Raw genomic sequence first — 72,089 nt, 5'->3', positions numbered from 1 at the left:
AGAAAAAGGCTTTCAACATCTGAAATAAAATAATACCAGCTGTTAAGAAAATGTTCGCTTTCTATCTTAATTTTGAAAAATCTCTTCTCAAATTTCATATCAACTACAGATGCCAGTTATCATGGATTAAGTCTGTTTGTGAAAGGCAGATTCATTTTGCCCCCTTTAAAAGTCTAAAGTGTACCAAGATTAATTTCTTCAGCTTCTTTCATTACAAGAAACAAAACGCTCAAAATCCTTTTAAATGTGAGTAACCTGCCAACCACCCAGAACCCCACCCACCCCAGCTAAGGGCACTCACTTGCCAACAGTGACTCCATGGAGTTCCCATAAGTACTTGCTTGGGTACAACTGCATGGTGTTAACGCCACTCTTCCCAGAGCTCCCTGGGCATGCCCAAGTGCAAAGAACTGAGCTAAGCACTGGAGATAGCAGCGAGACAAGTTTCTCAGATGTTACAGGAAGGATATTCCAGAGGCAAACATTTCTTCCATGTGTTTGCACCTCACCAAGAGCACTGAAGGTGGGGGCAGGAAACCACCAAAAAACTAAACAAAACCTAGAACCAAAAAGCCTGTGCCCAACAAAGGGAAGAACTCTTCCTCGTCTGAAGACCAATTCCTTTTTGCAACACGTACAATCCTGTAAACCTCTCCTTCCAGGATAAGGTATTTTCTTCTGCTCAGAACCCAAGATAGTATTTCTTTCTGCTCCCTCTTTGTTTGCTCCCACTTCTCTCTTCCTCTTTCTCCCTCTCTGCTCCCTGTCAACTGATGACAACAGTTTTTCATAAAATAGTTGCAAAAAAATATGTTCACAAATTGAGGACCAGAAACCCCAGGATCCTGAGTTGGAAAAGGCTGTCCCTATACACTCACCCTAGAGGAAAGGTGAAAGCCAAACAGTATTAGTGACCTTTGTTCCTCTGTCCTCAGGTCTGGCTGTAGGAAGACATACTTTCCACTTAGGAGAAGTAATGGGAATTTTTTTTTTTGTTATGGAAACAAGAATTAGTTCCATGTGCATTTTAAAGGATTTTTATTTCAACTAACATTTGAACACTGAAAACTCTAATATAAAGATTCCGTTTCTGAGAGTGACTATTTGAAGATGTGTTATGTAGAGAAACAAGACTAATCAGTTGTGTGACTGTGGGCAAGTCACTTCCCTTCTCTAATTTTCCTCACCTAAGAAATTAAAGGAATTGGACTAGATGTTCACTAAGGTCTCCTTCAGTTTTAACCTTCTATCTTCTAAGATCTCTCTCCCAGCTCTAACCTGTGATTCTACATAGACTCACTGAGACCAAAGCTTACCTTACATGATGAGATATGGACTAAATTTGCCAAGCATTATCGATAATAACCACATACAGAACAGGAGGGGAGGGAGGCACTGTGGTGTGGCAGATTAAGTACTGAATTTGGACAGATGACCTAGGCTTCTGCTACCTCGTCTAAAGGGCCACTGACAAATCATTCAACCTCCCTGATTTCAGTTTCTTCGTCTCTAAAACAAAGGCTGGAGCAGCTGGGTGGCACAGTAGATAGAGAGCCAGACCTGGAGTCAGGAGGACCTGGGTTTAAATCTAGCCTGTGACACTTCCTGGAAGTATGACCCTGGGTAAGTCACTTAACTCCATTTGCTTCACCCTTGCTCTTTTGTCCTAGAGTTGTCACTAAGACAGAAAGCAAAGGTTTAAAAATAAAATACAATGAAGGCACTGGGATATTGGACTAGATGATTATCATCTAGAACTATGGCTCCAACATGGAGAGGTGTTATTGTCTACACAGGTCATGGTGTCATAGCATTTGGTATGGGCTTCACAAATGTTTGCTGATTAATTGATGACTGGAAAGAATGCCCACACCAATGGAACATCAGATCCATAAAGGTACAAAATTAAAACAATGCAAATTTAAAATCTGAATGGCATGTTTTTTTTTCAAACTGGCAATGCACCATCCCAATGAGCTTTCCTTCCCAGTTTGTTAGGTCATGGTTCCACGTACAGATTTCTGGCCAGAGAAACCCCAGTTTCCTTCCTTTGGGAATTGTTTTTTATGGACAAAAAGAATTCAATGTGGTTGGTACTTTATTAACTTCAGATCCAAGCTATGCAGATAAGGCAAACTTGAAGTCCTTTGAAACAATAAACATTCAAGCACCAAGCCTCATTTTGGGGGGATTCCTTTGGGAATTTTGCCGCCTTTTCACAGGCCACTAAGAAGGCTCCTGACAGCGATGGAACAGTGTTTAGAGAGCTCTTTCCAGCCAGGGGTTTGGAACTCTCACTCCCCGGCAGGGCAGCGGCATTAGCAATGCATCAGCCCTCAGTCCACAGGGCTCTGCGTTCTCCAGCAGCCACTGCTGGCCGATTCCTGCCTGAAAATGAGAGTAACACTGGCTCCGCTCAACTGTCCCAACTCAGAGCAAGGGAGCAGGAGAACACTGAATTTTTTCCTCCCACATTTTCATTAGTTGTTGGGGTTTTTTTTCCACCAGTGCTATTTCAAGTATCAAATTAGCCAAATAAACATTGTCTCCCCCTCTCGACAAGCCAAGCAGTTAAAAAGAGCCTTTCTTCCACTTTAACAATATATCACTCCCTCCCCTAAGAATTATTAGTGCTATTGTTGATAATAATTATTATTATTATTAAGAAAGGTAATATTGCTTAGTAGATAGAGGGCTGGCTTTAGGACCAGGAAGACCTGGGCTTTAACCCTGCATATAACATAGACTGGCTGGGTGACCTCCAGCAAGTCTCCCTTAGCCCTGCAGTGCTAGACAACTCTTAAGATTATTAGATACAGGGGAAAACACAATCTGCATTGGTAAAAGGATTCCTCACCCTGGAATTCCCTACATTAGAGCAATCACATCCTTCGGTAACAGCATTGCTCTTTTAATTGTTCTTAGAAACTTCATGCAGCATCACTGATTAGTCAGGTTTGTTAAAAGATGCCCCTTTGGCTTGGAGAGTTTTCTAGAACCACTGCATCCACATTACAATATCATCTCAGCTCTTTAAAGCTTCTCTTTACACGAAAATTCTAAATATCTGGGATCAGAAGGGTGAGCCATCAGAATGGAAAATATGTTGCTTTTTCAGCTTTTTCATCATCGGTGCTTCAAAGTTCTAAGTTGCTTCATTTACTATTTTGGGGCAAAACCTTCAAAGTTCTAAATATCCTCATTTTATGATAACTTTAGGATAAAATTGTGGATATTATTAGGATATTATATTAGGATAAAATTTATGATAATTTTAGAATAAAACATTTAATGTTTTAGGGGAAAGAAATCCATTTCCTCTAAGTATAAAGTGAAGGGACCTCTGAGTGTCTCAGGAAGATTCCACCCACAGGCTGGTTGCCTGTAAAATTCATCCCATAGAAATCAGGAGAAGGACAGATGTGTTCAGGACCCTGGCACAAAAGAAGTATTGGTTGCACAGAGGGCTCTTTCATTCCAGCCTCCAAGTCCACCCGGCACCCCCGGGCACCCCCACCTAGCCCAATCATAAGGAAACAAAAATCTACCTAACATTTTCCTTTGCTAACTTTAAGCTGCAGATAATTGGAAGCTTTCGCTTCTCCTGGATGTCTCTCTTTTTTCTTCCATACAGTTCCGGCTTCATTCTGTGTCACAGGGAGCTGCCTGGTCCTGTTCTTGCTCTTCTCACAAATGTTACTTTAACTTCACATCATAAAAAGAAATGGTTCCAGTGTTTATACTATGAGCTGCATTTATCTTTAAGAGCAAGATGTTGAGTTTAGTTCTAATGATGAAAAAAGCCTTTAAAAGGATAACTCATCACAACTCATTATGTACTATAAAGGCCACTATTTAAAGATTCTGTAATTCCAGTGATGATCTTTGCAAAGCAGATTTATAGTCGAAAATAGTGAGATCCTTTGACTTCGGTTATAATTTTCCATTTTGTAATTTAATACTCCTTTAGTTTATATTTGCACATTAAAAATATAGCATCTAAAAGTCCGTCATTAAAGACTTTTAATAAGTGCAATAAATAAGTTTTACAGTGCGCATAAATCTAAAAACAAAACCCAGCATAGATTGTTAATCTTACACTTTTTCTCATTAATTGCAATACATAAACATATGTTTTATACAAAGATATTTGCTACAAAATAAGTATAATAAATACAGTTTACCACATGTATTAATCTTAATAGTTACAAGCTGTTAATCTTATATATTAGGTAATAATTTGCAATAAATAATTGTTTATTATCTTGATGTTTGCTTGTCTTGGGTTTTAGCAATATGCAATAAAGAAATGCAATTTTGAATAATTTGATTGTAAGACTGCTGGGAAAAAACTGTATGTTATAATTAGCTGAGGGAGGATTCTGTTCACTAGAAGAACTATAGAGACGGAGCTCAATAACAAAAACATGCATTATTGCTTCCATAAATAATTTAAAAAGTTAAGTTCAGTTTCGAGTAATAAGGAATCTTTAAAACTTAAATGCAAATGCAATTAGTGAAATATTTTACGTTCTTTGGCGCTTTTTTATCATTATATATTCAGAGGAGACAAAGGCAGAAAGCCCAACAAAACTTGCCAGTATCAAATACAGAGCTAGGTCCATGTCCGTGTATATGTTGAATAGACCTCATTTATTGGATCTTTTCCTAAAGATTCCACAGTATTCATTCTGAAATCAGCCCTGCACACACAATTTGCAGAAATCTGGGGTTCTTTCTAGTCTCAGCTGTGGCAAATTTGTGTGACCTTTGCAGAAAATTGCATGCACGTTTTGGGCTTTTGTTTTGGTTTTGTTTTTGTTTTGTTTTGGGGGGGGAGGTTTTTGTCACCTTTACAAAAACTTCATAGCAATGGTTAATCTTATATGTAAAGGTAATAATTTGTCATAAATAATTGTTCATTATCTGAGTATTGGCTCATCTTGGAGTTTAGCAATATGTAACAGAGAAATGCAATTTTGAATAATTTGATTGTGAGACTGCTGGGGAAATATGGCAAATTGTAATTAGCTAAGGGAGGATCCTGAGGACCCGAGACACCACCACACAAGCAGACCGGAGCTTAATAGCAAATTTTGAAGTTTCGTTCCTTCTCATAATAAAATCAAGTCTTTAAAATGCTTCTAAATACAATGAATGAAACTGGTCTGCTTTTCTGTCCTTTCTGTCAGATAAAATTGGCATAGATAGAAACACAGGATTGACTAAATAGCAGCAGTTTCCCTTGGGGCTCCCCGAGGTAGACATTTGAGGGAGCCTTGGTGTCCTGGTGACCAAATGTCTTTTGAGGCAATTTGGCCACAAAAAAGGGATCCCAGCAAATTCACTGCAAAGATAAGGGACCTTCCAGCTGATATCAAAGCAGGGCAGAGTCTCTGGGGGCTACCCCTTCCAAAATGACTTCTAAAATCCCTCCCCGTATTTTAGCATCTAAAATATGTTATAATTTTATACTGTAACAAATATATGAAATGTAATTTTTAATAGGACAAAATCCCATTTTCCTATATGCAGTCAAGGAAAGCTGAATGGATATATGAGTATGTAAATATGGCTGTCTAGAGATATAAGGACCTAAATAAAAGAGATTTTTTTTTTGCCATTTCAAATAATCAGGTGACAAACATTTAATAAATATCTACCATATAAAAATCTGTGTTAAGTCCAAAGGAAATAAAGACAGAATTGAAATAGCCCCCTACCCACAAGAAACTTACATTCTATTGGAGACCACACACATATAAATATATATTAGTAAATAAATAGAATATATTCGAAACATAATTTTGTAAAAACAAATAAATATAAGGTAAATGCACCTGGAGAACAGCTAAAAACACAGGAGAGTGTGAAGGGGATGGGAAATGCCTCATGCAGAAGATGAGTTGAGTTTTGAAAGAAACTAGAAATTCTAGGGCATTCCATAGCCTCAGCCTCCATACATACACAGATCCAAGCAGAAAACTGTGCTATGGTCTTTATGGGTAATTTTTTTAATCCCCACAAACAAATGCAACAGAAATGTAAATGAACTTTAAGTAAATCTATAATTTTGCCAATATACAATAACTCATTTTAATAACACTTTAAGGTCTGTAAAGTGAGGTTCTCACAACAGCCCTATGAGATACAATGGATTATAACCATCTCTGTGTCCCTGCAGGTACCAGATGAGACAAAAGTCGCTGTGCTGTTGAAAAGCATGTTCAGTTTGTCCCTGAAGCTAAAAGAAATTACTTATTTTAGGCTTCAGTTTTTTTTTTAATTTTTAAAGTGTGCAACTGTATTGTGCCTTTTGCCTCAGCCTATATGTTTATCTTTAACTACAAATATAGACAGCTATACAAAGAAAGAGTATTCGTGGATAGACGGTGTTATATGGCTTTTAAAGGATATATGCAAGAATAGGGAAGAGCTGCTGCATAAAAGAGAAAGAAAAGTCTTCAGCAAATCATGCCCAAATTCAATTTCTTATCTAGAATGATTGAAGTCCCTGGCCTTTCCTGTCCTATTATTATTGTTCAGGAAAAGTTGGTCCCTGAATGAGCTATTTAGCTAGCAGAATGCCTAAGGAGTGAACAGTCATAGAAGGCAGAGGGATTCCATAAAAAAACACCTGGTAGGGCTTTCTGATCTATCCCGCAGCACGAGTCTGTCTTGACTTCCCAGGTTCCCCAGGGAGAGGATTTCTGACAGCATTTGGATAAGGACACAGGGTCTCTGGATTGATGGCAAAAAGAACATGGCTGCTTTTTTAAAGGGGATCCCCAAAGGACTGATCACAGACCAACTGTATAGCCAGGTTCTGCCCTTAACTTCCCCCCACATCACCAATGAGATAAAAAAAAAAGTAGCCTAGCCAAACTGAAATGAACAAGAAAGCCCAGCACATGGCTTCCTTCACCTGCTTGCCCATCCCTAGCTTGGATTCTGGATGATGTTTCTCTAGACATACCTTTCCTCATGTCAGAGACCCCTTCAGAAGCCTGGTGAAATTTAGGAATCCCTTGTCAGAAAAATGATTTTAAATACACTGAAAACAAAACATACGGGATTACAAAGAAAAACAATTATAGCAAAATACAACTATGGAAAACAAATTTTTTAAGACTCCCTGACCTAGACTGAGAGAAAGCAGAACTTAGAACTGCAAACATAAATGCACATTTTCTGAAACTTAGAGAGTGAAGGAAGAAGAACGACCTCTATCCCCCAAAGCTTCCTGGGCTGTATGGCCTCTAACCTACTACCACAGACCAGGGGAAGAAGCCATCAGAAGCCAGACTGACACCCTCAATGCAACCAATGAAAACTCGGGGACCTCACACAGGGAGGATGAAATGCATTCATAAGATCATCTATTTGGCTCTGAAAAGTACCTTAGAGTTTATCTGGTTCAATCCTATCTTGTTTCATAAGAGGGAACCTAGACCCTAAAAGATGAAACAACTTACCCAAGATCTCACAGGTAGCAAGTAGGAAGCAGAGATGGGATTCATTCAAGGTCTACCACTCCAAATCAAGGTCTCTTTCTACACCACAACACTGTCCTTGCCATGCAGAGGGTTCAAATCAGTTCAATCCCACTGTGATAGGCACTTTATTAGGCACAGGGCTTGCTCTCCGTGAGTTTATCATCTAATTGGAGGAAGGTGGGGAAGGAGACTCCCCTGGAATAGTTATGATATGGGGGCAAGTGAAGTGAGTGCAAAGGAGAGGTCCAGAAAAAGAACAATGAGAAACTTGAGAAGGAAGAAATGTCATTCACCTAGAGCTTGGAGAGGAGGGAAGAAGCAGCTCTGGATTTTCTGATTCTATGATTCCTTAAGACTGGGGGGACTGAAGAGATAAGAGACTTTCCCAGGATCCCCTTCCTTTGCAATCACCTGGGAGGATTACCTGCCCAGCTACCTGGGACCAGGGTGAGACTTCCCCCTACCCTGCCCAGAGACATCCCAGGACAGTCAGGGCATAGCCTCTAACCCCATTTCTGTACCAGAGAGGCAGGGAGGGACAAGAGGTCTCATAGAGACCCCAAGGCAGTGCCTCAGCCTTCTCCACTGGGAAAAAAGAGGCTCTCCATCTCTTGGGACTCCCAAGAAGTGGGAAGGAGACCTCAGACGGAGCTGCTACCAAAAAAAAAAAAAACACAGGGAAAGGAGCCCTACTGGATATTCCCCCAGCAGATGGAAAAGTTCCTCGTTCATAGCCTAGAGATGTAAAAGGCAATACCAGTCCCTAAGTGGCATTGGTACAACTGTGGAAATCACACGGCCAGATGAAGCACATAAATTTCCCATATGAACAATTGTTTTCATTTCCCTCCCATGCCACTAGATATTATAAGTGGAAAGTAAAACACAAGTAAATATGTTCATTCCACTCTTGTGATCAGTGATAAATGAAAGGCTATTGAGCCTGGCAAAGGTCAGAGAGGCCTCCCTGCCAGCAGCAGCGGGCAGCAGCTCCCCCAGCAAGGTCCGTGGGCTTAGACTCCCACCAACCGGCCGAGCCTGGTACTGCAGCCCTGAGAGCTCCGGCCCCAAGGCGTGGCTCTGACCCACCGAGGCAGGGCTTTCTCTGCTCACAGATGAGCTCTGATGGCTGCCCTATGCCCTGGCATCCATCAACAAATGAGAACACATGATGAGCTCATCTCTTCCTCTTCCCAAAAGGAGCCGATCAAGGGAAATGAGACTATTGGATTTTGTGGCCATGAAAACTGGCCCCCCCTTGCTATAAGGAAAGTCACACACCACACACACACACACACACACACACACACACACACACACACACACACGCCCCAGAAGCAGGGGCCAAGAAATCCTTTTCCAAGATGTCTTAAGTTTCTCTAAAGAGTCAATAGTCTACATTAGAAATGTAGCTCCTGAACAAAGGAAATAAAAATAGCAAATAATACCAATAGTAATAATAGCTCATAATTATATTGCACTTAAAGATTTGCAAAGTGTCTTGCATACATTATCTTATTTCATCCTTCCAACAGCTCTGGAAGAGAAGTGGTGCAAAATTAAGATAATGAGAGGACCTGCCTCACCAGGTTGTTGGGAGAATGAGATAATTGCTTTGCAAACCTTAAGCGCTATATAAATGCTGGCTACTATTGTTAGGATTGTTGTTGTAGTGATCACAATTTTACAGAGGAGGAAAATGATGCCCAGGGCTGAAATAATTTGGCCATAGTCACGCAGCTAGTAAGTACCAAAGCCAGAACTTGAACCAGGTCCTTCTGACTCGAAATCCAGGGGGTCATTCTTTTTCCATCAAATAATGGATTGCATATAGATATAGATATCTGTGTATTTAGGCATACATATGTGTTGTATATGTGTATGTGTATATTTTACAATTAAAAAATAAGATACACTTTCAGGTAATTTATATCACATGAAATTAATTCAGTTCTCTCTGGGCAGTTTACAAATCAAAGAACTTTAGAAGTAGAAAGGGCCTTTATAATCAACTAGCCCAATTCCCTAATTTTACAGGTGAAGACAGATCCAGAGAGAGAAACTTTCTTGATTAAGAATTAAGATCACAAAGCTAGTCTAGTCAACTAGTGTCTATTAAGCATTTATTAAGTGCCAGGGACTGTGTTCAGTTCTTGAGATCAAAGAAAGACAAGAGCACAGGCCCTAACAGGGGAAATGAATGCAAAAAGCTATGTACAAAGGAGAGAGAGAGAGAGAGAGAGAGAGAGAGAGAGAGAGAGAGAGAGAGAGAGAGAGAGAGAGAGAGAGAGAGAGAGAGAGAGAGAGAGAGAGAGAGAAAATGTACCTGTATTAAATGGAAGGCCATTTTAGAGGAAAATACTAGCTTTGGGGGACAACTAAGAAAGGCTTCCTGCAAAAGTGGGAATTTGAGCTGTGTCTTGAAGAAAGCCTAAGAGCTTGGAAGCAGAGAGCATCCCAATTATGGGAGAAGCCAATGAAAAATCATGTCAGGACACTGAGTGTGTGACAGAGGCTGGCACTAAAGAAAAAGTGCCAGGCTGAAGAGTGTGTGAAATTGATCACCTCGATGGGGGAGGGGTCCCAAGGATTGGAATCAGAAGGAGGAGAAGACTCTGGCTGGGAGAGGAGTTGTGCTCAGTCTTGAGAAGCTGAAGAGAGAAGTTGGGAAAAGACTTTCTCCTGAGGGTTACCCACTGTTCCTGCTGGTGACTGGAAATCTTTCCCCCCAACACTTCCCAATTGAAGGGACTTTCTGAAGAGAAACCTGAGCAGACTTTACCTCAGCTCCTGTAGCCCAAGGGTGAGTCAACCTGACTTTCTCTCAGGGGGCTCAGGCTGCCAAGGCCTGAGTTCCTCCCAAACTCGAGGAGGGAGAAAAAGGGTTTAGATAGAGACAGGGACCCCCTTTCCCCACTTTCCTTTTCCCATTCTTTCCATGCTAGTTATTCCTTTGTATTACCTTGATTGAGATGACGTTAAAATAGTTATCTTTTCACCAAGCTGAGCATGAGTGAACAGATCAAGGGTAGACCCTTTGGTCTCGAGTAGTGGAGGGGGGACAAGAGGGACAAGAGCAAATCTGGGAGAGCAGCCCTAGCTAAGGAGGGAAGGCAGAAGGGGAAAAATCTTCAAACCCCCTCTCCTCTCTCTGAGACAACCCTAAACATCAGCTGTCTCCCTTGAACCCCTCTTTGATAAGAGGGGGTCTCAATTCTTTTCCACTCTCAATACTGAAAGACTGAACCCCTTGGATACAAATTAACCTCCCCTTATAATACAGTGTCATGTAGGATTAACAGCAAAAAAAGCCAGTTTGTCACTGATTGGAAAAGTACACAGACAGGAGTAAAGTATAACAAGCCTAGACAGGGGGAAGCTAGGTAGCTCAGTGGAGAAAGAGCCAAGCCCAGAGATGGGAGATCCTGGATTCATATATGACCTCAGATGCTTCATAGCTGTGTAACCTTGAGCAAGTCACTTAACCTCAATTGCCTAGCCCTTATTCTTCTGCCTTGGAACCAATACTTAGTAGTGATTCTAAGACAGAAGATAAGGGTTTGGTTTTGGGTTTGTTTAAAGAAGCCTGGACAGATAGAAAAGGGCAAGCAGGTAAAGGACTTTAAAAGCTAAACAAAAGAATCTTATATTTAATCCTGGAAGTAAAAGAGAATCACTAGTAGAGGGAAAACATGCTCAGGCCTGTGCTTTAGGAATTTTACCTTGGCATCTGAAGGAAGGGAGGACCAGAGTAGGGAGAGTCTTGAGACCAGATTAGCTGGAAGGCGATTGCCATTGTCCATGCATGAGGTCTAAAGCACCCACACTAAAATGACAGCTGTGTGATTAGAGGAAGCCAATAGAATAGATAAGAAATGGTATAAAAGTAAAAATAACAATATTGGACAATAGATTGGATATTAGGGTGAATGTACATGAGGAGTCAAGTGTGACACTGAGCCAGTGAACCTAAAAGTCTGGGAGGAGACTGGTAGAATTATTTCCAACTTCTTAAATTGTTCAAGTTCTACCCTAAAACTTATCACATCAATTCAAGTGGCTATGAGCCTCCAAGCCAGCAAAGCTAGGGTAACCACTAAGCCAAAAAATGGCTGTGTCCTGAATAGTCAACTGCGAGCACTTTCCTTGCTGTGAGCAGAACCTTCCACATCCTCACTCAGAACCTGAGGAGCTTTGAACCCAGAACCATAGGGAGTTATAAGATAAGTCATAAGCTTATCCTGGATCAGTTTCTGTGGGTCCCATCCCTCAAAGCACAATAGATACTCTGTACTCTTTCTCCCATGAATTATGACAAACGGGGCCAAAACTCTAAAGGGTCATCATCCTACCAGTATCCTAATGTTTGATAGGCATTGCCAACTACACCCATATACTGGATTCCTGAAAAGAAGCTATATTTGTGGAGTAGCTGCCTTGATGTTCAAGTCTGGGATACATTCACTTGCTTCACCAGTAAATTAATAGTGCCAGGCATTTGAAAAGTGTCTATATTGAGCTGTTCTTGCTTAGTCATTTTTCAGTCTTGTCCTATTCTTTGTGACTCAATTTGGAGTTTTCTTGGCAAAGATACTGAAATAGTTTGCCATTTCCTGCCCTGGCTCATTTTACATATGAGGAAACTGAGGCAAAGAGGGTTATGGGATTTATTCAGAATCCCACAGCTAGTCATTGAAACCAGATTTAAACTCAGAAAGATGAGTCTTTCTGAGTCTTCAGGCTTAGCATGCTGTCCATTGTGGCACCTTTTGGAGAATTATGTTCTCCTCCCCAAAAAAGGCCCAAACTCACTGTAGTCCCTGATGTAGCTACTGTCGGCAAAGCCATGACATGGTGTATTCCATTTGATGCCAATGGGGTTTTTATAGGAAAGTGTGCAGTCTGTGTATGACTTAGCTTTAGGACTACCCAAACTGTCTAACCTCTAAGAGCAGCACAGTTGGAGCCAAACACACAATCCCTTCTCAGTAGACACATATTCAGTGCCAGCTCATTGAAGGCTTCCCACAATCTGGTTCCAACTTACTTTTCTGCTTTCTTTCATGCTATTCCCCTCTTCATATTCAACATTTTAGCCAAACTGGTTTGAGAACGTAATTTCCCAGATTCAACATCGTATATCTGGCCTCTAAACACTCACACTGGCCCTCTTCTGTGCCTAGGATCCTATCCTAGGAGGGAGATGGTAGACCTAGGACATGATTACAACTTAGCTTTTTTCATAGGCTTTTAGTCTATATTCATGCTTTCTCTAAAACAAAGAATGAAAGACTGATCCTTAGCAGAAAGACTATAGATGTAGAAAAGATAGAACTCAGCTGTTAATTCTATCTAAAAATTGCAGTTATGTAATTTTTCCACTATGCTAATAAAAAAAATTGTCATTGTGCCTACAAAGGAAGATGCGAAGTTCTAAGCCTTATGTCCTACTCATCTGCTTTGTATCCGATAGCAAAACCTTAGCCCTTCTCCTCCCATTTTCCCAGGCATGTGTAGATAACATCCCTAATTAGTGAGTGGACATACCTGGAGCTCTTTTGTTGCCTATTGCTACATAGGACCAAGGATCTACTACAGAACAGTGGCATGAACTTCCCTAGATATGAATGATGGGAGCGTGACTATAAACCATGTGAAACCAGAAGACCAACACCTTTTGGACTGAACTGAGGCAACACACAAGTAGGAAATAGGTCTATACAAACACTGGATTCCAATCTATGTCTGTTCTTCCAAGTTCCATATTCTACCTGGCCAGCCTGTTGGCTCTCACCTGAATAATAGAACTTGGGCTGGGCATGATCTCACTCTCAGATTTTATCTTATCTACATGGTGAGCAAAAAGTAAGAAAATATTATCTTGGACCATAATAGGGAGGGAATAGGAGAAATACATTTCTCCCGTGATTACATTTCCAAGCAGGTGACTTTGGCCACCCCTCCCTACAATCACGACCAAAAGAGTCCACAAAAATGAAACAGATTACAAACAAAGAGGTTGGCTATTCTCATTCCATTTTGGCCCTTTAGTTTTCTGTTCAAGTTGCTATATCAAACTTGCTGGTTCACTTGTCTTGCATCCTTAAGAGAAAATCCTGGAATGCACCCATCTTGTTTGGGTGATTCTATAGATTTTTTTTTAAATAAATGGTGGAGAAAGGTAGACTAAATATATGGACAAGCACCTTACCCAAGGTGGTATCATTTCTCCATGAGTTTCAATAGAAAAATTGCATTATTGTATCATGAGTCCTTCTAAGGACCAAGAGGTATTAAAATGTTCCTCATTGCATCAACTTCAATTATTGTCTTCACTATATCTAATCCCATTGAATACATATGGCTCATTGCAAACCAGGAAACCTCTTCCTCAAACCAGTTAGCTAACATTTATAGCTAACAGTTAGAGAGTGCTTTAAGGTTTGTAAAGCACTTCACATATGTTACCTCATTTGATCTTTACAATAACCCTGTGAGATAGTCAGTTAATTGACTTAAAAACACAGAATCAAAGAATTTCAGAAATGGAAAGGACCTCATGAACCAAAAAAAAAAAAAAAAGCTTTCTGTTGTGGAAAGATTACTAGATCTGGAGTCAGAAAACTTGGTTTCAAATCTCAAATCTGCTCTTTTAATGACTATGTTACCCTAGTTGGTTCTTTGACTTTTCTGAGCCACAGTTTCCTCATTTGCAAAACAAGGGTTTTTCAATTCCATGACTTCTATAGGGCCTTCTAGTTCTAAATCTACTATCTGAATCCATTCAAGATCTGGGCTAGAATCCTCTCTATAATACACCTGGCAAGTGCTCTGTTGAGGAAGTTCTCCAATGAAAAAGAACATACCACCTCCAGAGGCAACCCATTCTATCTTTTAAAAAATTTTAACCATTCTACTTTTGATAACTCTAATTGCTAGCAATTGTTTCCTTAAAACAAGCCAGAATCTGCTTTTTTGAACTTCTTCCCCTTGTTCTTTGTTCTGCCTTTTGGGGTCAATCAGAAAACAAATCAAATCTTTCTTCCAGGTGCTTCACATAGCTACAAATTCCCCTAATCTTCTCATCTTGAGGATTCTTCTTTCCTTCAAACAATCCTCATATTACATGGACTTACAAGCCTTTCCCATCCTGATTGCCTCTTCTAGAGGCACTAATTCGAGACTTCCGGTTAAGATGGCGGCTTAGAGAAAGCTGAAGTTCAGATCTCCGGAAAACCCTTCCCGACCGATCTCAAACTAGAAGCTCCTAAGGCGCCGAAATTCAAAACGATCAACAGCACAGACCCTGGGAACCCTCCTCCTGGACCTGGACCCGGTTCAAAAGGTACGGCTCCCCTTAAAAGCCAGAACCCGAGATCCCTCGGACCTCAGGGGTAGGAGCGCAGAGTCCAAGGCTCCCGGAAGCGGCAGCCGCGCCGGGCTCAGAGAGCAGGGTCTGAGGAACAACAACCCTCAGGGTCTTCTACCCAAGTCCCAGTCCGGGTGAAAGTTACTGCCTGGGGCCTCCGCTGCAAAGAGCTGGTCGGTCCGGGTGAAAGTTACTGCCTGGGGCCTCCGCTGCAGAGAGCTGGTCAAAACAACAGCAACCCTCAGGGCGGGCAAGACAGCCTCACGGGCTGGATCCTGCTATCCAAGTCTCAGTGAAAGTCTGTGCTCTCGGAGCTTGGGGAAGCGGCAGCCCATCCCCCCGCAGGCCGACGAAACAGCCTCACGGCCAGGGATTCTGAAGGCAACTTCCGGAAATCGAGCCAGGGGGAGAGTGTGGCCTCGTGGTCCGACCCTTCCATTCCAGTTCCAGTGAGGCATATTCAGTTTAACCCAGGGAACGCTCATAGAACCAACATCTGCCCAGGACTAAAGCCACTGATCACCAGACAAAGACAAGAAAAGCCAATCCTCCACGTTCAGAGATGACAAATTCCACAGAAGCACAGAAGCCCCAAAATACCAAGAAAAATAAGAAGAAAGGGGCGACTCTGGACACATTCTATGGAGCCAAAATACAAAATACAGAGCAGATAGAAGAAGATATACAAGAAAATTCTCCAAAATCTTCCAAAGGAAATAGAAACTCTCCACAAACCCATGAAGAATTTGAATCAGAAAGGACCAAAAAGATGGAAGCCCTCTGGGAGGAAAAGTGGGAAATGATGCAAAAGAAATTCACGCATCTACAAAACCAGTTTGACCAAACTGTAAAAGAAAACCAGGCTTTAAAGCAAGAACTAATAAAGCAAAGCCAAAACACCAAGAAATTAGAAGAGAACATAAAATATCTCACCGACAAGGTGATAGATCTGGAAAACAGGGGGAGAAGAGAAAATTTAAGAATAATTGGACTCCCAGAAAAGCCAGAAATAAACACCAAACTGGACATGGTGATACAAGATATAATCAAAGAAAATTGCCCAGAGATTCTAGAACAAGGGGGCAATACATCCACTGACAGAGCTCACAGAACACCTTCTACACTAAACCCCCAAAAGACAACTCCCAGGAATGTAATTGCCAAATTCCAAAGCTATCAAACAAAAGAAAAAATCCTACAGGAAGCCAGAAAAAGACAATTTAGATATAAAGGAATGCCAATCAGGATCACACAAGACCTTGCAAGTTCTACGCTGAATGATCGTAAGGCATGGAACATGATCTTCAGAAAGGCAAGAGAGCTGGGTCTCCAACCAAGAATCAGCTACCCAGCAAAACTGACTATATACTTCCAAGGGAGAGTATGGGCATTCAACAAAATAGAAGACTTCCAACTTTTTGCAAAGAAAAGACCAGAGCTCTGTGGAAAGTTTGATACCGAAAATCAAAGAGCAAGGAATACCTGAAAAGGTAAATATTAAGGAAAGGGGAAAAATGTTATCTTCTTTTACTCAAACTCTCTTCTATAAGGACTACATTTATATCAACCTATGTATACTAATATGTGGGGAAAATGTAATGTATAAATAGGGGGTAAAGAAAGACCAAATAGAATAATGGTTCTCACACAAAGATTCACAGGGGAAGGGGAGGGGAAGAAAACTCCTATAAGAAGGAGAGGAAGAGAGGGGGGGGGTTACTTAAACCTCAATCTCAGGGAAATCAACTCTGAGAGGGAAAAACATCCAGATCCATTGGGATCTTGAATTCTATCTTACCCAACAAGGGTAAGGAGAAGGGAAAACCAAGGGGGGGAGGGGGAGAGGGAGAACAAAAAGGGAGGGAAAGAGAGGGGGGAGGGGGAGGGAACAAAAAGGGAGGGACTAAAAAGGGAAACATCAAGGGAGGGGACAAGGGGGACTGATTCAAAGTAGAGGCACTAATTCACTAAAGCCCTTTCTTTTTTTTAAGATATTTTATTTTATTTTACCAATGACATGTAATAATAATTTCCACATAAGTTTTCTGAAGTTATAAGATCCAAATTGTTTCTTTCCCTCCATTCCCTGAGATAATAAGCAATTTGATCTGGGTTATTATCATGCAAAACATATTTCCAAATTGGTCATTTTTATAAGAGAATATTCTTTTTTTTTTTAAACCCTTACCTTCCATCTTGGAGTCAATATTGGCTCCAAGGCAGAAGAGTGGTAAGGGCTAGGCAATGGGAGTTAAGAGATTTGCCCAGGGTCACACAGCTGGGAAGTGTCTGAGGTCATATTTGAACCCAGGTCTTCTGTCTCTAGGCCTGGCTCTCAATCCACTGAGCCACCCAGCTCAGTTGTAAAACCAAAATGTCAAAATAAAAACCTAAATAAATTAGAGTGGAAAATAGTTTCCTTGATCTGCACTCTGACTCCAACAGTACTTTCTCTGGAGGTGGATAGAATTCTTTGTCATAAGTCCTTCAGAATTGTCATGGATCATTGAATTGCTAAGAATAGCTAAGCCTTTCCTAGTTGATCATTCCACAATTTGCTGTTACTATGTACAATATTCTCCTCATTCTATTTGCTTCATTCTGCATCAGCTCATGTAGGTCTTTCTAGCTTTTTCTGAAATCATCCTGCTCATCATTTCTTACAGCACAGTCCCCATCATATACCATAATTTGTCTAGCCATTCCCTAATTGATGGGCATCCCTTCAATTTCCAATTGTTTGCCAACAAAAAAAAATGCTGCTATAAATATTTTTTGTACAAATAGGTCCTTTCCTCCTTTTTTTTATCTCTTTAGGATACAAACCTGGTAGTATCATTACTGGATCAAAGGGTATGCCATTTTATAGCCCTTTGGACTAATGCCCTTTCTAAATTGTGATCTGATCACTAGATTTGAACACAGTACTCCAATTGTGGTTGGACTTCAGTGAAATGCAGAAGGATCATCGCCTCCTTATTGCTAAAAGCTATACAAAGGAGTTCAATGAGATTAAACTTTTTAAAAGACGATCATTACCAAAAGTACAGGAAAGATAGCAAAATTGATTCCTCATCAAGTATTTACTGAGATTCTACTATATGCCCTAAACTACTGGAAAAATAAAGAAGAAAAAGTGATCCTTATCTTCAAAGAGGTTATAATCTAATTAGTGACACAAGACTTGCATGTGAAATAATTAAGAGAACAATAAAAGTTGTTTACTAAAGTCCTTCTTGGATATGTCCAAAAGATTTGTATGACTCCAAGCTCTCAAAGACTCTGCCAGTAGATCATAGACTCTGGAAGGTCCCACCAATCTGAAGAGGCTTTGAGTAAGAGGAGATAATAAATAGTAAGTCTGTCATCCAAGGATCAGCTAGTTACATTTAAAGAAGGTCATCACCAAGTTAGCTGCCAGTGACAAGAGTACATTGGTGGAGAGAGAGCCCACTGGCAAAATCACGGATCCTTGAAATATTTAAGTAAATTAAGGTAGCTAAGTGGCACAGAACATAGAGTGTTGGACCTGGAGTCAAGAAGATCTGAGCTTAAGTCTGACCTCAGACACTTCCTAGTTTTGTAACAATGAGCAAATCTGTTTGCCTCGGTTTCTTCTTCTATAAAATGGGAATGATAGCATCATCTACCTCACGGAATTTTTGTGATGGTCAAATGAGTTCATAATTGTAAACTGCTTTGCACAGTGCCTGGCACATAGTAAATACTATATGGATGTTAACCATTTACTATTATAATTAAATCAATAAGAAAATACAGGGTTAGAGGGTTCAGACTCTAAGTGCTGAAAGAGTTCAAAGAAGAGGCTGTAACAGAGAGAGGAGATTGAATTCAAACTTTGGACCCATAGAATAGTTTACTAAGAAGTGCTCCTAAACTGGGAGCAGCACTTGGAAAATATTGTCAAATGGTCTCTCGACTTCCAACACACTCCTCCCCACAAAATACACACACACACACACACACACACACACACACACACACACACACACACACACACTCAAGCACTGAATGAAAACAATTTAAAATACAAATACTTTCCCACTTGGCCCAAAGGAGTTGAGTTCTAATCTCCAAGTCTCTCCAGGGAAATCTTGGGTAAGGCAAAATACAGCAAAAAATAGGAAGATGGGAAATTCTTCCTTAGTCCCCCACAATTGTGATGGTCTCCAGTGTATTGAGATGTATCCATCATTTCTAAAATTCTAGCCAGCCAGGTATTGCCTAGTCACCTGCCAATAGGTCACATGCCTTTTATTAATTCAAGACCTTGTTACCCCAGGCTCTTTGGGAATAGATGAAACAGTCCAATCCCACTATACAACAGAAAGCTCAGCGAGGAATCATTTCTCACCAAAGAGCCAATCTAAGCAAAAAAGGTGGGGGGGAGTCCAGTGACATTTTAGGTGCGTGTTGTACTGGGGTAGGATAGAACTTAATAATTCACAACTAAAAATATTTGGGGACTCATATTGCCCAACCCCCAACTCTTCCCAGTAGCAAGACTGAAAATACCATCTGCAGACACCCATGTCTGTCTCCTTCCTCGGTTCTGATAGAACTGGCAAGACTAGGTCTGAAGCACACGGTTCCCAATGCGCCTACTCTGCACGTCAATATCCTCCCAAAAGTCGTTCCTTTCATTTAGATAACAGGAGCCAGGCTCTGATTACCCCAATGCTGTCACTTGTGAAAAAGAAATATGAAATGCAATGCTAATGTGAGACAATAGAGAATTGCTAAACAATAAGATAGATCCCTGAGAAAATTTGTTATAGATTTCCCGGAGTTCTCCTGCACGGTTTTCAACCTTTCTCACAAGGGATCCAGCCAAATGGCAGTACAAGTGAATTTCCTGCTGCTCCCGGTACTTTGGATGCCCGAGCTTCCGCTTCTATGGAGCCAGGTTGGATCAATTTCAAGAAAATGGCTTTTATGTCCACTTTTGCACAGAAAACACATTTCTATTTTGAGGACGCTTAATTTCGGGATCAAGGTATAATGATATATGTGACTGAAGCATAGTAAGCAGCAGCTGCCTCTGAGTGGGCTCCCAGAGTAGCCATGTTCTATTTTTGCATTTTACAAATTTGGGGGGGGGGAGAGTGGAAAAAGAGGCCCCAAAAGAATAAATTTTCTCATTTACCCAACATACTCTCCTCTATGATGGAAGGAATATTTTTTAGCCTCACTGTATATGGGGGAGTAATGTTAAACCCTGCCTGCAGCCCAAGTAGTATCTTTTCATCCCTTTCCTCCCCACAACCCCCTGGGGAACATCTCCTGGCCAAGGGTCACCCACCGCAGGGCTTTCCCCTGGGATAGGGGCAACAGAACAGTAAGGAAGAGAATAAGGGAAGGGAAAACAATATGGCCAGGTCAGGTTCCAATATTTTCACATCACTCATCTTTCCCTGTGCCTTACCCACAGGCCCCCAGCTACCCACACACCTTTAAGAATAATCCTTTCCACTCCTACAGATTCCAAGACAACCTGATAGCAGCAATCTGCTTGGAGGCCAACTTCTTCAGCGGTTTGAGTGAGCTGCTACAAATTTGGTTTGGTTTTACCATGAAGGGAAGGAATGAGGTCAAGGCAGTGAGTGGTTTGATTATCTTTGAAAAGCTTGAACTCCCCACCTAGCATCAGCCTCCTTGCATAGGAATCTCTGGGTGTTCTTTCCCTCTTTGGGGGGGGCATAAATCTAAGGGTCTCCTCAATATACAATTCAAAAACACCTCCCCTTGCCACTACAATCATGATAAACACTGGAGAGTTCTGCTTGACCTTTTATTAACATTTTCTATACCAATATTTTTTTTTTGCTACTGGCACCCTGAGGAATTATGAAAAATACTTTTTTCTGTAGTTTATCCCATATGCACTTAATAGGCTCACAAATATAATACCATTATAAAAAAGAAAAACTGCCAACACTGCTAAAAAATTGTCATAACACTAAATTATTATATAAATATAAAAGGAGTATGTCTGTAAAATATTCACTCAATGAACATCCCAAGGTGATGATTTTGCTATGTTGTTTTTATTCCTGAGAGATCCATAACACATTTGGATATGCCACATGTCACCACATGAATCAGGCAGTTAATGCATGTGCTTTTTAGAAGCAGAGATGTCTTCCCAATAGAATGTGCTATAAAAAAAATGTAGAGATCCGGCTGCTTTGTCTGATAGGCATAATTTAATGTCTTGCTTATAATACTGCATCTTAAGGAAAAATACACACTGTCCTATGTAGTTATTTACAATATATTACTAAATCTATGCAAATATGTTTCCCTGAGCCCAGTATTATATAACAAAGGTCAACAATGTTTGAAATATTTTGAAGCGTATTCCCAATATGCTTAGTATATAGTGCTAATGTCCAATATATGCACATATATCTTAATATATTTCCAGATTTTTCTGCTCATTGTTTCTTTTCGTAGCTTCTCACAGATTACTATTAGAGAAATGGTTTTTTCTAAAGAAAGGCAAATACTGCCTATCCATCTTGAAAAAATTTATTAAGGTGGCTAATTATATAGTCCTTAATATCGTATCATAATTAAGGTTGCTCAATGCCACTGCAAAAGAAAAGAGATGATGACTAATGCACAGAATTTTAACATCTGCAAAAACACAACTGTCCACACATAAGATCTGATTGCCCAGACATTTGCACATGATGTGTACACATACACACATACACAGCCTATGATTTAGTTAATATTTCAGCCAAAAGATCCCATATCACCCTTTATAATTCCAAATATTGCCAAATCCATCTTTATCATCTGGGAGAAATTCTGTGCACCTGTGATCATATTCAGATCATTTTCTGAAGACGAAATGCCATTGAGGGTGTATCTGGAGCACAAGAGTCGTCACACGGCTCCTGCTCCTGGGGGATGCTGGGATGCTTTCCAATCCAAGTCAGGCACAAAAGAATAGAAGAGCCAGGGAAGCTATCTGCATCTAGGATGCCGGAGGTCTACTCAGACCTTCAATTCCAAACTCCGTTAAAAATCAGGCAATTCCCAAGTCAAATTTTCAAACTCTAGATTGGAATAGGTCAAAGGCTTAGAGACTAAGACTGATCTGCCTGATGCCAAAACAAACAGTAGACTCAGCCAAAAACTGTTCAATTCAGTGAAAAAATAAAATCAGCCAAACTGGTTATTGGTGTGTAGTCAGAATATCTCATTTACTGACTGATTTCCTTCCTTCCTTTTTTCTTTCTTTCCTTCTTTCCTTCCTTTCTTCCTTGCTTCCTTTCCATCTTCTTTCTTTCCTTCGTTCCTTCTTCCTCCCTTTCTTCTGTCTCTGTGTCTCTATCTATGTGTGTGTGTGTCTTTCTCTGTCTCACTGACTCTGTCTTTGACTTTCTCTTCAAAAAGATGTAACATTGTTTGGATACCATGATAATTGGAAAGAAAGGTGAACATTTACAAACAAATGCCCAAAGGTAGTTTATTCACTTGGAAACACCCAAATCAAGCTATGCCCTAACTGTCCTTTGTGCCCTTCAAATTACTAGAATTTATTATATTATTATATATTAATGTTGATCACAAGAATTGATATTCACTGAGCTATTCATATTTTACAAGGCACTTTATTGGTATTATGTCATTTGTAACTCACAACAACCTTATGAGGTAAGTTCTATGGGTATTATTCACAAAATTATTATTTTACTGAAAAGGTAATTGAGATTCAAAGAAGTTCAATTGCTTACCCATAGTCACAAAGAGGGGGGGGTTTAGGCACACACACCTGGGAAAGGAATATGAACCCAGATCTTCTTGAATTTCAATCCAGCTCTCTACTTCACCAAACAATCCATCTTAAATCACGTATATTATCATTTTCATATTCTGTGACTACCCCTGTGACCATAGCACTTATTACCATGTTGTCATTTAATCATTTTTCACAATGGTATCCCCAATTAATTTCTGATAGATAAGTCAGTTCAACCATGTAATTGATACAATTCAGGAAAAGGTGATCAAAGGCAGACAGGGTCTGACCATCATCATAGAGAAGGATTTATTAAGTGCTGCCATGAACAAGGGTTAGGTGCTACCAAAGAGACAGCCTGGAGATGAAATGTTGGCTAGAAGCATTCTTTCTAGGCTCAGTTTTGAGGACAATGGAAATGAGGGGCTAGAAATGTAAGTCAAACACAACATATTTTCCTGGCTTAGAGCTAATGCAGGTTTCACCAGAACCAAGATGAGATAACGTGCACAGGAACACATATGTGTGAGAGTGAAAGAAAATCAAAATATATTTTCTAGAAATCCATCCATGAAAAAGGGATTATATAGACAAGTTACCTACATATGGGCACTAATGAGGGCCATTGTTCTCTACTGAAACAGACGTGAGCTAAATAAAACCCACTATCCAGATAGCTTACAAGGGACTTTAGGGAGGCCTTTCATGAGAGCCAAAAGAGGCATGACTGTCTTTGTTCTCTGGCTAGAAACTTAACTGTATATAAGGAGAAATAAATGTTAAATCACCTAATAAGAGCTATTTTTCATGGTTTTCAGTACATAAATGTGTTTCCTTCCATGTTATTATAAAATAATGTTCCTACTTATATTCCTATACATCTGTTGTTGTGTTTACTTATCCCGTAGTTCTGAGTTGTAGAAATAGCAGTAAATCTATTTTTTAATCCCCCTATCCCAGTGACTGATTATTCATAGTTAAAAGGGATAAGAGAGAGGAGTCCACCAGAAGAGCGATCCACCCTCCATAACACTCTATACTTTTATAAGATAAAGAGGGTCCAGAGAGATTCCTCCTCTGTCCTGGGTAGTTTATGCAAACTAAATAAGGAGTTGGTGGCAGCTTAAATAAATATAAATTGCCCTCCAGTGAAAACCCCAACCACTTGTTACAGTCAATTTCAGCAAGGAGGAGTCAGCAGTGACAGCCATACAAACAATACAATTCATTTTTATATAGCATCCCTAATACAAAGATCACAAACCTCTTTACAGAGAGTCAATCATCACTAAGCAAAGAAAAAGGGGGAGAGGGAAGCTTATTGTCTTAGAGGATAGCTGAAGAAAGTCCTAGAGAGAAGGGGTTAAAAAGAAAAGGTATGGCCCAGTAACTAGAAAGAGTCTTCATGTGGCCCGACAAGAGGCTGAGGCAGGAGGTCATCAGGAAGAATGAATGTTGATGAAAAAGAAGTAAACTGTCTATAATCAGCTCCAAGGAATGGCCTAATGTCAAGGTAATAATCCCCTGTGATGTCATGAGTGAGTACTGGGCTCTGAATCCTGGTCCTGGCACTGATTAGAAATGTGACCTTGAACAAGTTTCTTCTCCTTTGTAAAATGAAGAACTATAAAATCTCTAAGATCTAAGAGTAAATAATTTCTAAAGTCCTTTCAAATTTTGACATTCAATGGTTTTATGATTAGGCAATTTTAGAAGTTCCTTGAAGCCACCAAAACCAGGGCCACTCGTAAAAGGGGTTCAGAATTTAGGGCAAATACTCTCTGGCTCTCTGACTCTCTCTCTTTCTCTGTCTGTCTCTCTGTTTCTCCTCTCTCTTCTCTCTCTCTCCCTCTCCCTTCTCTCTCTTTCTCGTTCTCTCTCTTTCTCTCTGTCCTCCTCCCCTCCCTCTCTCTCTCATACACACAGAGAGATGCACACACACAAATATAGATAGATACACATGCACACAAAAAAACATAGGATCATTGACTTAGAGCTAGAATATATATGAATCCAAGAGAAAGCTGACTATAAAGGATTTATAATTTTATATTTCTAATTTTTAATTGTACTGATTGATATCTTTTGTTTTTATATCACCTTCATTTCTAACTCTATCCCTCTTCATTTTCTTCCCAGTGAGCTATCCTTTGTAACAACAAAAATAAAAAAAGAGCTACTCACTTCCTTCCAGAGAGGTGATATACTTAAAACACAGGATGAAACATGCATTTTTGGACATGGTCATTGTGGGAATTTATTTTCCTTGACAAAGCATATTTGTTATGAGGGGTATCTTTTTCTATTTTTATTATTGTTCAATTGGGAGGAAGTGGGAGGAAGAAAAAATAAATGGTTGGCAACTGAAAAAAATAATAATAAAAGAGAGGGAAAAAGAATTCAGCAAAACTAACCAATATATCAACTTAATCTGGCAATATATGTTGTGTTTCATATCCATAGTCCCCCACCTCTACAAAGAAGACATAGGCACTTCTCTCTTCTTCACTGTCAAGCTTGATCATTATAATTATAAAGTATTTAAGTACATTGTGGTGATAGTTCTTCCTATTTACATTGTTGTATTCATTATGTACACAAGACATGTCAAACTCCAGGTGGCAAAATGACGAAATGAGGCCAACAACAATCCCAAGTACACAAAATCAGATTAAAATGTAATTGGAAAATATTTAACAAAATTTAAAAATGTAATAGAACAAAAATAATGTTCATATGTAGTCAAAGTCAATGTGTAGTCTGGAGGGATCCTTACAGACAGTGTAATGACTGTTTCTACGTGAGTTTGTCACCACAGACATACATTGTTTGCCTGGTTCTGCTTGCATTACATATCATTTCACATTCCCAAGCTTCTTCCATTTTTTATGGTGGAGTAATATTCCATTATAGTCACATAATCCTACAATTGGTTTAGCCATTCCCCAACAGATGAGTTTCTGTTTTGTTTCCAGTTCTTTGCTACTTCAAAAATGCTGCTATAATTTGGGAGTGTATATGAGAACTTTCTTATCATTGACTTCCTTATGGTTTATCCTAGTATGGGGATCACTGGGTCAAAAGTTATGAATATTTGAATCACTTTCTGAAAATAATTTCAAATTATCTCCCAAGATTGTTGGCCCAACTATGAACTCCCCCAACAATGCATTAATGCTCCTATTTTTCCATAACCCCTTCAATGCTGATCATTCCAAAAGTAACTTCAAAGCGAAAACAAATATTACAGAAAGAGGGGAAAGATACATTTCCCATGGACTTGTGGACTGACTGAATCTCTGAGCTTCCTCTCTCAGTAATCACCAGTGAAACCAACTCCTTCTGCCCCACCAACTGCCTCCTTGGGTCACTATTCATATGCTGTTCGTGAAACTACACAATGAACTTCTCCCACAAGTATGGAGTCCAACGTGATCACTTGTAATTTCCATTCCTTAAAGACATCTCTGTCCTAATATCATGAAGTTAAAGAAATTAAAGAAATCCTTGGAAAAGTTCTGTATCTCCAGATAGAAAAAGGTCCCTTACCCACAATTCTATTTAACAAATATCTACTAATACCTTTTATATAGGAGCATACAAGCACAATTTCGGTGTTACCCTGAGGGTCAAGGACAGTAAGATTGGTTAGATATAGTTCTTCCAATAATGAAATATCTCTCCCTTCACAGCAGAGAGATGGAGGACTACTAGGACAGAATATTATATACATTATCAGATATAATGATGATATCAGATATTTTTCCTTAATTGTTTTTCTGTCACAAGAGAGGTTCAGTCTCTGTGAAAGGGGTGAAGGTGGGGGGGGGAGGGAGATCAAATGGTTCTGATGATAAAAAAGCAAACAGCTTTGATAAAATATTTTATAAAATTTTGTTTGTTTGTTTATTACATTAAAATACCCAGTTAACTCCCTCCCTCCCCAATTGTTGGGAAAACTGGAAAGCAGTCTGGCAGAAACTAGATATAGACCAATATCTTACACCATTTACCAAGATAAAAATGGATCTATAACCTAGACACAAAGGGAAATATGCCTAAATTAAAGGAACAAGAAACATCACCTATCAAATTTATGGATATGAGAAAAATTCATGAATAAGCAAGAGATAGAAACCATTGTGAGATGTAGATAATTTTGAATAAATCAAATTGAAATGGTTTTGTAGAAATAAAACTAATGTAACCAAGATTAGAAAGAAAGCAGTAAACTGGTGGGGAAATTTATAGACAGTTTCTTAGCTAGAGGTCTCATATCTAAGATATAGAGAACTTTGTCAAATATATAATAATAAAGCATTTTTAAAGAGATAGTCTTGGACCTCCATATACCAAGGAAGAAAAGACATGTGCACTTCTATATATATACAAGATCTCTATATAAAGGGAGATAAGACATGTACACAATAAGTTTAACACAAGACAGTAAAAGGTACCCAAAAGATGAACAAATAAATCATGTTAGGGATTCAAAGGAAATAGCAATCATTCCTGTGGGATGTGGAGAAAAGAAGAAGGAGGAAATCAAGAGGGCTTCATAGAAGAGTTGATATATAACTGGATCATGAGGAATTGGTAAGAGGTCATCAAACAGAGATGAATAATGATCAAAAGTGTTGCTTAAAAGGACTTCATGGAAGAAGGGAAGAGGAGAACAGGTTTAAATGGTAAAGGAATTCCTCCACATTTTGAAAGCCTCCCCCCTTAGGGGCACTTAACTAATAGGCATAAGCAGTATTGACAAGTGCCAGCCTATTTTCATTCAAGGACACTGGAAGGGTCCACATTCACCTAAAAATATCCCTTTCACCCACTCTAAATCCTGTGGTGGTGATTGCTGTCATTCAGTCTTTTCAGACTCTTCATGATCCTATTTGAAATTTTCTTAGCAAAGATCATTAGCAAAAATCAGTTCATTTTCCAGATGAAAAAAACTGAGGCAAACAGAGTTAAGTGATGGATTTGAACTCGCGAAGGTGAGTCTTCCTATCACCTAGCTACCTATCCCAAGATTTCCTGAAAGTCTACTACTAGCTTTCATTCCTTGGAGGTTTTTATTAAGTAGCAGAATGTATACAAAAGAAAACTGGTTTTGGAATCAAAAGGTCTAAGTGGAGAGGTAACACAATAGATTGAGTGCTAGGACTGGAGTCATGAAGACCTTGGGTGAAATCCTGCTTCAGATGTTAGCTGTAAGACTCTGGGCAAGTCACTGGCAAATGACCTCAGATGAGGAAACTGTAAAATGATGGGGTTGGACTTGACTGCTAAGGTTTCCTTTGCTTTGAATTGGGCTCTGTTCATTACTCCCAGTTTGACCATGGGCAAGTGATTTCGCTTTTCTCATCAGCCACATGAGACATTTGGAAAAAGATCTCCTGATTCCTCTCCACTCTAAATCCCATGGTCCTAAGTCCAGTTAGCCAGGCCAGGGATCATACATGCCTAACTCCAGAGCAGGAATAAGAGCATTCCTCTAGGACAAACGAGATGGGGCAATTCTGAAAGAGTCCAAAAGGATCAGGAAGGAAAGGCAGAAGAGGGAAAAATGAACGTAACTAAATCACCATCTCAGTTAGAGCTAGAGCTGTTAACACCACTTCCCTACTCATGAAATACTGGTGTTGAGGTGTTGGGAAGAAATCCCATTCATGCATTTCAGATCTTTGCCCCAGGAGGAATAGATTTGGAAAGAAGGTAGATGTGGGTTAAAATCCTATCTTTTGACACCATTGATGTTACCATGAACAAGTCACTTAATCTCTGGGCCTCAGTTTCTTAATCTGTAAAGTGGAGATAAAAATATCCATGGTAGGGGGCAGCTGGGTGGCTCAGTGGATTGAGAGAGATGGGAGATCCTGGGTTCAAATATGGCCTCAGACACTTCCCAGCTATGTGACTCTGGGCAATTCACTAGCCTTTACTACTATTCTGCCTTAGAACAGGAGATAAGGGTTCGGTGTTTTTTTGTTTTTTTTTTTAAACCCTTACCTTCTGTCTTGGAATCACTACTTTATATTGGTCCCAAGGCAGAAGTGTGGTAAGGGCTAGGCAATGGGGGTCAAGTGACTTGCCCAGGGTCACACAGCTGGGAAGTGTCTAAGGCCAGACTTGAACCTAGGATCTCCCGTCTCTAGGCCTGGCTCTCTATCCACAGAGCTACCTAGATGCCCCCAAGTTGTTGTTGTTTTTTTTTAAGATTGTAGGCCTACTGTGTGACAACTTGGACTAGAATTCAGATCTGATGAATCCTAGGCCTAGGCTCTTTCCATTGTATTACATGGCACTATAATATGGAGGAAGGATTTGGTTTGTTTGAGCCTCAGGAAATAGTATCGAAATGCAAGTTTAGATTTGATATTAAAAAAAAAAAGCTTTCTGACAACTAGAGCTACCTAAATGTGCAATTTCACATTGCTAAAGGTCTTCAGGTGGAGGCCAACCACTTGCCAAGGATATCTCAGAAATTACTGCTCCATTCAGGTACAGGTTGGGCTGGATTCCTTCTGAAGTACCTTCCAACAGAGTCCATAAAGAGATATAATACTAGATGTCAAAAAAAACAAAAAATAAATTATGGTCATGCATGAGAGCACACACATGCATGAGAGTTACAGTATAACTCAGAAGCTGATCAGCTGTCCAAGTCCCCACCAGTGTGACCCTGGGAGCTGGGAGCTGGGAGTTGAGAGTGTATACCACTAGGTTGCCTGAAGAACAATTTTGCCCAGGTTGCTAACTGAGAATATGAAAACTTCTGTGCCAATCAGCAATAGGAAGGAAAGAAGAAAGGAAGGAAGGAAGGAAGGAAGGAAGGAAGGAAGGAAGGAAGGAAGGAAGGAAGGAAGGAAGGAAGGAAGGAAGGAAGGAAGGAAGGAAGGAAGGAAGGAAGGAAGGAAGGAAGGAAGGAAGGAAGGAAGGAAGAAGGAAGGAAGGAAGGAAGGAAGGAAGGAAGGAAGGAAGGAAGGAAGGAAGGAAGGAAGGAAGGAAGGAAGGAAGGAAGGAAGAAGGAAGGAAGGAAGGAAGGAAGGAAGGAAGGAAGGAAGGAAGGAAGGAAGGAAGGAAGGAAGGAAGGAGGAAGGAAGGAAGGAAGGAAGGAAGGAAGGAAGGAAGGAAGGAAGGAAGGAAGGAAGGAAGGAAGGAAGGAAGGAAGGAAGGAAGGAAGGAAGGAAGGAAGGAAGGAAGGAAGGAAGGAAATTGGAAATTATACATAATAAATTTAAAACATCCAAGAAATAAAAAGTTAAAAAGATATTGAATGTTGAGTGTACTTAATCTAAGAAGACTTCATTTTGGGTCAGGTCATGAATAGAAGAATATGGAACATCAATACTCTCAAAATTAAGTATCTTCGAAGACATGGATTTTCCCTGCTATAAAACTGAAGTGGGGGTTGGGAAAGGGACTAGATTATCTTTAAGTTCCCTTCCATCACTAAGATTCTATGCTCTGCCATTCTAAGAATTATTTTGTACCAGTTTTCCTATTTCAAGATAGTGTATTTAAGCCTAAGCTTTGAGAATAAATGGAGAAGAGGAGCTTTGCTGACTGAAGTTGAGTCAGGTTACTTATCTAACACAAGAGCAAATGTGTTTACCCAAGAATCAGGCCTAAATTCTCCAAAGTAATTCCATGCTGCCATCTTTGCCTGTTAGAACAACCTTCTTCACCAGAAAAAAAAAATCACTCTCTACATTTCTTACTGAACAGAATTCAAAGAATTCTTAGGACCAAATGGCTTCTTCAGATCACATGATGCCCAATGTGGGCTAGAAGATGGGGGTAAGAAACTGATCTGGAAAGGTGGGGTTTGAACCTAGGTTTTCCCAACTCCTAGGCCAGCTCTTTAGTGTCCCTTTCTGCTATTCAATACTCTATACAACTGCTCATTTTTTGCTACTGATATTATAAAAAGAAAACATTTCTCATGGCTATTAGTGGTAAACTAAGTCAAATTTGTTTGGTAATCAATATGAGATATTTGGTAATCAGAATAAGGAATTTTTATTTACATTGACTTTAAAGACAGCTGGGCCAGGAGTCAGGAAGATCTCAACTCAAATTTGGACTTAGACACTTACTAGTTGTGTGATCCTGAAAAAGTCATCTAACCTCTGTTTGCTTCAATTTCCTTACCTGTAAAGTGGGGATATTAATAACTGCTTCCCAGGATTGCTGTCAAGATCAAATGAGGTAATATTTGTAAAATGCAGAGAACAGTGCCTGACATCTAGTAGGTGTTCTATAAATGTTAGCTATTATTAATTGACTAATAATTAGGTCAGTTCTTCCTTGTGGTATTTTTAGTTGTTAGTTCTGTTTTGTTCTTTTTTTAAACCCTTTCCTTCTGCCTTAGACTTGCCCAGGGACACACAGTTAAGAAATGAGACCACATTTAAACCCAGGACCTCCCATCTTCAGGCCTGGCTCTCTAACCACTGAGATACTTAACTACCTTCATTCTGTTTGTCTTTAAATCACTATATTCTTATCCCCTGAGTTGCCAGTCCAATCCTCACCAAAATGGATACTATGGAATGATAAGCTGATACACCTGTGGTAGAACAGTGGCGAGATCACTGGACCTAGAGTCAGAAGCACCTGAGCATCTTGCCTCAGACTCTTCTCAGCTGTGTGACCTTAAACAAGTCACGTTTCCCCTGCCTCAGTTTCTTCATTTAGGTAACAATTCATTAGATAATAATAGTACTCATCTCCCAGGGATTTTGTAAAGATAAAGCCAGATCATATTTCTAAAGCATTTTTAAAATCTTAAAGAACTATGTAAATGTTAGCTATTCCTTGATGGTAATTGAAATGATGATGATGATGATGATGATGATGATGTTATAAACTCACAATGGTAGGTAGTACAAGTGTTCTTATTTCAGTTTTACGAATAAGGAAATTGGTGCTCAAGATGTGATATAATATGCCCCCAATTACCTGGAAGTAGCAGAACCCAAACTCTGGCCTTCCAGCATCACATCCAATGACCAACAGTCCAGCACCTCTTTTGGTAAAAGAAGAAACAAACCAGATGTGTCCCAGACCTGGGATAGGATTTGCAGGCAGTACCTCGTGGTAGTAGGTCTGTGTGTTGCCATTTACTTCCTAAACCAAAAATTCTTTGGGAAACCAGGGCCTGGAGCTTTCCAGTTGTGTCTGGCTTTGATCTCTCCTCTAACTTTCCTTTCAGATATAATGGTAAGTGATATTATTGTCATTATTATCATTACTATTGTTGGTAGTGGTTTATTCCTAAATTCTCCTTTTCCCATCCAATTCCTCTTCCTTGACCAGTTTGTTAGCTATTCTAACCAAATGATAGGGATACAATGATCAAATAATTAGGAGCATTAATTTATCAGGAGAAAGCTGGTCAGCCAAACCTCCATTTTGTGAGCAATTTTAATATCATACTCCCATCTTTACCTACACTAATTTAGCTTGCTAATTTTATATAATTACCCAAATGCTGTTAGCTTCCACCGGGTCAGATGAGTACTCAGACACTTATATAACTAGCATTAAAAAAAGATGCATTTAGCAACTCTGATTGTTAAAATAACAAAGACTATGGAATCTGGAGGTTATTGCATTCTCCCAAAAGTGCTTAAATAATAGCCTAAAATCTGAAGAATGACTTTAATACTTCAATAAAAATAACCCAATTCAAAACATTTTCAAGGAAACAGAGTTCCTTGCTCTAGGCTACCGAATAATGGCTGAAAGAAAGTATATAGCTTGTCACTTCTGATTAGAGAACTGTGCCTCTGTGCTTTGAATGAGAGGCATGTCTGGTAATAGGAAGTGCAGATATTAAAGTTAATAAAATAATGTGGAATACGATATCTATGAAACTTGACCAAGTATAGCACAGAATAGAACATACATTACCCTGTTCAGTCAACTCCTGTGGCCTGGCATCTAATGACAAGCTTAATTTCTGTTTCCAATGCGAGTACGGCAAAAAATACAATTTCCAGATTATACAAATATTTTATCCGACTCCCTAACAAATGTAACCAAGAAAGGCTGACATATCTACATGGATGCCTAACAACAACGAGAGAAAATTACTAGGATTGCAAACTGCTCAGCCTTAAAAGTCCATGAAACACTATCATCTTTGAGGTCATTATAAATAATTAGTTGCAAACCCTATGATGTCGAAACATCACAATGGGAAGAAAAGGAGGGAGGATCCATTTTTCTTCAGCTTTGAGGGGTCATTCTGCTTCCTTTGGGTACCATTGGGCTTCTCCACATCCATACACTACAAAGACCCACTCACCCCCTTATTGCTTCTTTCATCTAAAATTCCAATGCCAACAATAATAGTTTTGCTTTTCGATACATTAACCTTCAGCTTGTATTTTCACTATTAAATAACTGGCTTCAGAACCTCTGAGGATGTTGTGGGGTGGTTGGTCGTTTTGCTTTTTTTCCCCCAGTCGTCTACATGGAACCATACAATACCCATGATGTGACCCTCTTAAGGGATTTAAAAGCAATTCAATGAGCTAATCTCAGTAAACCTAGAATTAAAGTTCTTGTTTCTATATTTCACTTTCAAAATATTTAGAACTTTGACAGATATGACATTATGTTTTCATTAAAACAGCTGATTTCAAAATGCTGCACTGTGCAGAAACGCCATAAACACTTTATGATGAACTGCCACCCTCTTAATTAAAACAATAAATCCAGTACACAATATTTGTGCAGCCTCTGGTCTGACCTTTGCCTCTTGCTATCCACTACCAAGCCGCTGCCTCGTTCTGTACACCAGATGTAGAAGGTTTTAAAACATGATCTGAAAGGCACTAAAGATAAAATAAGAGAAAATGTACCATTACTCTTTGCAGTTATGATTAATTCACTTCATATTTTACAATCTGGTTATGGAGTAAAACTGCAGACTTTACATCAAGTATTTGCCATTCACTATACCTAATGTATAAAAATGCCTGATATTTTAGAAAATGGCACAGTACTAATTCACAACGACCCCATGAAGGACAGGAATTGGAATAATAAAAACAGAGAGTGATTAGCTATCCATTTCAAGTAATTAACTACTCCCACTCATCTGATGGTCAGTCTTGGACAATAAATATATCTATTGCAACCCAACCACCCCTTGGTTTCTCTTATCGCTCTATTCTGAGATTCCAGATTAAAATATTCCCTTAAATCAATCACATCTGGCCCAGGAACAGAAAGCAAGGGGGTATTAATTACAAAGCTGTAATGATAGTAAATTTGTTGTGCTAGCCAGAAGACATTAAGTTAATCGAAGTGCCCTAACAGCTTTTGGGAGGGGTAGGGAGAGGAATCCCTTTCTGAACTGGATCTCCTATTGTGGGATGGAAGGGGGAATGGGTTCCTGAAAAGGAGAACTCTAGCCCAGAATCCCTGGTGCCAATACGTTCACCAACCCCTTATTTAAGAAAATGGCCCTGATTTCTCTCCAATTGTCTATTTGACATTTAGTTCAACAATTCTTGAGGGGGGATGGAGGGAGGTTGGAGGAAAACAAGTCTTCACATAATAGCCAACCCCAGGTTCACAAACACTCTACCGAAATGGCATGAGCTTATTAACTCGGGATTTTTGGTCACTGGATGTTTCAATTCTTCTATCTCTATGTAGGCTATTCAAGATGTCCCTGGAGAGGCACTGCTGTCCACTCCCTAGGCCCATACCATCTCTTGGCCTTATCCCCTTGCTGCCACCCCCCCAAAACAGAGAGAGAGAGAGAGAGAGAGAGAGAGAGAGAGAGAGAGAGAGAGAGAAAGAGAGAGAGAGAGAGAGAGAGAGAGAACTATATTCAATTTATACTCCAAACGACCAAAGGTTCCCTGTTGAGATGTGTAGAAATTTTGTAAAGCTTCTCTGTGTGCCTAGTAGAGACTGTGTGCCTCAAAGCCCAAGCTCTAGAGTCAGTCTCACCTTAAAAGGGGAGCCAGGCACAAAGTTAAACAAACCCTGGGGTGGGGAAAGTAACCAGAAACACAGAAAACATAAGAAATTCCTTATTAAATGAGAACTATGCAAATCCCCTAAGCCCTTCCATTTCTGCCACTTCCACTCTGTGCCGTGACAGAACAAAAGCAACACACAAAACTCTAGAGAGCTAAAAGGGGAAAATAACTCAGTTTGCCAGTTCCCTTGGACGAGCTTACAAGCTAGGGTCACAGCTGCTTCCTTCCTTTAGACTCTAACAGACAGACACAGGGGCTATCAGAGAAAGAAACTTTAACCTCTCCTCCAACTCCCACCAAAACAAAATCCTCTTGAACATCTGGAAACCCAGATTAGAAGAAATGGGTACTAGAGGGAACACTGGATTTGGAGCCAGAGAATGCAAGTTCGAATCCAGGCTCTATGTCACCTGGGGCAAGTCACCTCACTGTACCAGGACTCAGTTTCCTCATCTGGAAAATAAGGGAATTCGATGAGATGGTCTGTAAGGCACCTTCCAGCCCTAAATCCTAGATTTCAAAAAAGATATTTTTGGATGATAAGGCAAGCCCTTTCTCCTGTGTCTACTCATACTTTACTTCAAATTTAGGTCCACCTATAGTTTTACATTAGGTTACTTTCCTTAAAGGTCCCCCTATCATCACTAGAAACTATAAACCCTCCCATTAGCTTTTATTATCTACATGAACTTACCAAGAGGAACAAAGACCAAGGAAGTCCACACATAAAACACTTCCTTCTCCTTTGCAAATGGCCCGGAAGCAAGAGATCATTAGGGTGGCTGATGCCTGGGCAGGCATGAAGCACAGATGTGCTAGCCTGAGGTTTAGGCAGCCTTTGTTCTAGCTAGTCACTCAACACTGCTTTTCTTCCAATACTACAAAGAAACAAGCTATGGACTTTGTTCATGACTAACTAACTGTAAGCTATCCTTATAGCAAGTGGCCTGATGAAAAGAGTGCTAGACTTCAGAGTCGCTTCTCTTCTAGGAGTTTGTTTGCTCATCAGTAAAATGGGTATTATATTTGCATTACCTGCCTATCTGGGATATTATGAGAAAAGTACCTTGTAAACAGATATATGGTTTATATAGTGCATATGTTATAAATATATATGTAGATATATTATATAAGGACTATCTAAATGTACATTATCTTCCTCCTCTTCCTCCTCGTCCTCCTCGTCCTCCTCCTCCTCAGGTTGCTTTATAAAGCATTCATTCACCTGACCCAATGTGAGCTGAGCAGAGATGATGTCCAATTTCTAGACCAAAAAATAGCTCTCTTCCCAAATTCCAACTTTTCCAGATTACAGAGAAGTTATTTGTTTGCATGCATTACTTCCCTTCAGTCAAAACCTGTCAATGTCCACACATGGCCTATAGGATAAAATCTTAAATTACAAAAGGATCAAATGTGAGCGCTGCAGGGATATCTGGTCCAAACCCTTATGTTATAGATGAGGAAACAGGTCCAGAGTAGAGAAGCAACTTGCTCAAGATGGTGTTCAAATTAAAACCTGGATGGATCTCCTACCTCCCAATGCCATGCCCTTTTTACAACCACACTACCTCTAGCCTTCTTACTCCAACATTCAGGTCCTCCAGTAATGTGGCCTCAGTCTCTCTTCAGCCTTATCTCTATTGACCCTAATTTGAACATGCCAAGTGCTTTCTTACCCTTACACTCCTTTCTCAAGATCTTGACCCTAATACACTCTCCTTTCCATCTGCCTGGATTCTTCTCTGTTCCCCAGAACCAACTCAATCCCCATGTTGTCCAAGAAGTCTTCCCTCTCTGCTCAAGTTCTCAAAGATCTCTCCTTCCACAAAACTCCCATAATTGCTTTGCTCTTCACTTCTTAATGTGTATATTCGGTCTCCCCACAACTAAACTGTAAGCTCTGTAGGGACAGATTGATTTATTCATCCTTGAATCCTTCTCCCTCCCTGACCAAGTTATTATCAGTACAGTGTCTTAGGAACACATGGTTGTGGTCTTCAAGCACAGAAAAAAATTTTTTTTAATTTATTAATGACTTTGGCATTTCTGACTCCATGGAATGAGAGGTGCCTGTGGTTCTAACCAATAGTTCTAACTAGCCTTTGCCCTGAAATAGACTAAACTAGAGACCTGGCTATTTCTTTTGTTTCTATTTTTTATTTTTTTAGATATTACATGTTGATATAATTTTCAACAATCATTTTCTGCAATTTGCATTCCATGTTCTCTCCCTCCCCTCTACCACTCTCCCTTCCCCAAAATGGCAGGTAATATGATAGTTTGCACATGTTTTATTTTACAATACCTATTTCTGTGTTCATCATATTTCTTTTTTTAAGAGTTTCTGTTTTCCAATTACATGCAAAAACAACTTTAACATTCATTTTCTTAAATTGTGAATTCCAAATTATCTTCTTCCATTTCTACCCAACCTTCCCCCGAGATGGCATGCAATTGGATATAGGTTATACATGTGCAGTCAAGCAAAACATACTACCATATTAGTCATGTTATGAGAGAAAACACAGACCAGAACACACAGACACACAAACATAAATAAAGTCAAAAATAATATGCTTCAATCTATATTCTCACTCCATCAGTTCTTTCTCTGGATGTGGATAGCATTTTTTCTAAGTCTTTTAGAATTGCTTTGGCTCTTTGTATTGCCAAGAACAGCTAAGTCATTCCCAGCTGATTATCCTACAATATTGCTGGTACTGTGGACAATGTTCCCCTTCCTTGTTCTGCTCACTTCATTTTGCATCAATCTGTGTAAGTCTTCCCAGATTTTTCTGATAGCACCTTATAGAGACACTATTTCCAAGCTTCTCCAAAGTATAGACTCTTAGAGTAGGATGAGATTTAGGGAATTTCCCCTCAACAATGTCTTTAACAAGTGGTTATCTAGCCTTGAAATCCTCAGTGAGAGGGTACCCTCCACTGCCTCTCCAGATTATCTGTTACATTGTTAGAAAAGTTTTCCTTATATCCTAAAATCTGGCTGGAGTCAAGGAAAACAAGTCCATTGCCTCTTCCACTTAAAAGCCTTTCAAATAGTTGAATTCTACCATCTCATACCCCACCCCCTCCAAAAATCCCTTTTCTTGAGGCTAAACATAGGATCATAAAATTTAGAACTGGAAGGGACTTCCATTCCTTCACATTATCCTCATTCATTGACCACCACCCTCCTGGAGATGTCCCTCAGATTGCCAATCCTCTTCCTCAACTGGAATCCAGAATTGAATATAATATTCCTGGAGTGGTTAGACCAGAGCATACATAAAACAGCATCTTTATCACAATCCTCCCTCTGGACCCTAACTCTCAATGGATGCAGCCTAGGAATGACTATTTTTTTGACTACTATGCCATTCTCTAAACTCTCACTGAGCTTGCAGTTCACCAAAAGCCCCATATCTTTCTTTCTCACATGAACTGCTTCCCACATATGGGCTTCCTCTACCCCTAGTTGTTCATTTGATCCTTTAAACTCAGAGACCTCACATTTATCACTACTGAATTTGATTTCATCAGATGTAATCTGTGGTGATAACCTGCCAAGATCTCTTTGGATCCTGATTCTGGGGTCCAGTGTGTTAACTATGCCTCCCAGATTTGTGTCATCTACAAATGTTTGACTCCTACACTTTTAACCAAGTAATTGGCAAAAATATTGAACAGCACAGAGCCAGATCCCTGGGTCACTCCACTAGAAACCACTCTCCAAGTTGAAAACAACCCAGTTGGCTATGTTCTGTTGAATGAAACAGATTTCAAAATTACCTAACTATGCCATCATCTAGCCCATACCTTGCCATTTTGCCCATAAGGATAGCATGAGAGTTTGTCTTAACTAACTGCAGGAACTACTGGATCCTTGTTCCAATTGGGGAGGGGGGGGGGGCAAGGATTTCCTATTTGATAAGAATCCCTGAAAAGCTAGAAAGGGGTTTGGTAAAAATGAGGCTTTGGTCAATATAAAAACCATATAAAAATAGACAACCTTAACATAAAGATTGTCTTAAATCACAAAATAATTAAATATTTAGTAGAAAAAAAGAGAACAGAGAGAAGTAATTTTCAGATCCATAATTATGAGGAAAATTCTTAAATAGGAATATGAGATCATAAAAGATAAAATAAAAATTTTGATTATATAAAATTTTAAAACTTTTGCATAAAAATAGATAAAACAAATTTTTTTTAAGTTTTTGCACGTTAAAAACCCAGTTGCTGGGGCAGGTAGGTGGTTCAGCGGATTAAGAACCAGGCCTAGAGACAGGAGGTCCTGGGATCAAATTTGGCCTCAGATACTTCTTAACCCCCACTACTTAGCTTTTAACTTGCTTCTGCTTTGTAACTGGTACTTAGTATCAATTTTAAGATGGAAGGGAAGGTTTAAAAAAAGACCCAGTTGCCAGGTAAGAAAAAAATTCTTCACATTACACATCTGTGACAAGATATAAAGGAAATTGCTACAAATATCTAAGGACAAAGAGCCATTCCCTTGTAGATGGTCAAAGGATATGAAAAAGCAGTTTTTAAATAAAGAGATACAACCTGTCAACAACTATATGAAAGCAGGTTCCAAATTTCCAATAAAAAGAAAAAATGCAAATTAGACGATTCTAAGGTTTCCGTTCACCCACCAGATTGCCAAAGATGATAAAAAGGCAAAAATAGCGAATGTTGGAAGAACTACCAAAGACAATAAGGCACTGATGTAGGCACTGTGGTGCAACTAGTCTGATAAAACTATTTGGAACTTTGTCCACCATTTGGGAGCCTTAGAAGCCTGTTGGAGAGTGGACTTCAGAATTACCGAATATCCAGAAGGTTGTGTGTGGTCTAAGGCCAATTTGCTGATTAGTGGCGTGGTCTACAAAACCCGAGAGAGTACATTGCTCTTCTGAAAACTGAGGGAGGCTGTGCTGAGGATGAAACTGAGTTTTATTTAGGCAAGAGATAAGCTTATGTGTAAAAAGAAAATAAGAGTGACTCCTTGTGGCATACATAATAGAATCAGAGTGATCTAGGAAAAGGTGCTTTAGGCTCATGGAAATAGTAGGATGCTTTGGGCCAACTGCCATAACAATCTTTCTGCCAAAACCACGGGACATAAAATACTAAATGATGTTGTTCCCCCTTAAGGGCCTCTAGAATATTGTTGTAAAAGAAATAAATAAAATTCTGTATTTTAAAAGTAGATAAAGAGCTGGTCTTGGAACCAGGAAGACCTAGGTTCAAGTCTTACACTATGTTATGTGACCTGGAAAAGTCATTTAGCCTTTTGGAGTTCTAGGCACCTCTCCTAAGATTATAAATTACAGAGAAAGTGCCAATATGCATTGGTACTAGGTTTTTTCCTTACCAGGTCCAATCTTTATATCTCTTAGAAAAGTCAATAAACCATATTGGCATATACTCAGAGGCATGTTGATAAATATTTAACAACCAACTCTCCAGGAGAAAAATGTACACACAACTCACTTCTGGGTTTAATTTGCATTATTAACATTTTCTCCATCACTTTCTTAAATATAAACAACCAATAAAACAATAAATCAATCCCTGATTTATAGGGCTTGATGATTTGTTAGGTGTAAATGCTCAAATTTAACAATCTGCTCTCAAGAACATGTACAAACTAGCTACAGCATATCCCAAAAAGGTTGAAGATGGAGGTAGAGGGAAGTCCTACATATACAAAAAAAAAAATTCCTAGCAGCACTTTAAAAAACAGAAATAATATAGATGCTCATCAGTTGGATAACAGCTGGATATATTTTGGAATATTGCTGTACCACAAGAAATGAAGAAACAAAGATTTACATGAATTGATGAAGAAAAAGGTAAGAAGAACCAAGAGTTTATACACAGGCCATAACCTAAAGGAGATAACAACAACAAACATTCAGCAGATTGGTGCGACAGTCAGTCTCACTCTAGAAGATCACCTCTCAGCAAGGTGGTAGATTAAAGATATAGATTTGGACCAATGTCAGACATAAAAAATGTGAGGATTTATTTCACTTGACTATACTTCCTCTTTATATAGGAGGTTTCTATGGAACAGGAAAGGAGTATTGGAAAGTGGCAATGATATTTAAAAAACCAAAATAATTCAGTTCTACTAGATCTGTTGCATCACCCTAGTGAATTGGGCATTGGGCCTTGGGTCAAACAAACCTGAGTTCAAATTTAGACTCAGACACTTATTGTGTGTACCTGGGCAAGTCACTTAACCTCAATCTGCTTCAGTTTCCACTTCTGCAAAATGGGGATAATCACAGCACCATCTACTTCTTATTGTCATTGTGAAGATCAAATGAGATAATATTTATAAAGTGCTTCACAAACCTTAAATGGTTATATAAATGTAAGGTATTTTATTAACACCCCCCAAAAGGAATGAAGTTAATCTTGCTCAAGAAAAGTACGCTGTCTCTGAGTGATTATCACTTCACTTTCAAATGTTCACAAACCATCCCTTTAATAGTACATTCTAGAATCTTGCCAGAAAAAGAAATCAAGTTCACCAGATTAGAAAGTCCTTATCCTATCCTAAAGACTATAAAATGATTATGCATGTTTTGAAAAATGGAACATTTGCTCTTCTCCAGTCCTCTGACATCACTCTCATTTTCCGGTTTGTCAACAACTATTGAGAGAGAATCAGCAATCATATGGAGAGTCAGGCCAGGGGAGTGGGGAAAGCAATAGAGGCAGAGGCAGAGGACTTGACAGCTATTCCACTCAGTCTGTGTAATCTTGGGCAAGTTACTTAGCCTCTCTGGGAATAAATTTCTTCAACTATAAAATTAGGGAATTGGATTAGATGATCTCTAAAATCCCTTCCAGCTCAGAGGACAAGACTGGTTGATCTCTATGACTGCTCCCAACTAAAGGGATTGGACTAGATAACCTCTAGGATCCCTTCCAGCTCAAGAGATGATCACTAACATCCCTTCCAGCTGAAGGGCATTGGCACAGGCATTGTACCCCCAGAAACTCAGGCAAACTTTTATCAGGGAAATTCCTCTGCTCCCTTAGGCCCTCCTGACTCCCAGCCCCAAACACCTGAACTTGGAGATTACCCTTCTTTGATTGCCCCATTAAATGAGATAGACAAAGATACACCTCATTCATTCATCCTCCAAATCACAAGAACTGCTCCCATGCCTTCAGGCTAACACCGCCCCCCCCCCAACCCCTTGCTCCAGAGTCATATCCTCACTGCTGTAGAAGAATATAAAAACCCAGAATGGAGGCATTCTGGGAGCAACCCCCAGGTTGTTCCACTCATACTGTATTGCTGACCAAAAAAAAATAACATTACTAATAAATCTCTGTCTTTACTTTTAAGCTAAATTTGAGAGTCTTGCATTCTTGAGAAAGATATCCTTCCCAAACCCCAGGGATACACCTCTATATCCCACAACAAAATGACCTCTAGGATCCCTTCCATCTCAGGGGATTAGACTAGATGACCTCTAGGGTCCCATCCAGCTCAAGAAACTGGACTAGATGACCTCTAAGGTCCCTTCCATCTCAGGGAATTAGACTAGATGACCTCTAGGGTCCCATCCAGCTCAAGAAACTGGACTAGATGACCTCTAGGGTTCCTTTTAGCTCAGAGAGTTGAACTAGATGACCTCTAGGGTCCCATCAAGCTCAAGAAACTGGACTAGATGACCTCTAGGGTTCCTTTTAGCTCAGGGAGTTGAACTAGATGACCTCTAGGGTCCCATTGAGTTCAGGAGACTGGACTAGATGACCTCTAGGTCCCTTTTAGTTCAGGGAGTTGTACTAGATGACCTCTAAGGTCCCTCTCAACTCTAGATCTTTGGTCCTACATCTCCCAAACTTCCTCCAGAGTAAGATGTGCTCCTTTGGCCCTTTTTATAGGAACCCATTGAAAGCAGTTAGATATTCTCTTGCCATCTTCCTATATAACTTTCCTAAAACAAAAGAGTCATATTTCTATTTTTAAAATACCTTCCCCCACCCTTTTGAGCATGCTATAAATACCTAAATACTACCTTTAGTGCTCTGGTGGAGCATGGGGGTGACCTCATCAGCAATAGTGTTATGGCACAAAAGGTACTTGCCGTTACTGTTCCCCAAACATCTTCTCTCTTCCTCCTTGGTTTAGTCCTGACTTCCCTACCAATGACCCTAGAAATCTCTCTATCTCCTTTCCCAAAGCCTTTCTTTAAAGCTAGTCATTAGCTAGTCCCCAGTCCAACCATCTCAGCTAGTCCTCTTCCCCAGGGATATCTACACTTGAATATGGGGTCCTGCAGAAGACCCCAAGGAATGGATATTTAAGAGGCCTAGAGCTGGGGGCAGCTGGGTAGCTCAGTGGATTGAGAGCTAGCCCTAGAGACAGGAGGTCCTAGGTTCAAATCTGGCTTCAGACACTTCCCAGCTGTGTGACCCTGGGCAAGTCACTTGACCCCCATTTCCTAGCCCTTACCACTCTTCTGCCTTGGAGCCAATACACAGTATTGACTCCAAGATGGAAGGTAAGGGTTTATAAATTTAAAAAAAAAAAAGAGGCCTAGAGCTATTTGAGGAGTGGGACAGCCTTCCCAATGCCCTTTCTATCACAGCATGGGGATAGCTGCATAGCCTGCCTACAGATAGGAGTTTTGAACCCTGAGCTGGTGGCTTGGTGTGTCAGTGACTGCTGCTGGAGGCTCCGGGACACAGGGACAAAGGAGGCGAGTCAGTGCCCTGACACAGTCTCTGCCATGTGTGCTTGGAAGGAGCTGGCTGCAGGCAGCAGGAGGAGGCTGTGCCTCTGGCAGCCCAGGTTGCATTTTACAAGGGGACAAATGGATCATTTCACTTTCCAAAATATCCTTTCAGGAATACTCCCAGTCAGCGCCATAAAAGAAGGTTTAGAACCAGAAACTTTTACTGGGGTTTTTATCTCTGAGAGTGTCTGTTGAGTTTTACTTTCCTTTGGGGTATCTGATAGGATATGGGCCAAGAGGGAAAAGGCCTTTCGTTAAAAGCAGGAAGACAAGAGCAGCGGGGAAATAAGCAAGATTCTTTTTTCCTCTGCTTTTCAAATTATTTTTTAAAAAAACACACATATTTCTTATTGTCCTCTCTGAGAGCAGCCGGCATTTAAAATTTAAATGCCCTCTAGTGGCTGTCAGCAGAGTTCTGAGTCCCGCTCTAGTGACAATATCAAACCCACAAAATGGCCAGGATTGGCAAATAGGCTCCTACGTGACACCATTGTTAAAACTCCCTCCATCTTCAGAGCTTCTGCCTTTCCCAGCTTCAACCCTTTGCGAATGTCTCAGCTGATAGTTTTAATTGCTACTCGAGGGCAATGATGCTACCTGGCATGGCACAGAGACCCCCTATCTATACCATACAGATATAAGCAAGACATACATACACATACGGCAGACCCATAGACCTGGGCACAGATACACATCCTCAGACCCATGTGGACACAGTCCAAATAATATGTTTTCTCTTTTGAGCCTAGGAATTTATAATTCCAGCCTTAGGGAAGTAACTCCAAGCGGCACCTTTAAACAAGGACCTCCTGCTTACCTGTAACATCAGCCACTCAGTTTTCTGCAAACTTGAAGAACGTTCTAAGTTATTTCCTCTCATTGCCTTTTTACCCACACTTAAAGTTGCCCCAGAAAAATCCCCAAATTTACCTGATAGCCAGGCTTTCTCAAATGTGGGTAGAAGAGATCCCCGAGTTTTCATACAAGCATTCAAGGTATTGAATGCAGATTGGGTACAGGATAGTCTTTATTTTATCCCCACAGAAATGCAAAAAATAAAAATAAAAAAAGAACTAAAAAGAGCCCATCAATAAATACAGAAAACATATAAAGTGTTCAAATAGCCCATCATTTCCTACCTACTCCAGGATTAATTAGAATCTAGAACCCTTGGTCTACATTTCCCACAATTCCTTTTCCCGTTCCTGTTGTTATGTTGATTTGGCCACATGGAAGACTGGGGAACTCTCAGTTTCTCTAGCCTTTCCCTTTCCCTTTGCTTCAAGTTAAATATTAATAAATATAATATTTGGAGTATTTAATATTAATTTTTAAAACTCACACTCCTATCTTTTGATTTGAATTCATGTAACCTCTGGTTGACTGACAAAAGTAACACATTAGAGGGTATTTGTAAGCTGTCATCTTATAAGGGTGCTGACCTACAGAATGCCTCAAACCTGGTATAGTTTTTCTGGCAGGGGGTACAACATAAATTGAAGAATCAGGATTTGAATCCAGGTCTTCTCTTTGAAAATCCAGTACCTTTTCACAATACCCTGACTAGCGAGGACCCTTCAAGTTCTCAAAATGTCCATTCAATTCAATGAAGAGTTACTAGTCACCTAATTTCTAGAGGGAGCTCTCCTTCACACCTTGGCATGGGAAAGCAGATCTATATGCTGAGTGATTTCACAGAAGGTGCCTAGGTAAGCATAGGACTCTGGAGGTAGAATTTGGTGCAAGGGTAAGGAAGACAGAAAAAATCTAAAAAAGACAGGAGGATTCTGCAAATAAAATGATCTTGGTGTCCATGCCCTCTGACCCAAAGGTTCCTTTATTGGTTATATCCCAAGGAAGTGTGAATCTTAAAACAACTCAGACTCTACTTCAGAAGATTTGATTAAGCTATTTCCCATTTTTAACAATGGAGGTACTTGATCAGGAATGTATTGAGAACTTTTAAAATTACTCCACCCTACTCAGACCATGCCTTAGGGGAAGATAAAGTTGCAAACTCCTGATTGAACAATGAAAAGTCCCTAATTCATACTTATAATAAAGCTAGAACCTTAAGATAGGTCTATTTTTAGATCTAATACAAAAGGGTGCTAAGTACCTATAAAGGTTAAATTAGTACCTATAAAGGTTAAATTAGTACCTATTAGGTCAAGTGACTTATAAAAGGCAAGCTTAACAAGAGGTGTGAAAAAATAGGATTTACTCTAGCCAGAGAAGGTAAGAACAAAAGAAGATGAGAACTCAGAATGGGAAGTCCTAGGAAAAAGAGTCCACTGTGATTGGTAGACGTGAAAATTTAGGGGAGGTGACATAAGAGAAAATTTCTTTAAAAGGAGAAGTCAGTTCAGGTAATGCAGTTTTGGAATGGAAGTCATTTAGTTGGAGTCTCTCTCTCTCTCTTTCTCTCTCTCTCTCTCTTTCTCTCTCTCTCTCTCTCTTTCTCTCTCTCTCTCTCTCTCTCTCTCTCTCTCTCTCTCTCTCTCTCTCTCTCTCTCTCTCTCTCTCTCTCTCTCTCTCTCTCTCTCTCCTTCCCTTAATTCCTTCATTTATATTAATTAAAATCTCCATAAAATCCCAGCTGACTTGGGTATTTTCATATTTTAGGAATTTCTTATGGCAGCCACTTATTTTAGATTTTAAGTCAAAACACTAAAATTTATCCTTACAGTTTGGCCAAAACCTTTAGAGTTTTGGCATTTACAATTTTTAACATTCACAGAAGTCATCAATTGGGGAAGAAATTCCTATATATGCCAAAATATTTACAGCCTTTTTTTGTGATAGCAAATTGGAAATAAGGTAGATGTCCAACTGGAGAATGGCTCAACAAATTGTGGTATAGGAATGTAATGGCATAGTATTGTGCTGTAAGAAGGGATGAATGTGATTAGCACAGAAAAGTATGGAAAGATCCATAGGTACTGATGTAGAGTAAAGTAAACAGTCAGGAAAACAATATATTCTGTAACTGCCCTTATGTAAATGGAAATAATGATCACATACCCAAAGGTCAAAAGTGAATGTTTCAAAATTATAAAGAACAAATATGACTCAAAAAAAAAGAGAGATGAGAGGACACTTCTAACCTAACCCTTCAGGTGTTACACACTGCATATGTTTTGGGATTTTTTCAATATATTGATTGATTATGCCCATTTTTTCTTCCTATTTTTCTTCTCTACTTTTGTCTTTTAAAAATGCTAGTTGTTATAAGGAACTGATCTCTGAAAGAGTGAGATAGGTCAATCAATCGATAAATATTTGTTAAGTACTGACTCTAACATAGGTAACATATAGCACCTACAATAAACTTTTGTCAAGCACTGTGCCCAGCAGGCTTTCACAATAGGCTTACATGAGATGATAAGGGTCTGGACTAGAAAGCTGGCAATGTCAGAGGAGAGAAGGCAGCATATTTGAGAGGTGCTTGAAAGGTAAAATAGACAAGGTTTGGTACTAGCTTGGATATGGGGTGTGAGTTAGTGAGGGGTTCAGGATGACTCCTAGGTTGTGAGCCTAAGAGTCTGTGATGATTTTGGAGAAATCTATGGTGATATAAAAAAGGCATTATTAAAATCATTTTTAAAAAAGAAAAATGGGAAGGTCCCAAATTAATTAATTGGCAAGCATTTTAAAATATCTACTATGTCTATGTGAAATTGCTTGTCAACCGGGAAGGGGGGGGGGGAAGAGGTGAGAAGAGAGAAGGGAGAGTACAAGAATCATGTAACCATGGGAAAAAATAAAAAATTTAATTTACTTTAATTTTAAAAAGTAAATAAAAGAAAATATCTAGCGTGTGCCAGGGTACTATGTTAGGCATTGAGGATACAAAGATAAACACTCTAATCCCCCATCTCCAACATCCTATTGGATATCTCCACCTGAATGTTCCACAGAAATCTCAAACTTGACACATTCAAAATCTAACTCATATTTCCCACTAAATCACCCAACCCACTATCTTCTCTATTTCTGATGAATATGAAGTACTATTCTTCTATTCACCTAGGTTCACAACTTACAGGTCATCTTCTATACTTTATTTTCCCTTCCCCCTATATCCAATTAGTTATTAAGTCTTCTCGGTTCTGTTTTTTCAAACTCTCTTCCATCTATCCTCTTCCTTTATTCATACCACAAACATCCTAGCTCATGTCTTTACTTCTGGCCTGGACTATTACAATAGCCTAATAGAATTTGCTATACCCATTTTCTGACCACTTCCAATCCATCCTCCACACAATTGCCAAATTGATATTTGTAAAGTACAGATTTAATCCTGTGACTCTACTTGCTCAAGAAGCTTTAATAGCTCCCCATTACCTCTAAATTATTTTAAATCCAGCATACTACAGCCTGGCTTTCCAAGGTGATTACATGTTATTCCCACCTACCCAGCCAACCACAAAATATACCAAATATCCAAGTATCATGACTTACTTGCTATTCTCCATATATTTTTTGTTGTTTAGTCATTTTCAGTTACATCTGACTCTGTGACACTCTGGGATTTTCTTGAAAAAGATACTGGAGTAGTCTGCCCTTTCGTTCTGTAAGATGAGAAAACTGAGGCAAATAAGGGTAAGTGACTTGCTTGGGTCACATAGATAGTAAGTGTCTGAGGCTGGATTTTAATTTCTGTCTTCTTGACTCCAGGCCCAGCACCCTATCCACTGTGCCACCTAGCTTCCCCAACTCCCCTTATATAACATTCCTCATAACCATTCCTTTGTTCTAACTATTCCTGATACTAAGCTGGTTCCATCATATTGCCAAGATCCAGCCCAGCATTGTTCTCTCCTTGGTGGGGACAGCTTTGGTGCCATCATGGGCACCATTATGGTGCAGTGAAAAGATCTTATATCCCAGCTCTAACACTTATTTCCTGTGTAACACTAGAAAGTCACTTTACCTCTCTGAGACCAGTTTCTTCAACTATAAAATGAGGTTTGATTAAGTGACTTCTACGGTCTCTTCTTGCCCTACATATAAATTTATCATCTCTCCTCCCAAGTTCCTAGATTTTCTAGCCTGCCTAGGTCCTTGTTAATATTCTTGAAATAGAAGGAAGGAACAAGGTTTCCTGAAGCTCTATTCACCTATTATTCAAGTTCACAAAGAACCTTCCTGTCCTGATCTCAAAGGGGTTTATGTCCTCAGACTCTTAAAACATAGAATCAGAAAATACACAACTTTAGGTCTGTTGGGACAGAAAAAATAAAATGAGGTAGCTGAAGCCCAGAGAGCAGGATCCAAAAGCTTACAAAGTACTTTACAAATATTATCTAATTTGATCCTTATAATGACCTTGGGAGGTAGGTATTATTATCCATGTTTTATAGATGAAGAAACAGAGGCAAACAGAGGTTGTGACTTTCTCCGGGTCCCATAGCTAGGAAGTGTCTGAGGTTGAAATTGAACTCAGGTCTTCCTAACTCCATATTTAGCACTCTATCTGTTGCAACACCAATATACCTCTAAGGTGTGTGACCCTGGACAAGTCACAGACTCCCCAAAACTCAGTTTCTACATCTGTAAAAATAGCAGATTGAATGAGATGCCCTTAGAGGTCCTTTTAAGGTCTAGATTTGTGACAAGTACTTGAAGAAAAAAATAGCAAAATCCATCCCCCTGCCTTCTTTTTCCCCGGGTCAAACATTATCAGTTCCTTCAACCACCTATCATATTGCATGGAATCTAGGGCTTTCTCTATACCCCTTCCTTGGATATTTTAGAGCTCATTATTTCTCTTACTAGACTTGTGATTTCCATGGAGTATAGAACTCCTTATAAGGTCATTCCCTTAGCTAATGTAGATATCTCATTCCTCTATAATTTAATAATGTTAAGGAATTACACAAGAGTTAAGTAATATACTTCCAGTATGTGTCAGAGGCAGAACTTGAAATCAGGTCTTCTTGACTCTTAAGCTGTGCACTAGACCACTGAGACACAATTCTTATCACGATTTTCCCTAAACTGTGGTGTCCAGAACTTAATTCCAGATTTAGACTGGACAGAGTTACTCCAGGATATCAGAGAGACCAAGACCAAAAAAACATCAGAATCTCCTTGGGAACAAGGAAAAGGGAGGAAGTTATTGACTAGTTGGATGAGCACTTTGAACCTGGGAGAGAGATCCAACTATCCTTCTTTCTTACTCATTTGGGTCCCATATCTAAGTTAACAAAGAGTTGAAACCCAAGACCATCATAAAAATATAACATAAAATAATAGATTTAGAACTGAAAATGATCTTTATAGTCACCTAATTGGGGAAGTAAGTGGTATAGTGGATAGAGTGCCAGATCTGAAGTCAAAAAGACTCATCTTTCTCAGTTCAGATCTAATCTTAGACACCTACTAGTTGTGTGACTCTGGGCAAGTCACTTAACCCCAATTGCCTCAGTTTCCTCATCTGTAAAATGAGCTGGAAAAGAAAATGGCAAATCACTCTAGTATCTCTGCTAACAACAAAAACAAATCACTTAATCCATCCACCTCCCATTTAACAGATGATGCAATTGAGATTAAGAGATTAAACAACTTGGAAATGATCTCCTTCCCCTTTCATCCACCACTCCCACTCATAGAAGGGGAAAATATCTGACATGTGGCTTCCATACAAACATGATCTAAGTCAGCTACAGGAAGGAATTCTACCTTCCAAACATGCCTAGTTTTCTCTCATTCCCAGCTCACACTTTTGCAGACTATTTTCCAATTCAGCATAATGATGAAAATTCCCTTTCCTTCCCCAGGCAGGAAGTCTACTCCGAAGAACCAGTTGGTTTTGATCAGGATTCTGATATACCATCAGTAGCATCCCAGCAAATAGCCAACTCAAGCAACAGAGTTCAGATTCAGAGGTGACAGAGGCTGGAAGGTCAGGTTTAAGTGGAAATGACTATGTTGTATCTATGTGATATGTGAACATTGGCCAGTGAAGGCCTCCAGGTCAAAAATACCACCATTAAACCATAAATACTTATTAAGTAGTCAGTCACCAGGCAATAAACATTTACTCTATGCCTACTATTTGCCAAGCATCATGGTAAAGGATGGGGATGCAAAGAAAGGAAAATATGTTCCCTGCTCTCAGGAAGTTCATAATCTAATGGGAGAGACACATGCAAACAACTATGTACAAACAAGATACATAAAGGATAAATTGGAGGAAAACTTCTCAGAGGAAAAGCAATAAGATTAAGGAGAATTAGGAAAGGCTTCAGTAAGAAGGTGGAATTTTAGCTGGGACTAGAGGGAAGCCAGGAGGAAAAAATAAGGAGAAAAAGAATTCCAGGCATTGGGGACAGTCAGAGAAAATGCTCAAGTCAGGAAATGGAATGGCTTGTGTGAGAAAAGCAAGGAGGCCATTGTCACTGAATTGCAGGGTATACATGGAAGGGAGGCAGGTATGAGAAGGTTGGAAATGCTGGAAGAGGTCAGATAATGAAGGACTTTAAAAGCCAAATAGATTTTATACTTTGTCCTGAAGGTGATAGGAGCCACTGGAGTTGATTAAATAGGGGAGATGGAAGAATGGAGACTATGGTGGTATAGTCAGACTTGTGCTTTATGAAAATCAGTCCAATAGGTAAGTGAATGATGGATTGGAGTGAGGGGAGACTTAAGGCAGAGAGAACAACCAATAGGCTATTGCAATAATTCAGATATGAGGTGATAAGGACCTGAAGAGAAGAGAGTATATCTGAGAAATGTTGCAAAGGTAAATAAAGAACTATACAAATTATTGGATTTGAAGAGGAAGGAGGGAGGGAGCATGATGAATTGAGGACAACACCTAGGTTTTAAGCCTGGGTGAGTGGGAAGATAGCAGTAACCTGGAAAATAATAGAAAAGTTAGAAAGATCAGGAGTTTGGTTTTAGACATGTTGATTTTAAGTTATCTACAAGATATCCAGCTCAAGATTTCTAATAGGCAGCTATATTTGAGATTAGAAGGCAAGAGAGAGTTTGGGTAGAGCACGCCAACTAGATTTGAGAGTCATCTATCTGCATAGATATGAGCATTGAAATCATGGGAGCTGATCAGATCATCAAGCAAAATAGCAGAGAGAAAGATGGTTAAAGGTTTGGGAGATACCCAGAGTTAGCAAGTGGGCATGAAATAGATGAAGATCCAGCAAAGGAGACAAAGAAAGAATGGTCATACAGGTAGGAAGAGAACAGTATCATAAAAATCTAGAGAGAAAAGGATATCAGAAAGGAAAAAATTATAATAAAAATTCAAAGGTTTCAGAGAGGTCAGGAAGGATGAGGTTTGAGAAAAGTCTATTAGATTTGGTAATTAAAAGACCATGAGTAACCTTGGAGAGTTCTGAGCTACAGTGGGACTAAAGCAGATTGAATGTCCAAGTAGTCCCACACCAATTCATTGAGGGGAAAGGAGATGGGTAGGAAGTGGCAGAGAGTCACCAGGCTGCCTAAGGAGGGCTGAATCAGCCCATGCCTAAAAAACAAATAAAAAAGGTAGATCAAAACTTCCATACCAATCAGTGGTAAGATTGGGCCTGTGAGTGTCCATGGTGCTTCCAGCCTAAGTGGAATAAGGAGATTCAGTCTCAGGCAAAAAAAAAAAATTAATTCCCCTAGAAGATGTCATCAAAGGTCACTAAATCTTACAGAAGTGGAGCAATGGAAAGAGTACAGGCTCTGTAGTCAAAGTACCTGAGTTCAAATCCACATCTGACAGAGACTAATTATAAGGCCTTGGCAAGTCACTTCACCTCAATGAGAAACATTTTTCATCTAAAAAATGAATGGGTTGGACTAGATGGCTTCTGAGGTCCCTTCCAATCCTAGATCAACAATTTTTTTTTCAGTGTGATTGAGTTTACTCGATGTTTAGGGAGCGAAGGGACATCAACAGGAAAGTACTAGAAGTCAAAATAACAGAAATCATATTTGTATAACACTATACACTTTATGAGGCATTTTTTATACTCCTTATTTTCTCTGTTCCTCACAATATTCCTAGGAAGAAGAAAAGCCAGAGAGTAACACATCTATTACACAAACAAACAAACAAAAAAGTTTAAGGAAATTTAGTGCCTTGTTAAAAGTTGTACAGCTAATAAGTGATAAAACTGGGACTAGACCCTATCTTCTTAGTATTTTTTGGAGCCTGAATGCTGGAAGAGTGGTCTCTGATGATTCAAAGTTAAGAGCATGTGAGGAGAAGAGGGTAGCATGGCTGGATAGACTTTAACTATATTAGCAATTTTTCTGGCAGTCTGGTTCCACTTACAACAAAGCCTAGACCAGTAATGATGAATCTTTTAGAGAACAAGTTCCCAAACTGCAACTCTCACCTCACATGTGAGCTGCCCTGTTACCCCAGACAGGGGAGGAAGCACTCCCATTGGGCTACTGGGCAGAGGGGCAGGTCATCTGATAAATGTCCTCAGGCACAGTGGAGAGTGGAAATGAAAGGCCATCTGAAACATAAAGTGGGAAAGAAAAAGGTAAAATGGCAGACAGATGCTTCAGATAAGTCATGGCATCTATAAAGAATGGCCCCATCATTTTTCCATTTGCTGAATTCACCAATCCTATAAATTTCAACACCAAAAGATTCTTCTATGGCCACCACTCTTCTATATGTGTTTTTTTCTCTTTCTCTATAAGAATATAAGCTCCTTGAGGGCAGGGATTGACTTGGTTTTGTATTTGTATTCTCCTATGTAGAATAATGTTTGATATTTATAATAATGCTTTTCATTCATTTCCATTCACTCAAGAGTTAACTGTTCAATGATGTATGGCCAACGTATTAGAGGAGCCATCAGGTAGGCCTACTGGGCAGTGGCAACAGGATATTTTATGCACCTGATCTCTAATAGACTGGCAGGGACTCTCAGTCAAAAAGGTATCACTAAGATAGTTTTCAACTGGTTCCATACTGCTCCAGTATTCAATACTAAAGCCAAGAAGATTTCCAGTATAGGAACTATCTGAAAGGTGGGAAGGAATCATGGAATTTGAACATTGTGAGAGAGTTCATCAGCCATCTTTTCCAATATATCCAAAAGGAATCCCCAGTATAACATTTCCCACATGAGGTAATCTAGCCTCTTCTTGAAGACCTTCAGTGAAGGTCATCTCTTAAAAAGCCCATTCCACTTTGGGCCAACTCTCTCCCTACAACTTCCACCCACTGCTCTGGTCCTGTCCTCTTAGAATAAATAGAACAAATCTCATCCCTTATCAACTAATGGCTCCTCCAATCCTTAAAAACAGGAACTTTTAGACCATGTGATCAGCAAGACAGTGGATCTGACACTTTTTCTAAGTGGCCTGAAACCTCTGTGACTCTTAAAAATAAGGAATTGGGCACCAAATATAAAGTAATTCCAGCTAAATCTGAAGAAGATAGAATAAAATCCTTTACAAATTAACACCTTCGAACTCTAATTGAACATACAATGAGGGCCCTTCCTTCTCTGACAGCTTTGTTTCATCAGTAGCAGGAGCACAAGCAAACTTGAAATCCTGCTGCTACAAAGATTCTGCATAAGTACCACCATAGTCTCCATCCCACAAGAAGTGGGAAACAGTGATTAGACAATTCCCTCTTTTCTTCCCAACCAGAACTATTTGTTGGTGTGTCATTACAATTTCCTTCTAGTGAGTTTCCCATCCCTCTTGAACTGACTTCCATTTTAGTCCTGATTCTGCCAACTAAGTATGTGATCTTGAGCAAATTTCTTCTCTTTGCCTCAGTTTCTAGGCAAATGAGGATAGTAACTGCTCTACCTGCTTCTTAGGGTTGTCAATAGGAATAAATGCAATAACTATGTAGAAAGTGCTTTGAAGATTCTATTGTAAGGTAATCAAACAAAGGGGAGTTTCTATTTCAATCAGACGTCTCAACACTGTATTTTGCAATACCTTCAGAGAAGTTGAAAAGCTTCCTTAGGAAGACTTAAGGACAGAGGTTCATGGATACAGTCTTTTTGTGTGTGTGTGGAAAACTGATTAGTCTTACTGTCCACATATTCTCGTATTTTTCTATGTGTTAGGTAGCATATTGTAAGAATTAGAGGTTAAGGTTGGTCTTTCTGCTATATTTGAAAGCTGATAAGTTGTTGTTTTTTTTAAAAAAGGAGGAAAAATGCAAAAGAAATAGAGAAGGAAGGAAGGAAGGAAATCCTTTCCTATTCCCAATATCTAGATATCCATAGTTGGCACCATATTTTCCCCCTTCCTTTCTAGGTGTTTGTTTTGTTTTGTTTTGTTTTGGGGGGGGGGATATGAATAGTTTGCCTTGTTATTCCAAGAGAAGATAGGAAATGCAATAATAAGAAGGAGGAAACGGCAGTGCTCTCTGAATTCTGAGGCCCAGAGGAGGTGCTGATTTTATTTTTTTTCCATTTGAATTAGTTTATTTAATCAAGTTAGAACATTATTCCTTGGTTACAATAATCACATTATTTCCCTCCCCCTCCACCCACCCATCTCACAGCCAACACACAATTTCATTGAGTATTACTTGTGACCTTGATCAGGACCTATTTTCATGTTGTTGATGTTTACACTAGGACTATCATATAGAGTCTACATCTCCAATCATATCCCCATGGACCCACGTAATCAAGACTTTTTTTTTCCCTTTGGTGTTTTTACTCCCACAATGTTTACTCTGAATGTGGATAGTGGTTTTTCTCGTAGATTCCTCCAAGTTGTTCAGGGTCACTGCATTGCCATTAATGGAGAAGTCCATTACATTCGATTGTACCATAGTGTATCAGTCTCTCTGTACAATGTTCTCCTGGTTCTGCTCCTCTCACTCTGCATAAATTCCTGGAGGTTGTTCCAGTCCCCATGGAATTCCTCCACTTTATTATTCCTTTGAGCACAATAGTATTCCATCACCAACATATACCACAATTTGTTCAACCATTCTCCAATTGAAGGGCATCCCCTCATTTTCCAATTTTTTATCACCACAAAGAGCGCAGTTATGAATATTTTTGTACATGTCTTTTTCCTTATTATCTCTTTGGGCTACAAACCCAGCAGTGCTATGGCTGGATCAAAGGGCAGACAGTCTTTTAGCACCCTTTGGGCATAGTTCCAAATTGCCCTCCAGAATGGTTGGATCAATTCACAACTCCACCAGCAATGCATTAGTGTCCCTACTTTGCCACATCCCCTCCAGCATTCATTAAGTTCCTTTGCTGTCAGATTAGCCAACCTGCTAGGTGTGAGGTGATACCTCAGTGTTGTTTTGATTTGCATCTCTCTGATTATAAGAGATTTAGAATACTTTTTCAGGTGCTTATTAATAGTTTTTTATTTCTTTAACTGAAAATTGCCTATTAAAGTCCCTTGCCCATTTATCAATTGGAGAATGGCTTGATTTTTTGTACAATTGTTTTAACTCTTTATAAATGTGAGTAATTACACCTTTGCCAGAGGTTTTTGTTATGAAGATTGCTTCCCAATTTTACATTTTGTGATTTTTTTCTAGCTCTTGCTTGGTTTTAAAGTCTTTCCTTTCCCAAATATCTGAAAAGTATACTATTCTGTGTTTGCCTAATTTGCTTATAGTTTCCTTCTTTATATTCAGGTCATTCACCCATTCTGAGTTTATCTTGGTGTAGGGTGTGAGATGTTGATCCAACCCTAATCTCTTCCATACTGTCTTCCAATTTTTCCAGCAGTTTTTATCAAAAAGTGGGTTTTGGTCCCACAAACTGGGATCTTTGGGCTTATCATAGACTGTCTTGCTGAGATCACTTACCCCAAATCTATTCCAATGATCCTCCTTTCTGTCTCTTAGCCAGTACCAAATTGTTTTGATGACCACTGCTTTATAGTATAGTTTGAGATCTGGGACTGCATTTCCTCCTTCCTTTGCATTTTTTTTCATGATTTCCCTGGATGTCCTTGATCCTTTATTCTTCCAAATGAAATTTGTTGTGGTTTTTTCTAATTCAGTAAAAAAAAAATTTGGTAGTTCAATGGGTATGGCACTAAATAAGTAAATTAATTTGGGTAGGATGGTCATTTTTATTACATTAGCTCGTCCTACCCATGAGCAACCAATGTTTTTCCAATTGTTTAGATCTAGTTTTAATTGTGTGGAGAGTGTTTTATAGTTGGGTTCATATAGATCCTGTGTTTGTCTCAGCAGATAGATTGCTAAGTATTTTATATTGTCTAGGGTGATTTTAAATGGAATTTCTCTTTCTAATTCTTGCTGCTGAAATGGGTTGGAGATATATAGAAATGCTGATGACTTATGCGGGTTTATTTTGTATCCTACAACTTTGCTAAAGTTGTTGATTATTTCAACTAGCTTTTTGGTTGATTCTCTAGGATTCTTTAAGTAGACCATCATATCATCCACAAAGAGTGATAGCTTGGTTTCCTCATTGCCAATGTTAATACCTTCTATTTCTTTTTCTTCTCTAATTGCTACTGCTAGTGTTTCTAGTACAATGTTAAATAATACAGGTGATAACAGGCATCTTTGTTTCACTCCTGATCTTATTGTGAATGCATCTAGTTTATCCCCATTGCAGATGATGTTTGCTGATGGTTTTAGATATATACTGTTTATTATTTTTAGGAAAGGCCCTTCTATTCCTATACTTTTTAGTGCTTTCAATAGGAATGGGTGTTGTATTTTATCAAAGGCTTTTTCTGCATCTATTCAGATAAACATGTATTTTTTGTTGGTTTGCTTGTTGATATGGTCAATTATGTGGATGATTTTCCTAATATTGAACCATCCTTGCATTCCTGGTATGAATCCTACCTGGTCATAGTGAATAAGCCTTGTGATGACTTGCTGAAGTCTTTTTGCTACTATCCTATTTAAGATTTTTGCATCTATATTCATTAGAGAGATTGGTCTATAGTTTTCTTTCTCTGTTTTTGACCTGCCAGGCTTTGGGATCCATACCATATTTGTGTTGTAAAATGAATTTGGTAGAACTCCTTCTTTGCTTCCTTCTTTGCTTATTCTGTCAAATAGTTTGTATAATATTGGGATTAGTTGTTTTTTGAATGCTTGATATAATTCATTTGTGAATCCGTCTGGACCTGGGGATTTTTGCTTAGGGAGTTCTTTGATGGCTTGTTCAATTTCTTTGTCTGATATGGGGTTGATTAGGTAATCTATTTCTTCCTCTGTTAGTCTATGCAGTTTATATTTTTGTAAGTATTCATCCAGAGCACCTAGATTGCCAGATTTGTTGCCATATAATTGGACAAAATAGTTTTTAATGATTGCCTTAATTTCCTCTTCATTAGAGCTGAGGTCTCCCTTTGTATCTTGGATACTGTCAATTTGGTTTTCTTCTTTCCTTTTTAAATTAGATTGACCAGTACTTTGTCTATTTTATTTCTTTTTTTCAAAGTAGCAGCATATAGTCTCATTTATTAAATCAATAGTTCTTTGACTTTCAATTTTATTAAATTCTCCTTTGATTTTTAGGATCTCTAATTTAGTTTTCATCTGAGATTTTTTAATTTTTCACTTTCTAGTTTTTTTTAATTTGCATGCCCAATTCATTAACCTCTGCCCTCCCTAATTTGTCTATGGTATGCTGCCTTTTATCAGGATATAATTACCTACCTTATCTCTTTTAACTAGATTTATTTTTACTTTGGCTTTATCAGATATCATGATTGCTACACCTGCCTTCTTTTTATCATTTGATGCCCAATAGATTTGGCTCCATCCTCTTACTTTCACCCTATGTGTATCTACCTTCGTCATGTGTGTTTCTTGTAGACAGCATATGATAGGGTTTGGGATTCTAATCCACTCTGCTATTGGCTTGCATTTTATGGGTGAGTTCATTCCATTCACATTCAGAGCTATGATTGCTAGCTATATATTTCCCAGCATTTTGATTTCTACTCCTGGTCCTGCCTTTTCTTCTTTCACTATTTCCTTCTACACCAATGTTTGTTTTTAATCAGGCCCCCTAGATCCCATCCTTATTTTGCTTCCCTTCCTATCTCCTCCCATCTGATTCTTCCCCTTATTTTCCCAGCAGGCTTTCTAAAACTACCCCCATCCTCTCCCTCCCTTGTACTTCTTCCCTCCCCACCATTCCATTTGTTACCCTTCTACTCCCCTACAGGGCACGCATCTGTTCTCTGCCCCAATGGATTGGATTGTTCTTCCCTCTTTGGGTCAATTTCAATGCACGGAAGAGTTGCGTATTTCCTATCTCCAACCTCTTTACCTTTCCAGTGTATTGATGTTCTCCCCCCTCCCACCATGAGCTTCTTTGTGACATATAAATTTACCCCCATTTGTTTCTTTTCCCATTTCTTTTAGTATTAACCACTTTTTTAGCTCTAGTTGTATATATATATATATATATATACATATATATGTATATGCATTTATGCATAAGTATATCTATATACCTATTTATGTCTTGTCATTTCATCCTATTACAGTTTGTCACTGTTCTCTCTAAGTGTAATTCTTCTAGCTGCATAGGTGATAATAACAATTTTTAAGAGTTACCAATGAGAGCACTTTAAAAAAGCAGAGACTTCCGGTCAAGATGGCAGCTTAGAAGCTGCGAAAGTTCAGACCTCAGAAACCCTTCCTTACCAGTCACAAACTGAGAGCTCCTAGGACACCGAAATTCAAGCTGAACAACAGGACAGACTCAGGGAACCCTCCTCCCGGACCTGGATCAAAAGGTACAGCCCCCCAAAAGCCAAAACCCTAGATCACTCGGATCTAAGGGGCAGGCAGAAGGAAGGTCCCAGGACCCATCCCCCCAACCCAAAGTGCTGAGCCCACAGCAGTAGCAGGAATTTCAGGGTCACCAAAAGGGCCCCAGGGCTGGCTATTTTGAGGGACTCACCTTGAAAGCAACCTGAGCCAGTCTCAGGGATGCCCAACACAGATGGCAGCGAAACATAGAGAGAAGGGGGAAGCCTGTAGTCCCCTGGCTGGGTCCTTCCAACTGAATCTCAAGGGAGGTCCCAGCTTTAGGGCACCAGCTGAACCCAATCCCATCAGGAGCCCTCAGAGCTACTGAAAGGAGAGAAGCCTTAGGGCCTGCAAAGGGGTTGATCCAAAGAGCTTACCTTGAAAGTAACCTGGGCCAGTCTCCGGGCATTCAACACAGATTGTGGAGGAGGAAGTTGGGTTTTTTTTTTGTTTTTGTTTTGACTCAGGGATCATTCAGCCCACACCAGCTGAACCTAATCCCATCAGGAGCCCTCAGAGCTTCTGAAAGAACAGAAACAGGGCCAGGGAAGGGCTTACCTTGAAAGCAACCTAGGCCAGTCTCCGGGCATTCAACAGATTGTGGAGGAGATTTTTTGCTTTAGGGCTCGTTCAGTACAAACAAGCTGAACCTAATCCCATCAGGAGACCTCAGAGCCAGGGAGGCCACGACCCCTCCCCCTTAGAGAGCAGAGTCTTCTGAAAGAACCAGCAGAATCTAATCCCATCAAAAGTCTCCAGAACGCAGGGAAGCCCAGGCTCCCCACCCATCCTCATTGACTGCTGGACATTAAGCCAATCAAAAGCCTCCAGAGGACAGGGAAGCTCAAACCCCCAACAACCCCCCCCCAGAGACTACACCAAGAGATCTTCTGTTAAAGCTCCAAGAGGGGAGACTGATAGAAGTCCCCAAAAAACAAAAAAAAATGAGAGGAACAAGAGCACGGACAAATACGGGGAGTAAAGAAGGGGTGAATTTGAGCAAACAACAGAAAAAGAAGAAAGAAACTACAATAGACAGCTACTACTCAGCAAATGGAACAGAGGGGGAGAGATTAGCAAACGATAAACCAGAAATCCCAGAAAATTGGATACAGGCTGTGGAAGAACTCAAAACACAACTAAGAGAGACTGAAGACAATTGGGAAAAGAACTTAAAAATTAAGATAAGTCATCTGGAAACAGAGGCACCTGAACTAAAATGAGAAAATAGTGTCTTGAAAGCCAAAATCAATCAGCTGGAAAATGAGGCAAAGGAGATAAAAGACGAGGCAAAGGAGATGAAAGATGATCTTCAAAGAAAATCAGACCAGAGGGAAAAGGATGACCAAAAAGCCAGAGATGAAATCCAAACCTTAAGAACCAGAATAAAACAACTAGAATCAAGTGACCTCACAAGGCAGCAGGACACTATAAAACAAAACAAAAAGAATGAAAAAATTGAGGAAAATGTGAAGCATCTCATTCACAAAACAGACGTTTAGAAAAACATTCAAGAAGAGACAATTTAGAATAATTGAACTACCAGAAGACCACGACAAAAGAAAAAGCCTGGACATAATACTAGAGGAAATTATCCAGGAAAACTGTCCCGAGATCCTAGAACAAGAGGGGAAAGTGGAGATTGAAAGAATCCACATATCACCCCCTGTATTTAATCCCAAACTGACAACACCAAGAAATGTTATGGCCAAATTCAAAAACAATCAGATGAAAGAAAAGATATTACAAGCTGCCAAAAAGAAGCCATTCAGATACCATGGAAAAACGGTGAGGTTAACACAGGATCTGGCTGCATCCACACTGAAGGACCGAAAGGCATGGAATACGATATTCCAGAAGGCAAGGGAACTAGGTCTACAACCAAGAATAAAATACCCATCAAAACTGACTATATTCTTACAGGGGAAAGTATGGTCATTCAACAAAACAGAAGAGTTCCAAGCATTCATAAATAAAAGACCAGACCTGAACAGAAAATTTGATGTCCAACCCCAGAACTCAAGAGAATCATCAAAAGGTAATTTTAAAAGACGGGAAAAAAAACAAACAAAACAACAAAAATTTTATAAGAGACTCAATAAGTTAAAATGATATGTATCCCTATGCATACATAAATACATATACATGTGTATGTATATATGTATATATATACATGACTAGACCTAAAAAAGGAAAGAAGTTATGACAAAGAAATGAGAAAAGAAACAAATGGGGGTAAATTTATATGTCACAATGAATCTCATGGCTGGAGGGGGGAGAACATCGATACACTGGATGGGTAAAGAGGTTGGAGATAGGAAATACGCAACTCTTACGTACTTTGAAACTGACCCAAAGAGGGAAGAACAATCCAATCCATTGGGGCAGAGAACAGATGTGCGCCCTATAGGGGAATACAAGGGTAAAAAACAGACTGGTGGGGAGGGAAGCAGTACAAGGGGGGGGGGGGGTTAAAAAGACTACAGGGGAAAATAAGGGAGGGAATAAAAAGGGAGGGGGGTAGAAAGGGAAGCAAAATAAGGATGGGATCTAGGGGGCCTGATTAAAAACAAACATTGGTGTAGAAGGAAATAGTGAAAGAAGAAAAGGCAGGACCAGGAGTAGAAATCAAAATGCTGGGAAATATATAGCTAGCAATCATAGCTCTGAATGTGAATGGAATGAACTCACCCATAAAATGCAAGCCAATAGCAGAGTGGATTAGAATCCCAAACCCTATCATATGCTGTCTACAAGAAACACACATGACGAAGGTAGATACACATAGGGTGAAAGTAAGAGGATGGAGCCAAATCTATTGGGCATCAAATGATAAAAAGAAGGCAGGAGTAGCAATCATGATATCGGACAAAGCCAACATAAAAATAAATCTAGTTAAAAGAGATAGAGAAGGTAATTATATCCTGATAAAAGGCAGTATAGACAACGAGGAAATATCTGTACTCAATATGTATGCACCAAATGGCAGAGCATCCAAATTTTTAAAGGAGAAACTAGAGGACCTCAAGGATGAAATAGATAGAAAAACTATACTAGTGGGAGATCTGAACCTTCCCCTATCTGAACTAGATAAATCAAATCAAAAAATAAATAAGAAAGAGGTGAGAGAAGCAAATGAAATCTTAGAAAAATTATAGTTAATAGACATAAGGAGAAAAATAAATAGGGACAAAAAGGAATACACCTTCTTTGCAGCAGTACATGGTACATTCACAAAAATTGACCATGTACTAGGGCACAAAATCATTGCAAACAAGTGCAAAAGGGCAGAAATAATAAATGCAACCATCTCACACCACAGTGCAATAAAAATAATAATTATTAAGGGTACATGGATAGATAAATCAAAAATTAATTTCAAATTAAACAATATGATTCTCCAAAACCAGCTGGTTAAAGAACAAATCGTAGAAACAATTAATAACTTCATTGAAGAAAATGACAATGGTGAGACATCCGTTCAAAACCTATGGGATGGAGCCAAAGCAGTACTCAGGGGGAAATTTATATCCTTGAGTTCATATATAAAGAAATTAAGAAGGGCAGAGGTCAATGAATTGGGCATGCAAATTAAAAAACTAGAAAGTGAACAAATTAAAAATCCTCAGATGAAGACTAAATTAGAAATCCTAAAAATCAAAGGAGAAATTAATAAAATTGAAAGTCAAAGAACTATTGATTTAATAAATAAGACTAGAAGCTGGTACTTTGAAAAAACAAATAAAATTAACAAATTACTAGTCAGTCTAATTAAAAAAAGGAAAAGAAAAAAACCAAATTGACAGTATCCAAGATCAAAAGGGAGATCTCACCTCTAAAGAAGTGGAAATCAAGGCCATCATTAGAAACTACTATGCCCAATTATATGGCAAAAAATATGGCAATCTAGAAAACTTCCGGGTAATCATGGCTACAATCTAGACGCCACACGCTTCCTCTCCCCAGCACCGAACAAAATAGACTACATCAAAGGAGCATAAAAATCACCTTTGGAGGAACAGAAGGACACCCCAGTACTCCACAGTACTCTACAGAGGCAAAGATATGTGGGGTTTGAACATTTCCACACTATAATAAGAAGGAGGAAAAGCTTGCACTGAAATGTGAACTGAGCCGCCCTTCCCCCCCCCACCTCCCCCACCAAACCAGAGTGAGCTACCTGAGCGCTCACTGGGACAGCGAGTGAGTGGGGAACATAGCTGTCTGGGGGGGCACTCCAGGGTCCTTGGGATCTGGGGACTGCCAGGAAAAAACGTCTCAGGGCGGTTTCACGGGAGAACCCGGTGCTGAGCACGGGGGTCAGTGGAGCTGTACTTGGGGAGGTTGCGCTGAAAATCTGGGTGGAGCTAAACACCAAGTGTGCACCACGCACTGATTATCTGGGCGGAGCTGAACACCTGGGCAGTGTGGCTGTGATCAGGGGCCCAGTGCTCTAAGAAACCTTGGAGACTGGGAAGAACTAGTCTGAGGCAACCTAAATTCACAGAAAACCCGCCCATACCACCCAGACCCCAGACCAAAAAGGAAAGGGGAATAAAACCACCAAAGGGATGGCTCACATGTCCCAAAATCAAGCCTCCAGGAAGAAAGGGGAAAAGGTGACTATTGAAAACTTTTATGGTGGAAGTACCCAAGGAAAAGAAGAGAATGAGGAGGAAATCCAAAAAAAAATCAGAACATGCCTCCCAAAATGGAAACTATCAACAAGCTCTGGAAGATCTCAAACTGGAGCTTATCCAAAAGATGGAAACCTGGAAAGAAAAGTGGGAGAAAGAGATCAGCAGTCTGACAGATAAGACTGCTTAATTGGAAAAAGAGCTCAAAGCATCCAATAGAAGGGCAGACAAAGCTGAAAAGCAAAACCAGTCCCTAAAGACCAGAATCAAGCAACTTGAAGAAAGTGAGATCATAAAACAGCAAGAATCAATAAAGCAAACCCAAAAAATTAATGAATTAGAAGAAAACATAAAATATCTCACTGAGAAGGTCACCAATCTGGAAAACAGAGGGAGAAGAAACAACCTCCGAATTATTGGTCTCCCAGAAAAACCAGAGATAAACAATAAACTCGATATTATTCTACAGGAGATTATAAAAGAAAATTGCCCCCACGTTCTGGAGCAAGGGGGCAAAATAGAAATAGAAAGGGTTCATAGAAAACCCTCTATACTAAATCCCCAAAAGACAACCCCTAGGAATGTAATTGCCAAATTCAAGAGCTTCCAAGAAAAGGAGAAAATCCTACAAGAACCCAAGAAGAGGAGCTTCAGATATAGGGGGGCTCCCATAAGGATCACACACGACTTAGCGGCTAACACACTAAGAGACCGCAAAGCATGGAATACGATATTTAGAAAGGCAAGAGAGCTGGGTCTCCAACCAAGAATCAACTACCCAGCAAAACTGACTATATACTTCCAGGGGAAAGTATGGGCATTCAACAAAATAGAAGATTTCCAAGCATTTGCTAAGAAAAGACCAGAGCTCTGTGGAAAGTTCGATATCCAAGCACAGAAAGCAAGAGAAACATGAAAAGGTAAATATGAAAGAAAGGGAAAAGGAGATAAATCTTATCTTTTTCTTTAAGTCAAACTCTCTTCTATAAGGACTACATTTACATCAAATTATATATATTAATATGTGGGGGAAATGTTTTGTGTAACTCTCAAAAATTGTAGCATCATAAGAGTAGTTAGAAGAAACATGCATAGGGAAAGATTGGGGCATTAAGAAGATTTGGGGAAAGTGGGGACAAAGAAAGGAAAAGGGGGGGACCATCGATAATACTAAGACTTACTTCAAGAAATGGGGGGGAACTTAATAGAATAATCTTTCCCATATAAAGATACACATGGGAAGAGGAAGGGAAGAACTCTCATATGAGAAGGAGAGGAAGAGAGCGTGAAGTGGAATTACTTTAACCTTACTCTCAGTGAAATTAAATCTGAGAGGGAAGAACATCTAGATCCAGTGGGATTCTGAATTCTATCTTATCCATTAGGGCAAGAAAGAAAGGAAAATTAAGGGGGGGAGCATAAAAAGGGAGGGAAGAGGAGGGGGGAGGGAGCACAAAAAGGGAGGGAAGAGGAGGGGGAGGGGAAGGGAGCACAAAAAGGGAGGGGCTAGAAAGGGAAGCATCTCAAGGGAGGGGACTAGGGGGACTGACCAAAAGCAAATCACTGGTTCAAAAGGAGATAGCTAAAGAAGAAAGGTCAGAACTAGGGGAAGGTATCAAAATGCCAGCAAATCCACAAATGACAATCATAACTTTGAACGTGAATGGGATGAACTCACCCATAAAAAGTAGAAAAAAAGCAGATTGGATTAGAACCCAAAACCCTACCATTTGTTGTCTTCAAGAAACACATATGAGGCGGGTTGACACTCACAAGGTTAGAATTAGAGGTTGGAGTAAGACCTTTTGGGCCTCAACTGATAGAAAGAAGGCAGGAGTTGCAATTATGATATCTGACAAAGCCAAAGCACAAATATACCTGATCAAAAGGGATAGGGAACGTAAATATATTCTGTTAAAAGGGAGTATAGACAATGAGGAATTATCACTAATCAACAGGTATGCACCAAATGGTATAGCATCCAAATTTTTAATAGAGAAACTAGGAGAATTGAAGGAGGATATAGACAGTAAAAACATATTAGTGGGAGACTTGTACCAACCACTATCAAATTTAGATAAATCAAACCAAAAAATAAACAAGAAAGAGGTAAAAGAGGTGAATCAAATTTTAGAAAAATTAGAGTTAATAGACATATGGAGAAAAATAAATAGAGACAAAAAGGAATACACCTTCTTTTCAGCACCACATGGCACATTCACAAAAATAGATCACACACTAGGTCACAGAAACATGGCACTCAAAGGCAGAAAAGCAAAAATAATAAATGCAGCCTTTTCAGATCACAAGGCAATAAAAATATTGATTGGTAAGGGTACATGGAGAGCCAAATCAAAAATTAATTGGAAATTAAATAACATGATACTCCAAAATCGGATAGTTAGAGAAGAAATCATAGAAACAATTAATAATTTTGTTGAAGAAAATGACAGCGGCGAGATATCCTTTCAAACCTTATGGGATGCAGCAAAGGCAGTACTTAGAGGAAAATTCATATCCCTGAGTGCATATATTAACAAATTAGGGAGGACAGAGATCAAGGAATTGGAAATGCAAATTTAAAAACTTGAGAACAAACAAATTAAAAACCCCAGAAGAAAACCAAACTGGAGATCCTATAAATTAAGGGAGAAATTAATAAAATCGAAAGTGACAGAACTATTGACCTAATACATAAGACTAGAAGCTGGTACTTTGAAAAAACAGACAAAATAGACAAAGTACTGGTTAATCTAATTAAAAAAGGAAAGAAGAAAGGCAAATTAACAGCATCAAGGATGAAAAGGGGGATCTCACCTGCAATGAAGAGGAAATTAAGGCAATCATTAAAAACTACTTTGCCCAACTATATGGCAATAAATATACCAACCTAGGTGATATGGATGAATATTTACAAAAATATAAATTGCCTAGACTAACAGAAGAAGAAATAGATTTCTTAAATAATCCCATATCAGAAAAAGAAATCCAACAGGCCATCAAAGAACTTCCTAAGAAAAAATCCCCAGGTCCAGACGGATTTACAAATGAATTCTATCAAACATTCAAAGAACAGCTAGCCCCAATATTATACAAACTATTTGACAGAATAAGCCAAGAAGGGGTTCTACCAAATTCTTTTTACGACACAAATATGGTACTGATCCCAAAGCCAGGCAGGTTAAAAACAGAGAAAGAAAACTATAGGCCAATCTCCTTAATGAATATAGATGCAAAAATCTTAAATAGGATACTAGCAAAAAGACTCCAGCAAGTCATCACAAGGGTTATCCACTATGATCAGGTAGGATTCATTCCAGGAATGCAAGGATGGTTCAATATTAGGAAAACCATCCACATAATTGACCATATAAACAAGCAAACCAACAAGAACCACATGATTATCTCAATAGATGCAGAAAAAGCCTTTGATAAAATACAACACCCATTCCTACTAAAAACACTAGAAAGCAAAGGAATAGAAGGGCCTTTCCTAAAAATAATAAATAGTATATACCTAAAACCATCAGCAAACATCATCTGCAATGGGGAAAAACTCAAAGCCTTCCCAATAAGATCAGGAGTCAAACAAGGATGCCCATTATCACCTTTATTATTTAATATTGTACTAGAAACACTAGCAGTAGCAATTAGAGAAGAAAAAGAAATTGAAGGTATTAAAATTGGCAATGAGGAGACCAAGCTGTCACTCTTTGCGGACGATATGATGATTTCCTTAAAGAATCCCAGGGAATCAACCAAAAAGCTAATCAAAATAATCAACAACTTTAGCAAAGTTGCAAGACACAAAATAAACCCACATAAGTCATCATCATTTCTATATATCTCCAACCCAGTTCAGCAGCAAGAATTAGAAAGAGAAATTCCATTTAAAGTCACCCGAGACAATATAAAATACTTAGGAATCTATCTGTAATCTATCTGTCGAGACAAACACAGGAACTATATGAACACAACTACAAAACACTCTCCACACAATTAAAACTAGATCTAAACAATTGGAAAAACATTGGTTGCTCATGGGTGGGAAGAGCTAACATAATAAAAATGACCATCCTACCCAAACTTATCTATCTATTTAGTGCCATACCCATTGAACTACCAAAAAACTATTTTACTGAATTAGAGAAAACCATAACAAATTTCATTTGGAAGAATAAAGGATCAAGGACATCTAGGGAAATAATGAAGAAAAAATACAAAGGAAGGTGGCCTTGCAGTCCCAGATCTCAAACTATATTACAAAGCAGCGGTCATCAAAACAATTTGGTACTGGCTAAGAGACAGAAAGGAGGATCAGTGGAATAGACTTGGGGTAAATGACCTCAGTAAGACAGTCTTTGAGAAACCCAAAGACCCCAGCTTTTGGGACAAAAATCCAATATTTGATAAAAACTGCTGGGAAAATTGGAAGACAGTGTGGGAGAGATTAGGTTTGGATCAACACCTCACACCCTACACCAAGATAAACTCAGAATGGACGAATGACTTGAATATAAAGAAGGAAACTATAAGTAAATTAGGTGAACACAGAATAGTATACATTTCAGAACTTTGGGAATGGAAAGATCTTAAAACCAAGTAAGACTTAGAAAGAGTCACAAAATGCAAAATAAATAATTTTGACTACATCAAATTAAAAAGGTTTTGTACAAATAAAACCAATGTAACTAAAATTAGAAGGAAAGCAACAAATTGGGAAACAATCTTCATAACAAAAACCTCTGACAAAGGTCTAATTACTCAAATCTATAAAGAGCTAAACCAGTTGTACAAAAAATCAAGCCATTCTCCAATTGAAAAGTGGGCAAGGGACATGAATAGGCAATTTTCAGTTAAAGAAATCAAGACTATTAATAAGCACATGAAAAAGTGTTCTAGATTTCTTATAATCAGGGAGATGCAAATCAAAACAACTTTGAGGTATCACCTCACACCTATCAGATTGTTCAACATGACAGCAAAGGAAAGTAATGAATGCTGGAGGGGATGTGGCAAAGTAGGGACACTAATGCATTGTTGGTGGAGTTGTGAATTGATCCAACCATTCTGGAGGGCAATTTGGAACTATGCCCAAAGGGTGCTAAAAGACTGTCTGCCCTTTGATCCAGCCATAGCACTGCTGAGTTTGTACCCCAAAGAGATAATAAGGAAAAAGACTTGTGCAAGAATATTCATAGCTGTGCTCTTTGTGGTAGCCAAAAATTGGAAAATGAGGGGATGCCCTTCAATTGGAGAATGGCTGAACAAATTGTGGTATATGTTGGTGATGGAATACTATTGTGCTCAAAGGAATAATAAAGTGGAGTAATTCCATGGAGACTGGAACATCCTCCAGGAAGTGATGCAGAGTGAGAGGAGCAGAACCAGGAGAACATTGTCCACAGAGGCTGACACATTGTGGTACAAGAGAACGTAATGGACTTCTCCAGTAATGGCTTTACATTGTCCCTGAACAACCTGCAGCAATCTAGGAGAAAAAAAAAACTATCCTCAATCAGAGGACAAACTGAGGGAGTAAAAACACTGAGGAAAAGCAACTGCTTGACTACAGAGGTTGAGGGGACAAGATCGAGGAGAGATGCTAAATGAGAGCCCTAATGCAAATACCAACAACAAGGAAATGGGTTCAGAGCAAGGACACATGTGATACCCAGACAAATCGCACATCGGCTAGGGAAGGGGTGGGGTGTGGGGAGTTGGGGGCAAGGAAATGAAAATGATCTTTTTCCAATGAACAATGTATGAAAATGACCAAATAAAATAATGTTAAAAAAAGAGAGTTACCAATGACCTCTTTTCTTATAGTGATACATATCATTTTAAGTTATTGAGTGTCATAAAAAATGTTTGGGTTGTTTGTTTTTTCTTTTTTCCCTCTTTTTTAATTACCTTTTGATGATTCTCTTGAGTTATATGCTTGGTCAACAAATATTCTGTTTATGTCTGGTCTTTTCTTTACAAATTCTTGGAATTCTTCTATTTTGTTGAATGAGCATACTTTCCCCTGTAAGAGTATAGTCAGTTTTGCTGGGTACTTGATTCTTGGTTGTAGACCTAGTTCCCTTGCTTTCCAGAATATCATATCCCATGCCTTTCGGTCCTTCAGTGTGGATGCAGCCAGATCCTGTGTTATCCTCACTGTGGTTCCATGGTATCTGAATGACTTCTTCTTGTCAGCTTTTAATATCTTTTCTTTGGTCTGATAGTTCTTGAATTTGGCTATAACATTCCTGGGTTTGTCAGTTGGGGATTAAGTACAGGAGGTGATCTGTGGATTCTTTCAATCTCCACTTTTCCCTCTTGTTCTAGAATATCAGGGCAGTTTTCTTGGATAATTTCCTCTAGTATTATATCCAGGCCTTTTCTTTTGTCATGGTCTTCTGGTAGATCAATGATTCTTAAATTGTCTCTCCTCAAACAATTTTCTAAATCCTCTGTTTTGCGAATGAGATGCTTCATATTTTCCTCAATTTTTTCATTCTTTTTGTTTTATTTTATAGTGTCCTGCTGCCTTGTGAGGTCACTTGATTCTAGTTGTTGTATTCTGGTTCTTAAAGACTGGATTTCATCCGTGGCTTTTTGGTCTTCCTTCTCCTTCTGGTCTGATTTCTTTGGAGGTCATCTTTCATTCTCTTTACCTCATCACTCATATCCTTTGCCTCATCTTTCAACTTTTTTGCCTCATCTTTCATCTCCTTTGCCTCATTTTCAAGCTGGTTGATTTTGGCTTTCAAGACACTATTTTTCTGTTTCCAGATGACTTATCTTAGTTTTTAAATTCTTTTCCTAATTGTCTTCAGCCTCTCTTAATTGTGTTTTGAATTGTATTTTGAGTTCTTCCAAAACCCATGTCCAATTTGCTGGAGTTTATGTGTTTTTGCTTGATATTCCTTGATCCACCTCTGTTCCATTTGCTCTTTGTTCATTGCCTGTATAGAAGCTGTCGATTATAATTTTTTTTCTTTTTCTGTTGTTTGCTCATATTTACCCATTTCTTACTCCCCACAGTGGTGTGTGCTCTTACTCCTCTAATTTTTTTGGTTTGGGGATTTTCTGTCAGTCTCCCCTCTTGGAGCTTTGTCAGGAGATCTCTCAGTGCAGTCTATGGGGGAGGGTATTGGAGCTTGAGATTTCCTGCTCTCTGGAGGCTTTTTTGATGGGATTAAGTTCAGCTGGGTTGGGCTTGGTGTTTCCTCTTGGAAGGCTGGAGCAATAGGGAGGGTCTCTGCTGCTGTGACCAGGCTGCCCACTCTGCGCTTCCTCTCCAGCTCCTTCCCCACCACCTGTGTTCGACACTCTGAGCCTGGAACAACCCTGCCCGCAAGGTACACCCTCCAGACCAATGCCTTTGCCCACCCAGAGGTTCCTGCTGCCACTAGAGGTTTAGTGCTTTAGGTGTGTGGGGAGGGGATCCTGAGACCTTCCTTCTGCCTTCCCCTTAAACCCGAGTGTTCTTGAATTCTGGATTGGGGGGGGGGGGTGTACCTTTTGAATTGAGTCCAGCAGGAGGGTTCCTTGGCTCTGTCTTGTTGTTAGGTTTGATTTCTAGTCCCCTAGGAGCATTCAGTTTGTGATCAGTAAGGAAGGGTTTTCAGAGGTCTGGGACTTTTGCTGCTTCTATGCTGCCATCTTGACTCCGCTTCTCCCTGGAGGTGCTGATTTTAAAAGGAAACTTCTACCCAGTTTATGGAATAAAGAGGCAGCAAATATCAGTGAAGCACCATCAGTCACATAAAGACTTGCTTATTGCACTGTGCAAAAAAGAAAGGTTTCTATAGTGTACCCTTCCCCCACCCCTTACCCAAGAAACCTACCAGATTGGGTTGGGTCTGTGGGGACCATGTTTAAAAGAAAACATAAGAATAATAGAGGTCATATGTATAAAAATATTCATAGCAGCATTATTTTTATAATAAAAGCTAGAAACAAAATATGCATCCTATAATTGGTGAATGGCTGAACAAACTATGGTATTTGGATATAATTAAGTATTATTGCACTGTAAGGAATGACAAATATAAAGAATTCAAGGAAACGTGGAAGATTTGTACAAAGTGGTGTAGCATGAAAAAGGCAAATCCCAGAGAGCAACTTACACAATTGCTAAAACAATCTAAATAAAGAGATAATAGAATGTGGGTCAAATGCAAAGGGCAGGGTTGGTACTGTTGAAGTAAATAATCTTCCTTTCTGCCAATAACCAGCAAGCTACAGAGGTAGAAAAGAACATGTATATTATCAGTCACAGTTATGCTCCTAGGTAGT

The sequence above is a fragment of the Monodelphis domestica genome, chromosome 1 (assembly GCF_027887165.1).
Source record: "Monodelphis domestica isolate mMonDom1 chromosome 1, mMonDom1.pri, whole genome shotgun sequence".
NCBI lineage: Eukaryota > Metazoa > Chordata > Mammalia > Didelphimorphia > Didelphidae > Monodelphis > Monodelphis domestica.
The sequence above is the reverse complement of the archived record's forward strand: the minus strand, read 5'-3'. Positions refer to the sequence as shown.